We start from the raw sequence: 59179 nt of genomic DNA on the forward strand, positions 1-59179 counted from the left end.
AGGATCACACCCATAAACGAATCGTGCTTAAGACTAATGTAAGAACCGCCCACCTTATTAACATTCGACACAGAAATACAGAAATAAATAAATGTGGAAATGTAGAAATACAGAAATAAATGTATGAATAAATAAATAAATGTAGAAATAAATAAATAAATGTAGAAATAAAACAAGGAATAAATAAATGAATAAATGTAGAAATAAATAAAAGTATAAATAAATACATGTAAAAATAAATATATAAATACACAAATGAATAAATAAATGTAGAAATAAATAAATAAATAAATAAATGTAAAAATAAATAAATAAATGCATGCATAAATGTATAAATACACAAATAAATGCATGAATAAAAACAGAAATAAATAAATAAATAAATAAATGTAGAAATGTTTATTAATTTAATTATTTATGCATTTATATATTTATATGCGTATTTATTTATTTATTCATTTATTTATTGTTTTGTCATTTTTCGTCCCTCATACATTTTCGGCAACTTTTCTAATGAATAATATCATTGTAATGTGTACTTCATGGACTTGAATTTACTGAAATAAATAACTAAGAAGAACGACTTTTTATCTTCATCGAAAATAAAATCGAATATACAAACATCTCAGACATTTGCTCAGCATAATGGTGTATACAGAAACGTGTATAAATTAAAAAGTAAAATTTATGATAAAAAAAAAAAAAAAACATTACTGGGAGAAAATAGACTCATGAATATAAAGCCATTAGAGAATAAGAGTAGCACACATCAGTTCACACTGCGGATGGACAGTTTTATTACCTTATTAGTGTTTATAAGTTTGACAGTGTTTAGATTCACACTGAAAAAGCAAATGAACTCGGGTAAGCCTCGTTATTCTGCCTTTAAATGTATGGAACTGTGTAAATGATGGATATGAGAGGAATGAAGGACTAAAAAAGGAAAGCTGGTTTGGCGGCTCCGGCTACGTCATTACTCGGCGCCCGCAGCTCTCAGCGGGACAGAGACGGTCGCGGTGCTCGAAGCGGCGACATCCTCCTGTGCAGAGACGGTGCCAGCAGAACCGGATTCCCCCTCTTGAAACCCAGGCGACATGATTGATATGATCGAGAAGGAAGAGCCGATCATCAGCGAGGAGGAGGCGGCGCAGTACGACCGGCAGATCCGCCTGTGGGGGCTGGACGCTCAGAAGAGGTTAGCCGGCTAGCCAGCTAAGCTAAGCTAAGCTACCTGCGGCTCCCATTGTCTGCTAACGGAGGCAGCTGCAGTTCATGCTCTCTCTCTCTCTCTCTCTCTCTCTCTCTCTCCCCCTCTGTCTCTCTCTCGCTCCCTGTCTCTCTCTCTCGCTCGCTCCCCGTGTCTGTTGTCTCTGTCCCTGTCTCTGTCTGTCTGTTTGTCTCTCTGTCTCTCTCTCCCTCTCCCTGTCCCTGTCTGCCTCTCTTTCTCTGTCTCTGTCTGTCTGTCTCTCTCTCTGTTCCCTATTCATTCTCTCTTTCACACTGTTCATTGAAAGCACGGGATGATGTGATAGACGGGTCAGGATGATGTGATAGACAGGTATGAGTGACAGATGAAAGTGTCTTTAGTCAGGTGTTGCACAGCCTCGCTGCTGCTCAGCAGAGGAGTCTGCTTCCCCCCAAAAAGTAAAATGCAGCTCATACAGAGATTTTTTTTAAATCAGGCATTTTGCTGAACAAACCCATGCTACACACTGTGCAGCACTTAATGTAAACTCTCCCTGCGTTCCAAATCGCATACTTATACTTTTTACTTTTAGTATGTACTGCAGCTGCCCTTACAAAGTATGTAGTTTAGTATGTATTGGGACATACTAATTCTTTTTTTCCCTACTAAATAGTATGGTAGTATGGGTATTGGAACGCAGGGTCTGTTTTTGTGGACTCTTTGGAATTAATTGTAAACTCTCTCCATAACCCTAACCCTTTACTAACAGGGTTACATACACACATGCAGAACATGTATTTATTTTTTATAAGCCTCCAAATTTAACTGTTGAGTTCCCAAATCAGCATAGATGCTGTCCTTCGTGATTTGACCTGTTGACTCATAATTAAAATAGTATATAGTAATAATAGAATTTCTGTTTATGTTGTCTTGGAATAGTGACAATCCAACGTAAAATACATGAATATGTGAATGTGAGACATTTGATATTATCCATATGATTTAAGATATTGATCTTGCATGCGCTTATGTAGATAACAATATGGTAACGATATATCGTTCAGCCCTACAACTCACCTACTTACACTCAGTGTCCACTTTATCAGCTCCACCTGCACTGTCTAATACAGTCCAGTCCAGCTGTTGTGCCATAAAGTTTTCTCTCCTGTTGCCTATAACGCTCAGCTTTTCTTGTTGTCACGGTAACAGAGGTGTTCATTCACGTCTGTGTTTGGCATTGAGCTCATAGTTAGTGCTGCTGTTGGACTGGACTGCACTTTACTGACAGCTGTTTCCACTATTCTGTCCCCCCTCATTTAAATAAATAGGGAGGACAAAAAATTGGAAACTCCTCAATCTAATGTAGTCCAGTACAAGACCTCTTCAAACTACAACCTCAATAATAAACATAGAATTAAAGTGACATATTCTCCACAATGTCAACACAAACTGAACATTATAAACTTTGTTAAAAGGTAGAATTTATGGTAGAGCTGCTGAACTGAACTGCATCAGCCTGGACAGCTGGAGCTTAGGCAGTGACAGAGTGTATGTTGCACTGCTCAACCCCTGGACATAAACTAGCACTTGTTACACCCCTAGACACGGCTGTAAGTGCTAGTAGACATTTCAAAACACAGTATGTGCAGTAATCTGTACATATTGTCCTAGGGATGATTTTCCAGCAGTCATTCACACGGTTTGTTTGTCTGCCTGTTTCCTCCAGGCTGCGAGGCTCCCGGGTGCTGCTGGTGGGTTTAGGTGGTCTCGGTGCTGAAGTGGCCAAGAACCTAATCCTGGCTGGAGTGAAGGGACTCACTTTACTGGATCATGAACAGGTATATATGCACATCCAAAACATACACATGCAAAAAGAGATACACGCTGCACACTAACATGCTCAACAATAAAGTTTTCATAGACACCATTTACACTTGGTTTTAACATGCTGCATTTGGGGTGATCAGAAAAAGTGGACCAAGCTAAATACAAGTGTAAATGGCTGCCAAGATGCATTATGGTCTGATCACTCAAACCGCTTGCCAAGGCGGTCCTCATTTTCCCTCCACCTGCTCCGTGGGCAACATCAGCCTCCATTTGGTACTATGTTGGTTTTATAGACACACACACACATACACATACACACACACCCTCCTTAACATCCAACTTTCTTACCAATGAGGTTTCTCCCCTCACCTCTGGTTTCTCTTGTTGGACTTCTCACTTTTACCCAATGAGTGCGCTTCTCCTGCCTTAGACATCAATCATATCTAAAGATTTCCCAGAACCAGACCCAGAACAGCAACTGTGTGCATTGATCATCGCTGAAGTTTGCAAAGTTGGAAAATGGCAAGTAAAGCGGTACCGTGGTCAAATGAAGAGGTGGAGACTTTTCTGTAGCTAAAATAGTACCTGGTCCCGGGTACTACCATCTGATGGAATACCTTACAAACCGTGTAGAGTCGAGCCGAGTAGGTGCTTGTGGAAAAGCGCCAATTGTTTGCTGGTAGTACTGCAATGTAGAATATAACATTTCAGAATATTCAGTAGGTGATATTTAAACCATTCAGTGGTATACAGTTAATCTTTATTTACAAAGCATATTTTACATAATGAAGACTCAGTTTTTTTTAAAACTGTAATACTACTAATGAAGACTTTCTTGATCACTGCAGAATTTCTGTGTTTGCTTGACTTGCACAGGATTACCCATCAGTCTTTGCAGTACCAGGTTTTGCCACTAGATGGCACCTGCAGCGAAGAAATAGCTCACCACTCCAGTGTTTTTCTCCAGCCGGAGAAGGGAAGATACAGCTGTTTTGCATTGATTTTACTGTGGTTAGGCTGAAGTAACGGCATCACTTTGGCTTCAGATTGTTTTGAAGCCGAAATTAATCGGGACAGTGTTGAGGCTCTGTGTTCATGTCTGTGGTCCCGTTTAGCTCAGTGTGACATTTATCCCAGCACAGTTTTATATCTTGAACTGAACATTGTAGGTATGTTTAATGTTGTGTTTTGGTGTTTATATAAAAAAAAAAAAAATAGACTGCAAACCGATCACATCTTATAAGAACAAGTGACATGCACTGACTGTTGTTTTTTAAATGTAAATGTCATCCGGCTAAATTACATCCAGGCACAGTCCCAATACAAGAGCGATGTCATGTGTAAAAACCTTTAAATATATTGCGTAAATTTCACTATGGCATCTGGTTTCTGCCCTTGTCATGTGTCTCTCTTAGGTGACGGAGGAGTCGTGTCGAGCCCAGTTCCTGGTTCCAGTGACGGCTCGAGGTCAGAACCGAGCCCAGGCCTCTCTGGAGCGAGCGCAGTACCTCAACCCCATGGTGGAAGTCCGAGCTTACCCCGACCGGCCGGAGGACAAACCGGATGATTTCTTCCTGCAGTTTGACGCGGTGAGTTTGGAGTTTATTTGGGAGATTGCACCGAGCTGACAGTTACTCTTTACGGCATCCAGATAAACAGTGGATCAGAACCTGAAACCAAAATCAAAAGGTGAGGTCCGCAGTCATCTTCGGCACAGTCCGTGCGTGAACACTCATGATGTCTTGCACATTTCTACAGCCAAAATAAACAATTCTGCAGCTGCTTTGCTCACCTACTAAGGTGCACATGCAAAGGATAAACTAGCAAAAAGAAAAAATAATGATCAGCAGCTCAACTTTCAAGAGCACAGAAAACCAGCTTTCACAACAGTTCATATTTCTACTGCCTGATGCTGTTGACGGGGCAACTAAAGGACAGCTTGAGTCACACTGAAATACCACCATATAGGAGTGGTGTGATTTGAAACGATTTTACCTTAAAGTACAGTCTGTATCTTCTTGAAATTAGACATTGAAACATTTGTGTTAATGTCCACATTGAGACACTGTGAAAAAATGGTATTGGTGATGTACTGTGCATTTTTTGTTTTGTAGCGTGTTTTTATTCACATCAAGTTATTTACACCGCAGTTACAATAGAGTTTAATGGCAGATGAACTTTCAGCGATCTAAAACATCAGCGGCAAACGTCAAAGAGTGAGGCCTTCCTTTTAGGGCCGACATTTTGCGTTGATGTTCAGCACATGTTCACATGGGCAGAAATTTGTGGTAGAAGAAGACAGAGACCAATTTCTCCGCCACAGGAGCAGCAGGTAGACCAGAATGCAATGCGGCCACAAACCATGATTTGTTTGGAGTAAGACAAAAAACTTGCACTTGAATTCTTACATTCTCTGGGAAGTGTGCGAAATCACCAGCTGAAGCAGAACCGGTTGAGGCAGATTGAGAGGAAAAAAAGATAAATGGCGGGAGTCTTGTTAGGATATTGAATCCACGTTACAAGTGAGTCCTGGGAAGTTTCTTTGAACATCAGCCGAAGTGTCGAGTCCTGAATCCTTCACTGTAAGAACCCTTTTATGTCGGGAATTACTTTGTAAAGGAAATATAACCCTCTTATTATCAGTGGTTTAAGAAATGATTAACATTGTTTTTTTGTTTGTTTGTTTGTCTTGTTTTGTTTTGTTTCATATTTCATGATGTTTCCCAATTTAATGGGGACAAGTGGGTAATTATAAAATTAACATGATAATATGTTATCAGTGTCCTGGACACATTTTGTACCGATAACTGTTTCCCCTTATTTAAGCTGTATAAAACATAAAAAATATCAACATTTAACGCACATTTGTTTTGCTTGTTTTGAACACTTAGGAACAATAACATGCCATTCATAATCTTCAAAAAACTTTCCCCAGCTTTAGGGCCCTAACCAAACATTACCACAGCTCTAGTAGAGCCAGAACCACTGATAGTTAATATGACACTGGGCAGGGAAAAACATGATATCCACAAGAACTTTGATGTATAAGGGAGGGTTATGTTTTAGTTTAAGGGCTTTTTATTCAACAAGACACATAGAATACCCGTCTCATAAACTTGGGTAACAATTATAATTCTAATCATTTTCTGACAGTTGAAATTTCTGATCTGAACTGATACAAGTGTACAAGATTTCCCCTCAAAGGCTGCAAACCAGTCTGACCACTAGATGGAGCCTGTTGTTTATGAAACACACTGCCTCCTTGTTTTGCTCCATCAGCCTCTGTGACCAAATCACCCTGTTTGACTTGATTTTCATCTGGTGGTTTTGGCTGCAGTGACGATGTCAGTATGGCTTCAGTTTCAGCCAAGAGGGATGGTTTATATTTTGTCACGAGCATCTTCCACATGCCGACTTTGTGCAGTGATGTGCCTCTTCAGTCAGGACAGCGACAGATGTAAAGTTTCACCTTCCTGTGTTTTTCACTGCCATGCTCAGTGGGTAGAAAATCATAGTGATTGTACCTTCTCATGCCTGTGGGCGGGCCTGAACAATTCATTGAAATATTATTGAAATCACAACACCGCCGAGTGCATAATCAAACAGCAGGAGCTGCAGCGTTTTGATAAAGGTAAAGTGTCAGTGTCAGAACAGCTTTATAAAAGTATTGATGGTGCTGCAGAGATGCCTGGCCTACAAATTGAATCGTCTAGACGCATGAAAACATGTTTGTTTGTTTGTTGCAGAGCCCAGCGGAAATCACATCATCATTTTCAGTTTTATGAAAATAATGATGCAAAAACTGTCATTCCCCTAAAATCTTGAACCATAACACATTCGCATAATCTGTCAAAATAACTGCAATTTGAATTTTGTTTTGTTTTGACATCAAATCGTTCAGTGAGGCTTTTGTTTTTTTGTTGTTGTTTTCTTTTTTTTTTTTTTTTTTTTGGGGCATTTCTACTTTATTCGATAGTGACAGTAGAGAGAGACAGGACAGGCAGGGGAGAGAGAAGGGACAACATGCAGCAAAGGGCCAGGCCACTTTGGTGAGCGCTCAGCCTTGATAAGTGGTACGTGCTCTACCATGTGAGCCACCGAGGCCCCACTCATTCTTATTTTGTCAGAAAATCAAACCCACAAGACTAATGGACAAACATGGCTGTGCTGCAGCGTAACAAGATGGTTTAAAAAAAGAATATTGTGGGGCGGCTGGGTGGCTTACCACCACGCGTACCACCACAAATCAAGGCTGCATCCTCCCTCGCTGGGACCTGGGTTTGATTTCAAGCTCAGGGCCTTTGCTGCATGTCACCCCCTCTCTCCCCTGCATCTCCTTTCTCTTTCCATCATTATCAAATATAGCAGGAATGCCAAAAAATAACCTTAAAAATGAATAATTAAATAAAAAACAATGTTGTCCAAACGTGAAGTGTAGCCTAACTGTTAGTCATGCGCATACACGTTTTGACTGGCAACTCTGTCATCATTGCATTATGAGTCAGAACCTCAGGCTGCAAAATTTTCTTAAGCTGTGCGTATGTAATATTATTTATTTAACAATGAGCATTCATGAGCCTGAAGAACACCAGGGTTCAGGGTTTGATTCCCTGTGTAGCTCAGTGGGCGGCGTTGGTACTGTTGTCTGGGTTTGGGGCTCAATTTATGCAGTCACAGAAAGCATATACAGTTATGTTATTGTTACTGTTAAGTCAAGAAATTAATTTAGTTGGAAAATGAAGTTAACTCTATTATTCCATTGTAACTACCAAGATGAATTCTGTGGTGTTTGATTGCTGTATATAACCAGACACACAGGCTGGATCCCGGTGTAATTTTATTAATCCTGAAGGCGAGGATGAATATGAAAATCATTAGAAGTCTAATAGACTTCTTTTTTTTTTTCCTATTCTGTCTGGACTACGGCGGCGCTCCTCGTCCCTGTGGGGCTGCGAAAGGAGGGTCAGGAGGAGGGGGAGGAGGAGGGGGTCGGTGGGAAGATGGAGGACGGGATGTGATGGAGATGTTAGTGGGACAGGGGGAGGGAGGGAAGGAGGGATGGATAGCAGTGTCGGAGTGGAGACGGATGGGACTGTTTAAAAAAAAAAAAAAAAAAAAAAGCTTGAGATAAACAAAAAAAAAGGAGAACAGAGGGGGGCCGCTCTGCTGTGGACCGCTCCTCACTTTTATCTGTTTCCATGGATGTATCTGTGCGCCGCCCAGCAGGACGTGGAAGATGATTAAAGACGGCTGGTTGAAATATGGCTGCATTTTTCACATGAGGAGCCTAATTACTGTGGGATGGTTACAGCACACACACACACACACACACACACACACAGTCCATCTGGGCTCCTGTGCCATATAGCTGACTGGCTACTGATGCTCCCAGTCACTCACAAAGCAATGTTATTGATTTTTTTTTTTTTTTTTCCCAGTCAGTCACTCATGATACAGTCACCTGGGACAGACAAATACTGCATTAAAACAAACAGAGCTGTGATGATTCATTCATGCCATTGATGCATAAAATATCTATGCCAGTTCAGCTGCAGTAATCTGTTAAAAGGAAGAAATAGAATAAATCTGTGTGACTTCAACCTGAACCCATATGAAATGCTCAGAACTGAATCTGTCCCAGCTCTTGTATTCAGGACTCATCAGTGTTTCAGATCCACATGATCCACTGTGTAAATCACAGCTTCAGAGCTGCTGCAGCGTTTGTTTTTTCACTTTGACAGAGCCAGGCTAATGACTCCCATCGACTTTAAGTCTCTATGCTAAGCTAACACGAAATGCTCGGAACCGAACCACTGGATTTAAAGAGGTGAGAATAAATAAATAAATAAATTTAATGTATTCTGTCGGCTAATTTTTTTTTCACACTTGGAAAGAAAGAAATGGAAGTTCGAGTCTGTTTAGAGCCCTTAAATGCTGCTTATAGTCTGAAAGGGCTTTACAGGCCCATCTATCTATCTCTCTTATTAAGATGGACACCCCTAATGTTATAATCAACATGACAAGTGCAGGTTTTTGGTTTCCCAAGCACATATCTGATATTCTTTTCAAAATGTACATTTCCTTTTTCCAGTTTTCCTCTCATTACTTCCTTATTTCCCTGATTCCCCATCAGGGTCAAGTAATACTTCCAGAAAATTCCTAGGAGGGAAACCTACTTCGGCTACTCTTGAGGCATGATAGAAGTTTAAAAAGTTTAAAAAAAATAAAAATAAACAAATAAATAAAACAAATAAATAAAACTTATTGATACCTTGAACATCCAGCAGCCTTCAAGTGCTTCTGAATCTGCCTGTCTTTTCTGCCTTTTTCTACTTCATACATCTTTGGTTTAGGTAGTGACAGTTTTATTTTTACTCTTAAAAACCCCATGAAATGGACTCTACTTTCTTGATTCAATGCATTTCTTGTTGAAACAGGAAGTTTGGCTGGGACATGGTGGAGGGAGGGATTGTTCACAGGTACAAACCAACAGGATCTCAGTTTTGGAGAGAAACACTTTTATTTGAAGGGATAGGTGGATGTTTAAACATTTGTGAAGGTTTTATTGGTTAAACTTTAATTTTCAGCCACTGTGCAGGTCACTGTTTAGGATGCTCTGTTTTACAGGAAGTAGAGGTCATGTGAGGTCATTTTATGGGGACTTGAAATCATCTGCTCGCTTTGGGTCAGACCTTCACGGAGAACCAGATAGGTGGGACTGAATGTGAGATCTGTCAAAATCCTGTATGTCAAACCCTGAGGGTGCTAACAGAAAACCATCTGAAGTCTTTACAGATAGTTTTCCTTGACCCAGGTCTGTTTGTTGCAGTGTGGCACTTTGTGAGAACTGGTCTGATGCCAGCGTGCCAGCCATGCCAGAGATGCAGCATCAGTCTTATCAGGCTGCTGGGGGAGTTGTGGGTGTGCTGGACTGGGTCAGCAGGATAAGGTGGACCCTGCCTTCCAGTCAGTTGTTTACCATCAGCCGTCCAGTCTGTCCACCCCGCCCTGTTTCCAATAAACAGGGCGGTTTGTGTCAGTGAGGGAGTACACAGTGTTCATTCACATGGCTTTGGGTTGGGTTTGCTGTTGGCAGCTGTGGGCTGCGGGTTGTCTTCAGGGTGGAAGAAGGTCACCTGCCAAATGTCAGATTCTGTTGAAATTTTACCAGCAACTGTGGCGAGTAACTAGCCATCATTCAGGATTTTATTTTTACTTCAAAAATTGAAAAAAAAAAAAAAAAAAAAAAAGTGCAGCAAGTTAGTACTCGTAACAGTTAGTGTCTGTTGTTTTTTTTTTTTTTTTTTCAGTTAATCCATTAAATCATTTCACCTAATAAATGTTGAAAATAATTACAAAGTTTCATGGTGAATTAGCAGAGTCCAAAGTGATGCCTTCAGATTGCTTCCTCAGCCTGACCAGCAGCCCAAAAAAACCCAGAGTATTCATTTTATAAAGATATTAACAGAAAAGTGAGACAGTCTTAGCCTCTTGATGGTCTTAGTGAATCAGTTTTACTGATAAATGTCTAAAATATTAAATCAGCCTTTGAAATGCTAATGTTTTCTGTCAACTGACAAATCAATTAAGCGCCTAATTATTAAGCAACACAGTTTTTTTCTCTCATGTCTTTAGCAACCAGGTAAGGTTAACCATCACATAGCCCAAAGATCACAGGTTTGAATCCCTGCATCATTGTAATTCACAGTAGTTGAGTATTAACATCTAAATTCCTAAACTGTAAACAAGGAAATAAGTTCATCCTATGGCTTTAGAATGATATCACAATTGTTTTTTTCAGCTAGGCTATGTCACCAAATCTCAATATTTTTGTTTCAAAGCTATGCACAATATGTGTTACGTCAGTCTTTAACAAGTATTTTCAGATGTGCACAGCAATTGTTTTTAACAGCTTGCCTGTGTAATATGAGCCAGCAGTCCCTAACTGAAAATTGGACCAAAATTTAATAATGCAAATGTATGTGCAAATAAGGTTAAAATACAGCGCAGAAACAAGATCTATATCTTGGTATCCACATTTCCATGTCTACCATTTAAATATATCTGTCATGCTCGAAAACCCAATATGCTGCCAAGATGTAGTTAATGCTGTTGTTGGGTTTGAAACTTCTAAATATATAATACCTTCTAGGGCTGTGCCATATCATATCCTTCATGATAATACCGGTATAAATTTGTACACAAATATCATGATATGTCATGACATATCATGATATCAACAATGTAGCAGCATGATGACATGTTGACACTTTTTTATTTTTTCATACTGTCTTGAATATCATAACCGCAAACTGCCATGAAATATTATATTATTTTAAGTCTATATTGCCCAGCCCCAATCCCCCAATTTTATTAACATTTTACAGCTCTCCACTTTAGCCACTCTCATCACTGGGACTTGAACCTGCAACTCTCCCTACCTGAATTTGTGTCCCTCCTCCTCCCTCAGGTGTGTCTGACAGGCTGCTCCAGAGACCTGATGGTGCGTGTTGACCAGCTCTGCTCTCAGCGTAACATCAAGGTCTTCTGCGGCGACGTCTATGGTTACTACGGTTACATGTTCTCCGACCTCGGCAAGGAGCACCACTATGTTGAGTAAGTGCTGTTAGGAATGTGTCTGTTTAAATCTGTTTACCTGAGGAATTCATGCTGAGCTTCCATTAACCCGACCACCGTATGACTGCCAAACAAAACAACAGTCACTGAGGCACTGCGGATGTTCATGTGGGGAGAGACTAAATGCTCTCGCTGGGCCTCCATGCCCAGAATGCCTTGCAATCTGAAGAAGACCGAGCAGTCCGATGCCGCACATGACGTAATTCCCCCCTCCGGAAAATCTGACGCGACAAATCCAATTTTTGTCAAGCAAACTTTTAGATTTTCTACGTCTTTTGCATGGAATCTTGAGGTACGTAGTAATCATTTGTTTCCTACATGGTTTCTTCTTCATTTGTCAGATCTTTCACTGTAGTAGTACTTCGAGCATACTTATTTTCTATAATTTCCTCCATGGCGGGAAAGATTCTCAGGTTAGCTTAGCTTCCACTTCAGGGTTGAGGGGAAAGTTAAGGGAAACACAAATAATGATATTTAGCAGCTGATTCTCCGCTTTTTCACCACTTACACCTATGAAAGAGTGTTAGACATCGTAGCAAAAGCCAGAACACAGTGGCTTTGAGGTTAGTATGAATTTAGTAAAGTGCGAATTTCATACATGTAAGGCTCAACTGGTCTGAGAAAGGAGGGGTTGCGCTTCTTGGCAGGTAGGAAAATACACCTCTGCCAAAAAATGCATCCACATTTTTACTTTTTTTCTGGAGATTTATGATTAAGATGGATTTACCAGCACATGTTTTGGGCTTTTTGGCTTGACAGTATGAATTTCTTACATTTAGTAATGTCCTAAGCTGAAATGATAGAAGATGCGTTACTCGGCAGTAACAATTTGTTCTGCTGAATAATGCATGCACCCAGTAATGAGACTTCAAAATTAAATAGGAATCAAATGGTTTTATCAGCACATACTGTATCGACTTTGACAAAATGAATATGAAGCTCCATATCCTTTTTTTCCACTTTTAAAAACCCCATTTTAGTATAACTATCTGAAATTATATACTTAATAACTCATCCACAAAGAAAACCAAAGAGTTCAGCCTAAGAAATATTTAATCAAGAAAGATTAATCAAGGAAGCCTTTTAAATTTCAGACCAATCGTATGGTTGTACCACTTGTTGTATGTCGTACAAATCATATGTTATTGGTTCTGAGTGGCTTGGACGTTCAGTTCCAGAGATATGGACCAAAAGTCAATGTGAGATATGTGAAAAATTTCAAAACGTAATGTATCCTAAATAGAAGGTCAGACCAGTGTGTTCAGTGACCCTGACAGTCCCCAGGCGTACCTTGGTTCCTTTTCGCTAGGAGGTTTGGTTCCAGAAATATGGCCCCCCATTCAAAGTGACCTAGTGGGAAGAGCATTGGTGGTTAAATGCCAAACCATGAGGATACTTTGCTTTTTAACTGTAGTAAGAAAATATCCTAAATTCCTTTAACAGCATTTGTGTAGGATTCATTCTGTCCCAAGCTTTTTGATACATATAAACGGTTGATCACTGTAACAGGTATAAGCGGTTTCCACTATACAAGTACAAAATACAGAAAACGGCTGTGAATTTCACCTCTTAGATTTGATGAATAATCATAAATACCTTTATGTCATAATTATGCTATATATAGCACAGCATTAATAACAGCTTTGTTTTTTTACAGCATTGGGATATCAATCAATCAGGAAAGTATCATTGGTATTCAATGGAACAAACTCCTAAAGGATCACCACACTGATGGAAATTATATTTATGGATATGTCACAAGTGAGGCTAGTGTTTACACTGTGCTAGAGCTGCACAAACGACTCACAACAACAACTTTTAGTATTCGTGATTCATCCTCTCTCCAGTTCAACCCAACAAAGATTGACAAAGATAAGGTTAAGTTCAGTCCTCGGTACATCTTTTACTCCAAGTCCAGCAGTCCATGCATCCCTGATGATGGAGTTCCGTTTCTCTTTGGTGGCCGGAAGATTCTGGAGTGTCAATTTGGACCAAGGAAAGTCCGCCCAAGACAGGGTGAGGAGAAAGAAGCAAGTGACACGTTACCTGGCAACAACGATGACATTGTGTTAGACCATGACTATGGGCCATCATCTGGGCAAACAACAGTGACAAATGACAGGCAGAGGTTTCACATACAGGACACAAGAAAGAAAGGATGCGAAGCAAAAATCACCATCAAACAAATATGCAGGTTTCCTCAGTATGCGATATCCTGTAAGAAGAACCTGAACAGAGAGCAAAAAAAGACAAAGGAAAGACTGTTGAAAGACCTGAGAGAAGGGAAGGAAGTGGACATTGAAAACAGATACTACGTAGAGCTCCCGCTGAACAAAGCACACACAAAGCACACACTTGGGGGCGTCTCTGGCGTAGCACAGACAGTCCATCCAACAATCACTCAGTGGATTGACCAGCTGGTAGGTGAGGGCATGACAGACAGTCAGGAAATCCAAGCCACTCTGAGACACTACGTGAAGACAAGAATGACTGACACTGCTGCCCCAAGTGAACTGGACAGAGCCTTCTACCCTAAATTGAAGGACATCAAAAATCACATCTACCTTGCAAAGATCAAACTGAGAATCACAAAGCTTGACCAAGACAACTTTCGCCAAAAGCTGGAGGATTGGAAGACAGATGGCGCATGTTCTTTTTTCCGACCATACCGGAATAACAACCCTACCACAATATCAGCAGCAGACCAGTCTGTCCAAGAAGGTCTAATAGCATGTGTTGAGATGGAGACAGCTGAGCCTGACCCCACCCAACATGAGTCTGATGTAACAGAGCAGCCTCCTTCCTTCCCTGCCCCTGAAGAATCTGATGAAGTTGTGGACAGTGACGTTTATGAGGAGACCCTCCTTTTTGTCCACCAGGAGAAGTGGCAGCAAGATGTTCTGAAGCAACATGGAAACACCATTTGTCTCATTGATGCCACCCACAAAACTACTAAATATGATCTGGCCCTTTTCTTTATCTCTGTGCAAACAAACTGTGGTTACATTGTGGTCGCTGTGTTCATTGTACAGTCTGAAAAAGCCTGCCACATCAAAGAAGCACTGAAAGTACTCAAGGAGTGGAACCCAGGTTGGGACCCCAAGTTCTGGATGTGTGATTTCAGCGATGCAGAATGCAATGCACTACAGAGTGCATTCCCCAATACCCAGGTGTATCTCTGTGATTTCCACAGAGAGCAAGCGTGGACAAGGTGGGTAAGAAACAGCAAACATGGACTGTCAAGAGAAGAAGGCGAGCAGCTGCTGCATTTGCTTCGTGGCATCACGGCTGCACCACCTGGAGATACAGAAGTGGATGAACACTACCAACGACATGTAGGAATCCTGAAGGCGTCATCATTGTGGAAGAAGCCTCAGGTGCGCGTGTGGTTGGAGTCGAAGTGGCTCAGCATTCCTGAAAGATGGGCCAGAGCCTTCAGGAACAGTACTTACCATGCAGCAGTGGGCACTACCAATCTGGTTGAGTCCCAAAAGAAAGTGCTAAAGTACAGTTACCTCAAGAAGGCAAAAGGAGATAAGACAATCAGCAGCATCTTGGATGTCATTATCAACCATTATCTCCCAGCTCATCACCAAGAATATGTCTTTGCGCAATACAACACAAGTGAAGAACACAGATTATACAATGAAAAAGGTCCTAAAGTTTCTAATGAGAACAGCCCAGCTGAAGAAGCACAGGAGCCAGATGACAGGGGGGAAATCTATGCAGAGGCTATACCAAGAAGGAGGGTATGTACATGTCTTAAAAACTATGACTGTTATATAGTTTGTGTGCAATTACTTTTGAACTACAGATATATGTAGGAAATTGATGAAACAGGACAAAATATAGATACTGTAAGTCATATGCTGCATGTGCATGCTACATTTATTGTGCTGTCAAGTGTTATGTCTGATAGAACTTGAAAATGTATTTTATCATGAAGCTATGCAGTTTGTATAGCATGAATACTTGGTAGACTTGATCAGTATTGAGTATTACAACACTGACAATACATTCACATCTGTTACAGACCAACACTCACCCTGAACCAGCAGCCAATGAAAGTAGGAAGAGGGCACGTGAAGCACTGGAAACCCTGCAAGCAATGATCTGCAGCTGTGCAAATGGCCCAGCACTGGATACTCTGACAGCAGGGATAGAGGCATTAACCCAATCCTTTAAAGAATTCCTTGATGAATGTCCTGAAGGGCTGCCACTGCTGCCACACACCTGTCCACACTCACACAGTGGCAAGCAAAAAGGCATGGAAACAGACCCAACACCTTTACCACTTGCAAAGTCAGCAACAAGAGACAGGAGTGATTACACTTACAGAGGCGGGTGTGGGGTGAAGGCCGATGCAGCAAGGTTGGTGGTCCAGCATAAAAAGATGCAACTAGTCGTCATATAGTGCCATAATATTGCAGTTCTGTTTTTAAAAAGTTACCTATTTTTGGCTGGACATGCTGGCATCATTCAATCCTTGCCTTTATATAGCTGATGTAAGTCAAACATGTCTCCTGCTTGCAGTTGAGCTGTTGTGCCCGTCCCTCTGCGCCGTCGCTGCAGGACATCAACAGATGGCAGGAGAGGCAGGCAGTGCTAATTGTTATGATTTGTTTATTTCTGATTACACACATTAGGTTGCATCCAGATGGCAATGTTCTCCTTCAAATAAATAAATAAATAAATAAATAAAAAGATAAAACAAGATGGTCATGTGTGAGGATGTGGTGGCAGCGTGGGCTAGTGGTTAGAGAGACAATTCAAGGAAAAATCGATCTTTGAAACACTTTCACCAAGTAGCTGTTTGATTATGTGTCTTGCAATTGTGTGTCCATTTTTTTCATTTAGTGCTATGTTTTACTATGATTGGACCCAAATATTATTTGGGACTACTGAGATATGCTAGAAGGGGGGGTATTCAATTTGGAGGTATTCTTTGTTGTTGTTGTTTTTGTTGTTTGTTTGTTTGTTTTTTAGTCCACTGACTTAAGAAACAACCATGGTTATTTTACTCTTTTTTTTTTTTTTTTTTTTTTTTTTTTTTACAGTGGTGAAGTGTCAAGCTATGTAACTGATTGACCCTCTACTCCTACATTTTGTGTTGTGCATCGTGTGTCAGATCTGTAGGCTGTTGACTTCTAGTGGGTAAACACAACACACATCAGGATTTCTTCACCCGCAATTAGAGCAAACTTGGCTATAATAGGATAAAAACAAAATGAGCTAGCTACATAATGAGGCATGACAGTTCTCCTTTTGCAAATGATGGGAGCAGTGTGCGGGAGTTTTTTGTTCTGTATGACTGTGCACAAAAAATGTAAGCCTGATATGGCCAGTGGTTTCCAAGAACAGCTGCGGACAGCCCCCTCAACTCGGAAAACCTTGGAGCAAATTTCTGATTCGCCATCAGTTTTCGTAAACCTACCAATATCCAACATCTACACTGTTGATTTCTTGCCTCTAAAATTCTCAGAAGTGAATTTAATGATGAAACAGCATACGGAAATTGTAACATACAGGCTGTTTCTCTGCTGCTTTGGTGCTTGGTCCTCGAGTATCTTCAGCCACAAGACCTGCAGGGTCTGGAGACCCTGCAGGGGCGTGTAGCTCCTCCCTGTTGGGGGTCCATATGTCTTTGGCTCTGTAAGCTAAATAGCTCCATGTGTAGTTTCTGGTACCAGTTTTATCAACAGGTTTACATGGACTGGGATTCAGTTCAGGATGTGGATTTCCCTGTCTCCATTTTTTTTTTTTTTTACTGAGACTGTTACTCCAGCACTAATTCTTCTTTTAAAGCATAAGCATGTTTGGAGTGTATGTTTATGCTTCCTGGGGGCAATATAATCTCTGACTGAAGAACAAATTTGGTGAAAATGTCAAGCGTTTATAAGATTAAAGGGCCATACAAGTGATTTTGAATGTTTTGCCTGTCTTCAATAATTAACCCACTTCTACATTTAAAAACCATTTTTCAAATCATGCAGGGGTACTAAAGATGTCACAGCACTTAATCAAAATAACAGTGATATTCATATTTGGATTTTTGATTGGAACACCCACCTTACAAGGTTCTGCTTCTGTAGCTAGCTACGTCAGCGACATTCATAAACCACAGACCAGATAACTGGCTGTTTTACCTGGGGACTACTTTCCTGCAGAGGGACTGTATCACCCCCCTCCCATTTTCAAGTCATCAAACACTACAGTGCTGCTGCTTTTAGGAAAACTAGTTTGAAGTCTCAGGAAGTTTGTTTTCATGTCCTAGTGAAAAAGTTCCAAAATACGACTGTGTGCTTTGGGAAAAGATTTGAAGAAGGTTTATACATTTTGTAGATATTACGCTAAACATGCAGCATCACTGCTATGGCCCTTAAGTATCTTAATTCTTTTTATTTATTTATTTTTTTTTATTGAGTTTGAATGGTATCAAACAGGATTTGGTAATTGAACTGACATTTCTGCCTCCGTTGTAGTTGTACCAGTTATTTTTGGGCTTGCTGCGCAATAAGACCAATTGATGAATTTTCTGTTACATGTACAAGTCAAGTTGTAAGCAGCTGTAAAAGTTTGATATGTAACTTTGACCTAATCCTTACCCCTGCGTTTGCTGATCTTTCTTTCTTTCCTTTTATCTCTTTCTTTCTTCTGTCTTTCTTTCTTTCTTTCTTTCTTTCATTTCTTCCATCTTTCCTTCCTTCAGGGAGAAACCGAAGACAGTGAAACCGGCGCAGGGTTCCAGTGACGGGCCTGAGGCAAAGAAAGCCAAAATCGACCCCAATGAGACCACCATGGTCAAAAAGGTAGGCAGAGGACATAAACAGCATCCACCAGCCAAACACTGCGATATTTCTGCTGTAGATAGCAGAAACTATGTCCCAGTAGCCACTGTGCAGTCATCAGCTTGTCATATTTTATCATGATTCCCTGTTTGGCCGATACAGCAGCAAGACCTTTGGTTGAACAGAGGCATTCAACCAAAAAAAACACTTACACATAGTAGTGGAAAATATGCAGACTGTTGCACAAAGTGGGGGAAAAAAACACTCTAGAAAACAGTTTTGAATGCTGAATAAATACACAAGATTAAACGCCAAGAATTATTTGCAAATACACGTTGACTGAGGTCTGGCTAGCTTCTCACTGTGACGAGGTCAGAGGTCGAGACAGCGTTTTGTCTGCTTTCTGCAGTTTCCAGGCCATGCTTTATAAAAATGTACTTCAGCTTAATTGGCCAGCCTAGTCAAATAAATTAATGTTGTAAAATACTACTGATGTCATTTTTCAGTGTTGATGTTGAAGATTTCAGTTATCTCATCACATCTGGGAGATCAGATCAATGTGTTCCTGTTTTTTTTCTATTTTTCTATTCCTGATTTCAACAGTAAAACAAATTGCTCTCTGTAAGTAGTGATCACCTAAAATTGCTCCAACACATAACAAAAGAAGCAAAAACAGTCTAAGTCACTGCAGTATGCCATTGATTCATTTTCCACTGACATTATGTGTTGTCTCCTGTGTCTTCAACCAATCAGACGGCCAGTTTCTGCTCGCTGAAGGAGGCTCTGGAGGTCGACTGGACGAGCGAGAAGGCCAAGGCGTCTCTGAAGCGCACACCGGTGGACTACTTCCTGCTGCACGGTACTACAAATAACCAGCTGTTATCAGTCAGGCGTCAGGACTATCTCACCAGTCTGGAAAGTCTTGGAAAGGGTAGAAAATGAAGTTGATCATTGCAAGGCCTTGAAAAGTTTGGAAACTGCATGAAAAGTATTGAGCAGTTTTTGAAAATATTCTAAAAATAAATATTTAAATTTGAAACTTTAAATATACATCAGAGCTGATACTTTACTTTAAATCTGGCTATTTTCATGCCAAAGAGAAATGCATCGCCCAGAATTGTATTCTTTTCAGGGCAGCAAAGAAACTGAAAGAGCATCTCCACCCCTGCTGAGACTTTTTTAGGATTGCATAATGTGATATTTGGTGTTATGAAGATTAATTTTCAGTTAGAGTGTAATGTGGCCTTGTTAACACCTCTATCAGCATAATGGAGGCTGCCCTTTAGCTACACAGGGCTAAAAAAAAAAAAAAAAAAAAAAAACTGGCTCATTATTGTCATTGAACGGTGACCAGAATATTCAAATGAAGGTGTGGAAAAAAGTATGGAGCCTTGAAACTGAAACTGACAGCGCGTAGGAACCCCTGCAGAGCGACTGAAACAGATACCACCTACTGTATGTGTTCAAATTCAGCTCGTGACCTTTTGATGCGTATCAGTCTGTCTCGTGTCTCTCTCCACTCCCTGTTTTATGGAACCACAGTCATGGAAAAGAGCAAATAACCATGCAAATCAAACGTTGCACTGACCAGGGAAACTGAGGGACAGTCATGGAAAATTATACGTCTGTATGAAATTGTGATCATGGAAATTGACTCTTAAACATTTGACCTGTTGCGGGGGGCTTAGTGTCAGGTTTGACCACTGAGAGGTGTTGGTGGGTTTTTGAGGGAAAAATACCCACCCCACACACACCCACACACACACACACACACACACACACACACCCACACCCCACCACTACCACCAAAATAAGAAGGCATATTCACAATAGGCCTTACATATTTAAATCAGCTACTCAGATAAGAAAAATAAATCAGCATAAACACTGACAAATACTAAGAATGGAAACTGCACCGGGCGCCGTGGAAGCATCACGGAGGAGACATGGAATTAATTTAGCAGCAGGAGCTGTAACGCTGTAAAGCAGAAAATAATGTTGAAAAGCACCACTACTGGTCTACAGCCACTACCATGCCGCCTTCATCACCTTATTCCTAATGACATGAAAAAACAGAGGTCAAGTTTTTATATTATTAGTAGTATATCTGTTTATTTTGTTTGTTTGTTCTCAAGGCGATGCAGACAGAAAGGATATTAAAAGTACATCACAGATATTAGAAATTGCCATAGATGCCAACTAGAAACTATATTCTGTAGTTAATCCAGTTAATTGTGCATGTACCCGTTGTAAAGTTTTCTAAAAACGTAATATTTTCCACTGCCTATTGCAGTGAATTCCCAGGGCATTTTTAAGAGATTGTGTCTTGTTTTATTTTCATATTGCAATGCCCAGTAACTATCTTAAAAAAAAGAAAAAACTTTGCACCTTCTTAGTATTTAACTCGACGACTTTCAGGGGACAGGACTATTATAAGATATCAAATGTAATCAAATCAAAATAAATAACAAAAAATACTAATCATAAATGAGATTAAATAATTTAAAAAACCAAGAAAAATCATATGAATAAACAACACCACTACTACTATTACTGCTACCACTGCTACTACTATAAACAATAATAATGATGATGATGATGATGATGATGATGATGATAATAATAATAATAATAATAATAATAATACCACTACAAATAATAATAATAAAAACTTTAACCTTTGAGCTCTGGTAAACATTTGTAATAAATTAGAAAAGCCTAAGTAATTTGAGCGCTCTTGTCAATTTATTGTTCATCTCTTGGTTTTAATATTTGCTCTAGTTGATATGTTTTAAAGTCAGTATCTTTGAATTTATAAAAGAGGGGCGACCGTACAGACCACAGAACTAAGTGAACATAATATCTGGTGCTGATAGATTCTGAAGGCCCTTGAGGAACCAGTTGACACCAAGCAAATCAGAGCAGAGCCTTCCTGTTTTGCAGGTTATTTACAGCATCTGATGACCTTTTCTGCAGCAGTTGTTGTTGTCCCCGCTGTCACCTGGCCCTACACCCAGTCCCTCACACAGAACAAGCCCTGTGTGTTAGTTTCCATCACAGGTTGTCCATGGTCAGTCATGTGCACCGACTGTAGAAGAGAGAACAGCCCGACACCTACACCGCACGTCAACAATAGAAACACACACAGGCAGATAACAACAGGAAGCAACCAGGAAGCGGCAGTCTAGCAGGGTACACACTTGTAAATTCCAAACTATATATATATAGTCTGAAATTTGGTGAACCAAATCAGAGCATCTGTTTTGTGCATTTGAGCTGGCATGCCATGTCAGTTACGGCAGCTTTAACAACTGTTGACTGTTTCTGCCAGAAAATGACTCTAAAATGGATAGAACCGATAAACTGCCGTGCAAATAAACATTGTTACAGGCTTTTAGCATCGTCAGCCTGTAAGCAGCAACACTCGAGTCCCTGGATCTCTGCACCCTGCAGGGTTGCTAACATTACCACTGTTACCACCAATGTTTTTTGTAGCGGCTTGTATATTAATGGACAATATGTGATACAAAATATGAGCTTTAAAGCATCTAATTCGACTGTATATGGTTCTCATCATTGGACTGACTGACAAATAGATTACACGCTTATTCTCTACTCACTTCTGTTAGATGCATCTAAAGGATTGTCGCTTCAATTCACTGCCTGCAGTTTTGCACAGCACACACATTAAACATCTAATCACAGGTCATTTGTGGCTTTTTTTAAGGCCTGTACTGAAAGGCAGTATTTTTTTGTCAGTATTCAATATTGTTAAATTTGAACATTTTCAAAAAATGGAGAAAGAAAATCAAATGTCACAAAGAGCCTGTGTTTTTTCCATTTTTTTTTTCATGCCAGGTAGTTCAGACCACAGTGTGACACTAAAACTCTTCATCTTTGAAAGAGGTGAATGAAAAGTCTTTAGTGTTGCAACTTGTTAAAGTTTTATTCCATTAGGCCACATTGATATAACACAACTTTGAGCCACTCTAACTCCAGGGAAAGTCTTTCACAGTTGCCTTTTTAAACACTCGATGTCTCGTAGCGATAGCTTTTGCTTTTCCACAATGACAAGAATATTTTGGTATGCCACTTTAATTACTTTTTACCTCCATCATACTGGATGGCATGATGGACTGACTGACTTAATGAAAGGCTGAATTTGGCCTGATTTATCAGCAAACTAATCTGTTCAGCAGAGGCACACAAGACAAATGGAGATAAATTGTAGCTGTGTCTGGTAGAGCCCAAGCAATTTATTGGCTGGTCAGTGATATTGGCCGATATTGGCTCATAACAAATACACTGTTTGGACAAAAGTACTGGGCCACACCTCTTAATCAGTGAATTCAGGTGTTTCATTCAGTCCCATTGCCACAGGTGTACAAAATCCAGCAGCTAGCCATGCAGTCTGCCTTTACAAACATTACTGAAAGGACGTCTGGTTCTAAAGAGCTCCCTGAGTTCTGGGAGCTTCATGGCATGGGTTTCCATGGCCGAGCGGCCGCACGCAAACCTCACATCACCGAGCACAACGCCAAGTGTCAGACAGAGCGGTGTAAAGCACGCCACCACTGGACTCTGGAGAGGCGGAAACGTGTTCTGTGGAGCGACCAATCAGGCTTCTCTATGTGGCGGTCTGATGGACGAGTCTGGGTTTGGTGAACGCCCGGAGAACGTTCCCTGCCTGACTGCATTGTGCTGACTGTGCAGTTTGCTGGAGGAGGGCTCACGCTGTGGGCTGGTGTTTCTGGGCTCGGCCTCGGCCCCTCAGTTCCACCGAAGGGAAATCTGAACGCTTCAGCTCACCGAGACATTTTGGACAATTCTCTGCCTCCAGCTTTGTGGGACCAGTTTGGGGAAGACCCTTTTCTGTCCCAGCATGACTGAGCCCCAGTGCACAGAGCAGCTCCATAAAGGCGTGGCCGGCTGAGTTTGGTGTGGAAGAACTTGAGCGGCCCGCACAGAGCCCCGACCTCAACCCCATCCAACACCTTTGGGATCAACTAGAACAGAGACTGTGAGCCGGGCCCTCTGGTCTAACATCAGTGTCTGAGCTCACAAATGCTCTTCTGGATGAACGGGCAGAAACTCCCACAGACACTCCAACATCTGGTAGAAAGCCTCCCAGAAGAGTGGAAGCTGTTCTGCTGCAAAGGACCAACTCCATATTGGAGCTCAGAGAAGCTCCTGCAGGTGTGATGTGGAGGTGGACCAAGACTTTTGTCCGTGTAGTGCAGGGGTGTCAAACTGGTGCCATGGAGGGCCGAGAGGCTGCAGGTTTTCATTCCTGATGTAGTGGATATCAGTATCAGCATGTATCTTATCTGTTATTCCAGACTGAAGGAAAAAGCAAAGTTAGAAACAGTTTGAGTAAAAACACTAAAATAAGGGCGAATTCACTTCTTGAAATGGTGAAATAAAAAATACTACTATAAGAGGCTAAGGTATTCTTTCAAATAATTTCAGTTGATGATAATATTTGCCATCCCTTCTCTCTGCTCTGTCTTTCCTGTCTCTCTGCACTGTGGCTGTCTAACAGAGCAGAAATGCTCCAAAAAGAATCTTAAAAACGTAGCAACATTAGAAGTCGGACTTTTTTTTTTAACTCCCAAAATAGCACCAAAGTCACTCATGCCCTGTTTTGTGTGATTTTCCTGCTCACAGCCACAAATGCGGCGGCAGGAAAAGTGAAAGTACCTGGTTAGGTTTGTTTGTTTACTTGTTTGGCTTGTTTGTTTGTTTCACCGGCCGCTGTAGTTAAATGATTCCCTGTTCTGTTGCCCACCGAGCGGCTCGCCCCGGCCTCGCCGTTAGCTTCTCTGTTTTCCACGTGCGAGTGGAAAAACACGGGCGAGTGGAGCCTGTTGTTTTGATTCGTGAAGGTGAGGCGGTCTCGTCATCCCAGCCGTGTGGTTCTGTGAGAGGAGCTCGCGGTCGCTGTTTTGGGCGACCGATGAGGAAGTGGTTCTTCCTCTGTTACGACTGCTTCCTGTCTCACTAGGAACAGTCAAATAGTCTGAGCTCCGTGTGTGTGTGTGTGTGTGTGTGTGTGTGTGTGTGTGTGTGTGAAGGGTGGGGGGTAATCAAGTGTTTTCATGTGTATAATTTTTTTCCTTTTTTTATTTTTTTTATTTTTTTTTTTTCCTTTTTTAAACCAGCAAGTCGGCCAAATTTTTCCACAATGTTCTGGACAAGAGCGAAGAGTTCACACACACACACACACACACACACACACACACACTTTTACCTCCCTTTTGATTCCATTGTGTACAGATATCATCTTACTATGTGGAAGAAAACTGTCAGAAATACGTTCCCTGACTGTTGCATTTGGCCTTGATGCGTATGTGCAGGAGAGGCTCAAATCTCAAACTATTTCCCCCCTGACTTTAAAGTGCCTATTAACTGTATAACATTACAGCTAACTCTTTATGCATATACTTCTGCAGATATTATCGTTGTTCCATACGAGCACGGTTGTGTTCAGTTATGAAATCCTGTCACAGACCCCAGCTTGATGCCCGTCTTTAATTTACTGAGATTAAGATTCACTGATAATGGGTCGAGGGGAGGAAATTATGTGTGAAAATGATATATGATTCATCCCCACCGCTCGTCTGTGTGTGTGTATGTGTGTGTGTGTTTATGTCAACCAGGCTGGTGGAAATGGCCGTGGGAGGACTTCCTGATGTGGTTTTAGGTTAATGGACGAACTCACACAGGAAATATGGGGGCGACGTTTATGTGCACAGTCAAGAGAAGTTGGTTAATCTTGCACCTCTGCACATCCAAATCGAGTGTGTGCTTCTGATTTTTATTTTTTTTCTCTCTCTCTCCCTTTGTGTCACCACCATCTATCCATCTATCAGAAACCGGAACGAGTTGCACGCAGAGAGGAAGCTCTAGTATTTTTTCCCTGTGACTAACGTGTGCAGATGTGTGTGTGTGTGTGTGTGTGTTTTGTGCATGACAGCAGGTACTCTTTGTATTTGGTGTGGGGGAACATAGACCTAATCAGATGAAGGGGGATGATGGTGCAACCGCACAGTGATCTTATCCTGTCTGAGTGTCAAACAGGATAAGAGATCAGATGTCATCTTTCCATAGGATGATAAGTCGCAAAGATGAAATTATAAATAACAATAGTGCAGTATATTATACAAACAATGCCTTGGAAAAATGGTTCACGATGAGACCGTTTCCAGCCCCTCAACCGCCGTTTCTTTCCCTCTGTCTCCATTTGTTCTCTGATCTCTCTCTCTTCCTCTCTCTCTCTCTCTCTCTCTCTCTGTGCAGTTCTGTTGAAGTTCCGCACAGACAAAGGCCGCGACCCCGACCCACAATCCTTTGCAGAGGACAGTCAGCTCCTGAGGCAGATCCGCGACGACGTGCTGGAGTCGCTGGCGGTGAGCGGCGACCTGCTGAGCGACGACTTCGTCAGGTACAGGCTGTCTTCTCCTGCCATCTGCCGCGCCGCTCCCAGTGTGGAGCCAGAAGCACCTTCAGATTCGTTTCAACTCAGATGAGCTGTGAGCACACTGCCGCAGCCGCCCTTAAGCAAGGCACTGAAGGCAGGATGAGGAGGATTTTCCTAAAAAACAGTGTATCGACTCATGCAAAAATAATCTGTCCCAATCATGACTTGTGAGCCGCTAGCAGTGTGTGTGTGTGTTTGTTTTGCTGAGCTCGGGACTCGGGTGGAGCTGGCAGGACAAATATTTTTTCAGAGGACGTCGATGTTTCATCTCATTCCGTCGCTGTCTTAGGAAATGAAAGGTCGCTCATGGCAGTTAGCTTAGCCAGGGAGGAGCAGCCATCTTTGAATCCCACTCATTCTGCCTGTGCACTGACAGCCGCGGGCTTCGTGGTCACTGTGACCGTCCCGGCACCTGAAAGTCACAGGTTCGATCACCGCACTGCCTGATTGTCCCATCAGAAATGCCTTTGAACAAAACTCTGAACCCCTGACGTACCAGTGGCCAAATTTAAGATGCACTTAATGTCATTTTTTTGGCCTTTCAGAACAGTTTGACAACACTCTTTGGTATGGGGAGCTCTTTTCCAGAAGTTGCACCAAAAGAATTAAAGCACATTAGGCGCATGCTGCCGGCTCTCATCTACGGCTGCAGCAAATGATTTTTAGTTGTCAGTTAATCTATCACTTATGTTTTTCAATGACTCAGTGAGTCAGTTAGTCTATAAAAGTGTGAAAAATTGTAACCTAGTCTGACGGGAAGTGATCTGAGCCCAGAGCGATGTCTTCACATTGCTTCATCAGTCCAAACAACAGCTAAAAACTTAATCATATGAAGAGAGAAGAAGTGACGCACTCTCGGCATCTTATTGAACCTGGAAGCAGCAAGTAATTATCATCTATGCTTGATAAATGACTTAAAGTGTAAGTTGATTATTGAAATTGTAATTGATTAATTTTCGGTTGATAGCCTAACTGATTAATTGACTGTACATTCTGATGTCACCGTGTGAATTGGTAACATCTCTGCAAAGACACAAACACAAGTTCACTGGATGGACATGGGTCATGGACGTTTATTGTAGAGAGTAAATTGTGGATTTTTGTGAAAACGGGTGTGGCCTGAAGGGAGCGCTCATGTGTTTCCTCGCTCCGTTTTGTCCCCAGTTACTGCTTCTCTGAGATGTCGCCGGTGTGCGCTGTGGTGGGCGGAGTCCTGGGACAGGAAGTTGTCAAGGTAAGAGGCAGATACACTGGTACAGACACACATTAAAAAAAAAAAACCTCCATAAACTAGCAGAAGCAAACAGCATTGGTACGAGGTGTTTGGGGCTCGGAGCTGGAGGAGGCTCTTCAGTCCACTTGTTGCCTCTGGCTGCTCCACTGACATGTGAAGTGGCCCAGCTGGGTGCTGCGCTCCACACCAAGCGCTCCCTCTCTTTCTGCTTTACCTGTAAGGACGCCTTGAGCTCACATTTGGTATTAATTATGATTCATTTGAAGGGATTATAACAGTGACTATAACAGAGTAAAAGTAGGGATGCACCAATACATTTTTTCAGTTCATTATTACTATTAGTGTTATTATTATTATTATTAGTAGTAGTAGTAGTAGTGACTTTAACAGTGACTATAACAGAGTAAAAGTAAGGATGCACCAATACATTTTTTCAGTTCATTATTACTATTACTGTTGTTCTTCTTCTTCTTATTATTATTATTAGTAGTAGTAGTAGTGACTATAACAGTGACTATAACAGTAAAAGTAGGGATGCACCAATACATTTTTTCAGTTCATTATTACTATTAGTGTTATTATTATTATTAGTAGTAGTAGTAGTAGTAGTGACTATAACAGTGACTATAACAGAGTAAAAGTAGGGATGCACCAATACATTTTTTCAGTTCATTATTACTATTAGTGTTATTCTTCTTATTATTAGTAGTAGTAGTAGTAGTATCATTGCTGTTGTTGTCATTATGTGCTAGGTTACATGATGGTGTCATAAGCCACACAAAACTTCTTATTAAAAGAGCAAAAATAGACAAAAATGCATTCAATTTAAATGTATTCAAAAGCAGTTTATTTGGACTGCAGGTTAAGTGACTTCACATGCAAGCAAAGTGTAGGAGTGCAAACTGCTATGGCAGTACTATGATAAAGCACATGTTATCTTCAGTTGTCCCCTCCGGGTTTCCTGAAGGTGTCAGATGTGTGTGTTTGTGGTTTGAATCTGCTGCGGCGGTCGTCGAGCGAGGACGTTTGTTCACTAAGACCAGGAAGACAAGACAAAAGTCAAGAAAGAAAGAAGTGAGAGCGAAGCAAAAACAGAAACAACAGATTCTCCTCAGTGTCAGGTTGTTGTTTCACACACCGATGGAGCTCGGCTGCACCTCTGCATGTAGGCTTTTTTTTTTCCTACCTGTTTTTTTCCACTGGTCAGGTGGCTCTTTCAAAGGGGCGACATCACGGAACAGGTTGGAGAATCACTGCGATATCCAGCCAGTGAATTACATCTGGAATGGACCTAACACCCATACTGGTATCGATACCAGCTTTGATGCATTCATTTTTAGCAAAAGCGCCGGCCAGGTATTCACAGGATGGAAATGCCTGTGTGTAGCATCTTTCAGGGTTCACACAGTGTTTTTCACATTTTTTGCAGCATGAATAGAGTTAGTTGGTGGCGAACAAAAACAATCATGACTGTTCACAAGTCAAAATAGGAGCTGTGTAACGTTACAGTGGTCCACTTTGCCGATGCATCTCCTGATACTGCCTGTGCTCGGGTAAATGTGATTAAGATGCCAGTTGGTGCGGTGTGTCAGAGTGTCAGAGGGAGGCGGTCAGCTGACAGCTGGTCACTCCACTGGCTTCTGGGTAAGATCCAGGAGCACAGAGGAGTCTCTGGTCTGTATAGAAATGAGTTTCAGTGTGGGGCCGTGGCGCGGCGCGGCGTGACGCTCTGGCAGCAGCCGCACAACGGCACCGACGGCTGAACAGGATCATATGTTTATTAATGCTGCGATGTAAAGGAACACAGGGTCATGAATGGGAAAGGTGATAGGGAACATGTGACTGCAGGTGTAGTCCAACGCAAGTCGTGTCCGGAGAGGAAACAGGACGTCTGAAATGAAAATATTAGGCCCAGTCAAAATGTCTCCAGCTCTTCTACATCAAGAGTCAATATGTCTGATGTCAACTTTAAATCTATTGTACCTGCCAGCTTGGCTTTATACTGACCTGCTGGGAACATGACCAAACTCACTTCATACTGTCAAACTTGGAGAAATCCAAGGGAAAACATAATGATGATAAATCATAGAGTCATCCAGTTAATAACCGATCATATTGCTGCCTAACATTGACCTTTGACCTCTGACATTGACCAAATATCTCCTGCTATACCTTTATGTTGACCTGCGGTGGTTGTTTGAGTAAGAAAAAGATGATTTAATCAAAAATCAGGCAATTTTTTTATTAAACTTTGTCTTAAAAATAGGGCTGGGTCATATGGCCAAAAACAAGAATCACAGTATTTTTGAATGAGTACCTTGATATCGATAATGTGGCGTAGGGCTGGGTGATACATATCATTATCCTATTGCTAATGTGATATCAATGCATTACAGTAAAGAAATGCAATTTTCTCAACCTGCTAGACGGTTGTAGCTGTTTTATTATGTCTCCGCCTGCTTGGTCATCATATTTACATTACTGATGACTGTTGAGCAAAAATCTCTTGTGTGTAAATATCTTTTAAAAGCACCAATAATCATCTCTACAATATCATCACCATATCAGTATTGACGTATTTGGTCAAAAATATCATGATATTTGATTTTGTCCATATCGCTAAGTCCTACTGAGGGGATATTAAAGGGATGACTGTTGGTGCTTTGGCAAAATATCTGCACTATGACCAAGAAGATAGAGGCTAATAATAGAACACCTAGATGAGTCTATTAAGGTCAGAAAATGGCATCACCTCACTGTAATGCAGCCTTTAAAGTCCAGTTCATCACTGCAACATCCAAAATCCAACACAATATCCAGTCTTATATCACGATGACAATATAATGTGGACATATTGCCCGGTCCTTCTCACAAAGTGTTAAACTGAACTCTCTGACACCCTGAGGTGCAGCTGACTGGATCCTCCAATGTCTGTCATAGTATTCATCTTCTCAATTCTGCAGCCTCATGCTCCTCTTTTGTAGATTTTGCACCACAATAGATATGTTGAAAAATAATCAGAATCACAAACACTTTATTGAACCCCGAGGGGAAATGGGGTCAGTTGCAGCTGCTCAGATTCTCAGGAGAAGAATATATATAAGCATAAGTGAAATTATAAGTAATATAAAAAGAAATATAAAAATAAGGTCATTAGGAATGTGTAAAAAAAAGTGTGTGCATTATGAAGAAATATGTGCATTAAACCTAAAATATTATTACAACAGTTAATAGAGTAATAAGAAATTGAGTATGTAGTAATGTATTTATGTACTGAATAATTGTCTGAACTACTAGCATCCAGCCAAATGTTATGAATAAAATAATGAAATGAGTGTTTTGGTAATATACTCTAATATACTCCATATACTAGCTGTTTTCAGGTTTTCATTTCTATTCAAAATTGTTGTTGCCTGGAAAAATAGTTAAAATTAAATCCATCAGTCGTTGTTGCCAGTTGAGGAAAACGTCTGGTCTCCCACGGGCCTCCAACATCCTTGAAAGTTTATGGATTTGAGAGAAATAAAGCAAAACCCTGAAAGTATTTGACTTTTTTCTAACAGGCAGCTTCATCAATACGCCTCAGCTCTCAGCGTCCGCCGATCAATATTCACATCCTGAGGAAAACACCGTGAAGCGGATTCAGATCGACACAAGCTGTCGAGAGAACTGAAGCATTTCACAAGGATTTTTTGACGTGACGAGTTCAATTAAAAAAAAAAAAAAGAGAGAGAGAGAGAGCCCTTTGACAGGCGTCACGTGTTCATCCTGAAACACGCCTCTGAATTTCAGCAGGTCGTCATGGAGAAGGGAAGCGCTTGAACGTGACGTCAGAGGATTACAGTCAGATAAGCCAACTAGCTCGTTAGAAACAATTATATTCACCACACAGCCACAAGCACTGTTACTGTTTGAACAACATGAAACACACACACACACACACACACACGGCCTATAGAACATTTCAGTGCTAACAGAGTAGACGAGCGGGCGTTTATTTATTTGAGCTGTGTGACCTCAGCCGAGGTGAACACAGGAGGTGAAGTCGGGATAAGTGGGGGGCGGAGCGGGGGGTCAGACTTGGTCTTTCCCTGGCACACAGCCAACCTGCTGTCTCCATGGTGATGATGAAACCCACTGCAACTGGCCGGCTAGGTCTCGCTGGGCGAAACCGACTGATTTCACTCTCTCTCTAACACACACACTCACACACACACACACACACAAACTTGAACTTGGCTTAATGTGCTGTGTCGTCAAGATGTGTGAGTGACAGGCAGTGTGTGTGTGTGGTGTATATAAATGGAAAGCTATGACGAAACCAGGTGTTATCAGTCACACTGGCCGACACATCCCACACTGCAAAAACGCAAAATCTTACCAAAAATTATTTATCTTATTTCAAGTCAAAAATGTCTTATTTCTAGTCAAAATATCTCATTACACTTAAAATAAGACATGATCACCTCAGAAGTAACTTGTTTTTAGACAATTTTCACTTGAAACAAGTTAAAATTAGCTTGAAACGAAACAAATTCTGCCAATGGAACAAGCAAATTTTTACTTGTTCACTTGTGTCACAAGTAAAAATTTGCTTGTTCACTTGTGTCACAAGTAAAAATTTGCTTGTTCCATTTGCAGAATATGTTTCTTGTTTCTAGCAAATTTTCACTTGTTTCAAGTAAATTTTCACTTGAAACAGGTGAAAATTGTCTAAAAACAAGTACTTTCTGAGCTGATCATGTCTTATTTTAAGTGTAATGAGATATTTTGACTAGAAATAAGACATTTTTATTTGAAATAAGACAAATATTCTTGGTAAGATTTTGACTTTTTGCAGTCCAGTGACTGTTTTACCTGTCAGAGCATTTTAATCATTCTCATTGTTATGATGTGGTGTTAAATAAACGTCCAGGTAACGGCTGGTTGGCCGTCAGGGTGGCAACCACATCAACTTCAAGGCAAATTCCAGCCTAAACCTCTTAAACGCATTTCTGGTGCTTTTTATTTATTTATTTTTATCATTATTTATTTATGTACTGACTTTGTTCGTTAGTTACTTTTGCTATTTTGTGGCCAAAACTGAATCCCAGTTGCTTTACGCAGTGTCAGGTTTTTATTTCTATTTTTATTTTTATGAATATTACTATTATAATTACTGCTACTATTATTATTATATTTATGCAGCTCTTATTCCAAGTTTGTTTTGCCTCCCCCTGCCGTCAGTAAACTGAAACATGAATGCTGCTGCTGTGGGAAATCCAAGGACTTGTTTACGCTGTACAACAGTGAAAAATTCCCCTTCTAAAATGAATCTATCCTCCAGAGCAGAAAGCATCTCTGGCTCTTCTAGGTGCCATTTTTCCCATAATAACCCGAGTTGTTTACAGCCAGCTCCCGCCGGTGTAGGTTAATGGCAGGTCTTTATATTCCTGGTCACCTTAGCTGCTCCAAAAAACCGTCGGGGGTCATCTGAGGTGAGGACCATTTAGACTCAGCCGACTAATAATGTGGAATCAGCATGTAATCTGTCAGCGCGTCAGTCCAAAAATTGACCAGCACGTCGACTCAACCATCAAATGATGAGTTTCTTTCACGTCTGTCAGTCTGAAGTCCAGAGTCTAGGAAGTTTACACATCAGCTGTTAGGTTTCAGCGTCAAACCCTGGAAATAAAAGGAGTGAGGGCTCCTCTGGACCAGCATCATCGAGCACCAACCAGTTACAGGCCGGTGCTTTAAAACTGCCCAGGAACTGGTTTGAACTGGTTAGGTTTGGGCCTGTTTGCTCACTTGAAGGGATTTGTGTGTCCACTTCAGGGACGTTTTCAGATCGGAGTAAAACTGCAGGTCCCTGAGAGAAATCCAGCACAGAGGAGGGAGAGCTCACTGCTGTCTCCCATTAAGCTCCATTGTAGCTGCAGCTGCTCTGTGTGTGTGTGTGTGTGTGTGTGTGTGTGTGTGTGTGTGCGCGCAGCGAGTTTGAAACACAGATTTACACTTCAACAACAGAACCGACACCAGAAACACAATGCCAATCACCAGTCCCTACATTATCAGTCAGGTTCCTTTCTAAAAATAATAATAATAAAAAAAAAAGTCAGTAAACATTTTGATCAACTTTTTTTGGGTTGAATTTCTTGGCTTTGATGGATTTCCAACAAACATACAAGAGGAGCTGTGTAAGCTGTTTTTAAAATGATGCAGGGCTGATAGCATTCCGGCGCCGTGCCAGATCTCCGGCATACCGGCGTGACTGCGAGACAAAAAAAGGGGGTTCGCCCAGATTTATCTAACAGACATTTCTCTGGATCCAATAGAAGCGCAGCTTTCGTTCTCAACCACACTAACAATAGGCCTACTAGCCAATCAGAAGTAGGGCGGGGGCGGGACTTGGGTGTTGACGATCAGGCGCTCCACATGCCGTCGAAAGTGAGCCAGTGAGCCAGTGACGCACTGCAACCCGCAGGATTGATCGCAAGCTCCTGAAGCCCGGGGAAGACAGCAAAGATGTCGATAAGAATAAATTCAAATAATGTATATATGTTATGATGTCATTTGCCGCATACATATCAACACCACCGACCCCCCAACGGAAAAAAGTTTAGGCTCAGCCCTGATGATGTCATACAAACACAAATGTCTCTCTCTCTCTCTCTCTCCCCCTCTCTCTCTCTCTCTCCCCCTCTCTCTCTCTCTCTCTCTCTCTCTCTCTCTCTCGTCAGGCTCTCTCCCAGAGGGACGCCCCGCACAGGAACTTCTTCTTCTTCGATGGTCGTAAAGGCAACGGCGTGGTTGACTACTTTGGACCCAACTAAATGACACAGAGCCTTCACTGGCCGTCGAGTGGAGAGGCACCAGACAATACGCTCACCCACCCACCCACACACACACACACACACACACACACACAGAAGAGACCAGCAAGCTTTCATCAGATTATTTCTCTAATCACCTGGTCCAGCAGTTCAAGCCCATGTCTCATTAGAAGTTTTTGTCATTTGGTCTGTTCCCTTTACGTCTGAACATTGAATTTTACAGTGTCGGTCTTCACACAGTGGGTTTTTTTGCTTTTTCTAATAAAAACTGTTTGATAAAAAGATTCTGGCCGAGATATCTTTATTTATCACCAGTTCCAAGAAAGGAGAGAGGAAAAGGCTCGTGTTTTTATCTGTCAGCTCTCACTTTCACTGGAAAGTGAAACAGCTGATCCAAGATCGCTCACTCGTTTACAAGCAGCTGCATCGCTAGCTTGGTTTTCCATCCACATGCAGCAGACTGCGTCTTACATCAGCTAAACACAGCAGCAGGTTGTGTTGAACACAACTTTGTAGAACTCAGTTACATGAGCAATTATGAGATGCACAAATTTCAGTTTTTTGGCTTTAAGGTTCAGGATTGTGCTCTTTCAAGTGAAGTTAGAAGAATTCATCTCCTATGAAACAGAGTTTAGCAAAACTGTTCTCCGCTGCTGATGTTTTTACTGCAGTAGAAGTAGAAGGATCCACAGTCTGTCACTGATCTGATCTGATTTTAAAATGCAGTGAAGGACAAAACTCACGCAGACTGAAGTAAAAGTTAAATTACTGAAAAATACTCAAATACTGTAAAAAGTACAAGTGCACAAAAAGCTGCTCGATTACAGTAACGTGAGTAAATGTGAGTGGTTCCTCCCACCTCTGACAGTTTGTGTTTTCTTCTTTCTAATAAAGTTCAGCAGAGTGAGCGGTACAGGAGCGGGGCAGTGCAGACTTCACCTCCCTGTGAGACCGTTATATTTTTGAGCAATAACTATTATGCTGCATTTATGTCCTGGTGGGGGGGAATCTGATTTCTGGGACTCCCAAGTCTGTGCATTCATTCACTCGTTTTCTCAGAAAATCAACAATGGAAAATGAACATCAATCAGACTTTGTGGCTTTCAAAGTTGGAGATTTTTTTTAATTTATTTTAAGTTGATGGAGGCTCCCGCTTTACTGAACAGCCACTGCCTCAGTGTGTAGATTATAAATGTATTTTTTTTATCCTGAGGAAAGTCATGACAGAATCCTTGCACGATGGAGAATATCAGTTGTGACACAGGAAACCAGTGCGGTTGACTGGTGCGGGCCATTTGAATTTCAATGGGGAAGAGAGATGCTGGTCATGTAAGGTCAAGAGGAGTTGAGGACTGGATTTAGTAATCGTGCATTTCTCACCCACACACGGCCTCACATGACACACACACACACACACACACACACACACACACACACACACAGTGTGAGCTAGGTGTGTGAGTCACTGATCACAACCAGCAGCAGAGCAGCAAGGCGGGCGGAGCAGGGATGCAAATGAGCCTGCAGGCAAATGGAAAGCACTTTTATCTCATTCTTTCCAAATAAGGCAGCAACAAAGGAGCCTTAAGGGGCAAAAAAAAAAAAAAAACAACCCTCGTAAACAGTCCAACAGCCCCCGCCTCAGCCCCTGGTTCAGCCTCAGGTGGCTGAACCTGCAGAACCTGTCAGGCCGGGGAGAGTTCAGCTCAGGAGAATTACCTCGGACGCTGGAGGAAGAAAAAAATACCTCGTCTTTCGAGCCGGAGACTCTTACAGTTGAGCCTGTTACGTATTCAGCAGAGAGACACGGAGCTGAGGTTGTGTCAGTTCACTCTGTTATTGATCAAAAAAAGTTCATTTACTTTTAAGAAATGCATTCCATCACAGGTAATAGTTACCTTCGGGCGAAATTATGATCTGTAACAAGAGATCAGCCAAACTCAGAACCGTAGTCTGACATATGTGAGGTTTTAAAAAGTGAGAGTGATGAAATTAGGAAAATGTATTTATTTTTCAAATTTAAGTTTCTTTTCTGCCACCTTTTATAAAGACACAACATCTGCCATGGTCTGAGTTTTTTTTGCCTTCAGTTTTAATGCACTTTCAGAAGAAATTATTTAATTTTTCACCACTATCTGGCACAGGATAGGTGGCAGATTTCTTTAGTCCACCCGGCCGGCTAAGGACTGCAAATCTTCCAGCTGAGGAAAAAAGACCCGCTGTAAATGTAAACCTAATTACCCCCCTCCAAAAAAAGTGGCTGGTAAAAATCTGAGTGGCTGTTAAAATGTGGCTCTCCGCCGGAGACTGTGGCTAGTTTGACCGGAAAGACAGTTTGCCAGCCTGATCTGGAATCAGCCTGGCAACAGCCTGTTGCTGCACCAGCTGACCATGCCTTCCATGTGATTACAAAAAATAGTAAAAAAACAAAACAAAACAAAAAAAAACATTTGGAATAGTTGTAATCATATTTTTATCACATGAAAGTATCATAACCCCCCCCCCCACACACACACACACATACACATAGACACACACTCACAAACTTTCCCTTTCAAAATAAAAGTCTGACTCCTGGGACTCAAAAGATTCTTTTTTTTTTTTTTTTTACATGCATTCAGGCAGGTTGACTTCAGATACAGAATGCAGTCATAAAGGTAAACATAATGTTACAAAGATATTCAAGTTTTTCATTGTGGAACAAAGACTAAAAACATTTTCCAACAGCCTGGTATCACCAAGTGGCATGTAAATAGCCCGCTGATGTCTGAAGTCGGTTTTGCTTATCGCCTGTCGTTCAGCGGTGTCATGTGGGGGCACGGAGGAGGAAGTCAGGTGATGTCGTCTGAACCTATTTGAACTAAAACCACGACCTTTTCCTAACCTTAACCGAGTAGCTCTGGTAGCCTAAACACAACCAAACTGTCATCTGTGCACATGTGGCGTCCAGTGACACATGACAAGCAAAAAATGCAAAGTGAAAACACGCAAAGTGACCTTAAAAGAGGCGAGCTATTTGTAACAGCCTCCCACACGGTCATGTTGTCCTGAACCCTCACTTCAACCCGCTTTCTGTCCTCAAAATGGTTTTATATCACAGTGAGAGAGGCTCGGTGGCAGAAGCAAATACAGTAAAATATTGACTATATTTATGCGGCTGTGTTCTTGAGGAAGGCGGCGGCGGCGTGTTGTTTGCCCAGAGCCGTGTGGAGGATCGCAGATCACAAAAACAAGCAGAGCCTGGAAATGAAAGCAGCGGGGTGACGAGGCGGCGCGGGGTGCCACTGCTCTTTTCCTGGGATTAGGAAAGGAGATTAATTATGGCACGTCCCTTTAAGCCCATTCTGCCCCTTTAATTAAACCTAAACCCTTATCTGCCCACACACACACACACACACACACAGGCTCTCTTCCTCCACGCTCTCACTTCATGCCGACTCTACATTCTTTATCTCCTCTTTCCTTTTCTTCTTCTTTTTCTTGTTCTCTCTTTCTCTCTCTGTTATACAACAATCTTTTGCACACACACACATACACACATGAATCCCAGCCCAGTCACCCTGCAGCGCGGTCACTCTCTCTCTATTATGGCCTCCACTTAGCAGCAAAGACCAGGCGCCTGCTCCTTCAGCCAATCAGATCACAGATTTCTCAGAGGCGCTCATGTGATTGGCTCGTTCTGCAGAGGAGTGTAAGTGAGGATATCTAGTCCAGATGCTGCCTGTTGACTCAGTAACAGCCGTGTGTGTGTGTGTGTGTGTGTGTGTCTCAACAGGAGGTCCTTCCTCCTCCTTACACACTGCTGGCAAATTCTTCACCTTGTTTATGAGTTAGAGAAGTCAGTCTAGGCCGATGTTTACCTCCCGAGAGCGCTACCACATATCATACGCATATGATAATTCATAAAGGACTGAGCGACTAAATAACAGCTTTTATTTTGTAATTCGCCTCACGCGGGCCTTCTCGAGGTGCTCGCTCCTGCTGAATCTGCCCTGAGATCACCTGTCAATCAAACCACATGCGGTCGGGGTTTATGTTTTCTGTTGATGGGAGTATGTCCACGACCGAGCTCTTCTTCTTCTGTTTATATTAAACAAAATGTAAAACGCATCACTTCCTGTGCAGCTGGAAAGCGCTACCAGACACAAGAGTTATTATAGTTTTGTATTTTTCATTAGTTTGTTATTCTTATTTTTAATTTTAAATCTTGTTTTCAATTCAGCTGAGTTTCCAGAGTGGGTTTGCTCGTTTCAGTTTAGTTTTTCTTAGTTTCAGTATCAGTTCTAGTTTGGTTCTTGGTATTGTAATATGGGGGGTGTTCGTCAGAATAGGTCAAGTCCAAACACATTTGACCAAATGTGACATTTTCTGTATATTTTTATTTTACATTAATTAGTTGATGTTATTTCAGTTGACTGAAATGTTTTTTTGAAACTAGTTTTAGTTTTTAGTTTAGTGTTAGTTAACAATAATAACGTATTTGGAACAGCAAATGGAAAAGCCTCACAAACTGGCTGCTAGTTTAACAACGTTTGCGATGCGTCCCTGGGACAGAGCAGCAGCCGGCTGCTAACAGATGAGCAGGGCGGGCGTGTGCGGCTGCAGCTTCTGCTGCCTGCATCGTCTTCTGGTGCACGGCGGAGGCTCGCGCACCGCGCCGTGGGAAGAACACGCTTCCCACATGGTTGACCTTCAGGCGCCCTGACGGTTGGAAATATCAGGTAACCATAGAAACTGAAAACTATCGAACATGTTCAGTGTTGCAATCCTGTTTTTTTTTTTTTTTTCCAACATGAAAAGCCACAGCCCGGAGAGCCAGGTAAGTTTCTGCCTTCAAGTGGGAAACTCTGATTTTCAACGTCAGAATGTAGCAACAGAATTTTCACAAACCTGATTACTACAAAAAATAAATGCTGCAGAGTTGCTTATCACATCATTGATATTTCCCAAATGCCCTCTGGTAATTATTGAATGAAGCATACACAAACGTTTCTGCAGTAAATACGGTACAGAAATACTTCTCCGACATGCATTTGAATCCAACATAAACTACACGTATTGTTATCTAATTTGCCAGTATTTGCCATTTTATGAGCCTGTTTTAAAGAGTCTTCTGACTCACAACACTATAATCCACTGTAGCTGTGCCAAACTGTGGCACTGACACACACACACACACACACACATACACACTCTCACGCGGGGTCTGAGGCCTGGAGTATACCCTCCATTCTGAGGGTTATTCAAGGGCGGCTCGCACACGCAGACAAGTGTTGGAGGCGAATCTCTAATGAGATCGTCATCCTGGGTCATTTGCAAACGCTTGAGAGGTTTCTGTGTGTGGGTGTGTGTGTGTGTGTGTGTGTGTGTGTGTGTGTAACTAAGTTAAGCTTGGGTCTTGACCTCATATCTGCTAATCCGCACTAGTCTCCAGCTGCGATGGACATCATCGTACTGTCCAGCTATCTGCTGTCACGCATGACCAGACTGACCGATGTCTGTAAACACCAACTGACACACACTGACAGACTGCTGCCCCTGCTGATGACAGTGATGATGACGACAATGATGATGATGATGATGGTGTTACCCTCTGTCACAACAGTTTAAAAAAACAAATTGGAACATGTAGAATTCTGTGGCTGTGGGAACAAAACATTTGGAGATACACCGTGTGTTTTACCAGACTCGTAAAACACACAGTGTTTAAGTTGGCTTAAAGGAATATTCCAACATTTTGGTCCACATCCCCTTTTCCTAACCTCCCCAGACTGAGACCAGATGTTGGACACCATTTCCACCTCTGTACGTTCAGTGGTTCAGTTCCTGTGGGTAGCATTTCCTGTTAGCTTAGCATAAAGACTTAAAGTCTATGGGAGTCGTTAGCCTGGTTGCATCAAAGTGAAAGCTCGGAAGTTGTGTTATCTAAACAGTGTATTGTCTTTATTTTTACATTTTACTACAAAAGGTTTGTATTTAACATGTTTTATATATTCAATAATTATAAGAATTATCATAAAACACTGGACTACAACTCCATAAATGTAATTTAAGGAGTTTACAATTTTTTTTTTTTTTTTTTGGTCTCACATTTCTCCTCACATCAGGCAGGATTATCGAGGAGCAATTCTGACAGAACTTATCTCCAGCTACAGTAGATTGTCTGCTTACTATAGAAACTGAATGGGATTCATTCAATTCATCCATCCATTCAGTTTCTGTGGTTCTTTCCTGTTGGAGTCTTGCCTGTAAAACCACCGGCTGACCGGAAATGGTGCTCCTGTTTCCCAAAGCGAGAGCGTGAGCAGACCTCCAAGAAGCTTCCAGGCTGCAGAGCGGGCTTTGTGACAAACGCTGTCATTCAGTTTAGAAGACAAACAGCCATTTGTTTGCTTCTTAGTTTATGAGGGCGCATCAAACGCTTCCAGTCACACATGGGATGTGTGACAGTGAGATGACCCACAAAATGAAATGTGAAACTGTCTCAAGCTGGTCTCAGTCACCGACCCTCAGGCTTGGATCTGTAACAGTGTGAGGAAGAGGAGGAGGAGGAGGAAGCACGGTGCACAACCTTCTGAGTGAGAGGCCATCATTGTGCTTTAAATGAAATATTGAAGGAATCATTCATCCCAAACTAAAAATGAAAAGCTTATTAAAAAAAAAAAAGCCAAATGTGCAGTAATTTTCCCCAAACAGCTCCTGCGGCTTCATCGCAGTGGAAGGCTTGATTCTGTGGCTCCATGATTTTCTGTTTTTGGTGAACCACATTGGAAACCCTCCTTTTGCAAAATGTGCGATATGAACATCAGAGAAGGAACTGGCCACTCTTAGAAAATGATTGATAGCACAAAATTAAAAGGCAATATTCCCAGGAATGAAATGCTGGTTTTCAGGTAATGCCTCTCTCTCCCACAAACATGGATACCACGTGTGGCCGGGCTGCCCGGTAACCTCTAACCTCACGTGAGACACACGACGCGCAGCTCTCATCCTGCTCAGGCGTCTGTGTTACAGCCCAGCTCGCCGGCCGCTGAGCGGTTGTTTGGTAATGAGTGCAGATTAAAGCTTTAAACCTGTTTATTGGGGTTGTTTGTGCAGTAGTGTTTCTTCACAGACAATATGGGATTTGGAGGAAAAGCCTGACAAAATGTTGTGTATTTTAAAACCTTTCACTTGATTAATTTTGTGTGTTTCTCACATACGACAGCATATTAGTGCCATTGTAGGGGGAAAGGTTATGGAACCGGGAGAGAAAAAAACCTTTTCTTGAATTTACAAGATTAAAATCAAGAAAAAAAACTCAAAAATCCTGAGATTAGAAAGTCACAAATTTGCAAGAAAAAAAATTGGAAAAATAGTTTTCCTTTCCCTTTCTGTCCAAGTTTCCTCATATGTTGACTCTGCTGCTCAAATTCTGCTCTGCAGTGGGATACAGGAACGTCTTTTCAGAGTCCAGATGCTGAGGAGGAGATTGTGATTCTGGACTCAAACCAGCAGAATTTCCTTCTGACTGGGTCCCACAGGAGGAGAACAAATTAGATTTCACAGGTTTTTTTCTTGTGCATTTGCAACTTTATCATCTCATAAATTTGTGAGTGTGTTCTCATAAATTTACGACTTTAATCTCAGGAATTCCAAGTTTTTTTTCTCAGATTATTGATCATTTCATGGTTGTTTTGTGGAGTCGGAGGTCGGATGCCAGGGGCTCGACTAACAGGGGCCTCGCCCGGTGGGGAGCTGCCATTGTGTTGAATTCCTTTAGTTTGTTTCCGATCTTTAATGTGAGATTCTCCAGTCATTTTTAACATTTTTTTTTTTCAGTTTTGCTTTTCTTTTGTTTGGCTGGGCTGAAGCACTCTGTAAACACGCTGCACTGAAGCGCTGCTGTGACGAACAAAGAGAACGAGGGAAAATAAAGAACTTTTGGCGGCTGAGAAGTTTAAAGAGACGTCCTCTGGCCCTCACCGCTCCACTGTCCTCACACCTCGCAGGGCAGCAAGGCATTCATAACCAATATCTAACTTTATTTTAAGAGTATTAAAACATAAACAATTTACAGTTCCCTTCATGTGATACTCCTCTAGACCTGAATGACTGAGTTATGCTGGGACGATATGAGTCTCCCAGGTCGATACCATCACGACACGTGGGTGCCGATTCAATATGTATTGTGATTCTGTAAGTATTGTGATAAAATATCATGATTTATTGTGACTTTTGTTTTTTAAAGCTTCATGAGGCTGTGATTCTCCTAGAGGTCACTATAGGTCATTTTATACAGTGATGTCAGTGAACTGGCTGCTATGGAGGCCAACATCATCACACATGAATCAAATGTGGCTCATTGAATCCACAAGAGTCTCAGCTTTCCAGTCAAAGCCAACTGATGCAGCTCCAAGACTGTTTAGGCCCCAGTTTGCATGAAATCTTTATCCTTTATGTTCATCCATCCATTCATCCACCCAGGGCTCAATCAGTAATCCCATAAATACACATGGATGCTTCACCAAGGATGACAAAAGACCAGACGAGTGAATTCACTTCTTATCTTTATTGTATAAAAAAGAAGAAAAATGTACAAAAATTCATGTAAGAAAGTTCACAATAGAAAAAAGTTGAAAAACAGCAAATGTACACTGCATGAGACTGAGATTGAGCATCATTGGTAGGAGGGAGGCGGGCCCGCAGCGTCCCAGGGTCCCAACCCCCCGAAACCAGGAAGTGCACTGTCACAAGAGAAAACAACCACAGGATGTCACGAGAGTCAGCACAGGAAGTGGTCTACCACAGGAAGCCGCGCGGCTCGGACAGGACCTGAGCCGCAGACGCCGAGTCGTCCGGCGGGTTCTGCCCGAGAACCTGCCGCGCCTGCGAGCGTCGCGATCGCACGGCGGCCAAACACGTGACGGGGTCGACGTGGCTGAGAGCACCACTACGAAAACTACAGAAACAACTGTCAGCGCTGGGTTTCACCACTGATCTACAAATACGAATGTACAAGCGGCGGACAAGCGTCTACCATGCTAGCATGTTTTTTTTTTTTTCTGTCCTCGTCCAGCTCAGCCCTGCATGTTAGCTCTACATTTGTATCTATAGGCTGTCAGTCCAGTGGTGTCATCATGACTTCTACACAACAAAGCTGTCGCAGACGTTAAGACGAGGTCCTGCACCGGGAAACATACAAAGCGGCTGAGCTAAGGCCAGGCGAGAGCGGTGTCATGGCAACACGACGTTTACGAGAACGCGTGAGCCACTTCCCTTTTGGCTTTGCAGGCATCGGGGTGTGAGGGGTTAACAAAGACGGGTGATTCCCAATCCAACGCTTCCTGAAGTAAAACTCCAAATATTCCAGTTGACGGACGCTTTGGTCCACAGCACCATGTAGTTCCCTGACTGCATACATGGATATTTCCTAGCATGGGTGGCGGCCGCAGGGAGTATTAACATTTCCATAATCCTGGCAGCCGCTCAGCAACAAAGACCCGCACAAGTCACAGTTTTGGGATTACATTTAGAAGGGATAATCCCAATCACTGCATTTTCAGTGAAATCGATCAGGGTTCCCGCTTTTTTAAGTAAATCATTTTCAAAGGTTTTTCAAGTACATTTTCACAAAAAGTCGTCTTACAGTGACTAAAAAAGGCCAAAAAGCTCAAACTGCGTGAAATTGGTGCCTCAAACTGCACGTTGGCGATGCAGCATGTTTACGAGTTTGAAAAAAAGGCGCATTTCACACAAACACCACAAAGTGCCGCTTCATGTGTTTTTGAGGCCGTTTCGCCTTCAAAGTGTAAATCTCAGCAGGACTTTACAGTTTTACAGGATCTCATTACTTTATCCAGGACATTTTTTTAACCTTTTGAATTTTCAAGGTGTTTTTCCATGACGTTCTGGAAAACTGGTCCATCGATTCCCAGGTTTTCCTGGGACGCGTGGGGAACCCTGATGGATGTTGGGTTCAGTCACGTTTGGCTTTTCTAAATGTTTTGGATCCATTTCACTTGTGGTTGAACACGGCTTGTTTGGGGCCTTTGTGCTTTACAGAGTATCGACAAGATTTTTTTGTTTGTTTGTTTGTTTCCGTTTGTTCTCAGCTGTTATACACAATGAAAGTGAGTGCATCGTCTTAATCTCTGTGACCACGCCCTGGAGACTCCGGCATCACTGGAGGTTACGAGTGGCGCTTTGTGATGCTAATCAAACCACTGTTCACATCCTTTTCTCCCCATGTGTCCTCGTGGGTTTGAAAGACAAAGTGCAGTTGGAAACCCATCGGGAGGCAAATCAACAGATTATTACCAACAACTGAGGATTATTTAGGTGGCAACATTGTACTGAGGTTGTGAAAATGTCACAAAATGACAACTGGAATAAAAAACTGAACAATCTGTGGAATATCAGCAAATTTATTAGCTAATTAAAGACACTGCTTCAAAAAATATCACCATTTTAGATGATCAGATGATTGTTTTTTGAAATGTTGAGCAATGTACAAGATGGGATTAAGATCACAACTGATAAACACCATTTTGGTTGAACTGTTTTGGTTCCGTTTCACAAAGTGATGCATGCACTTTCATTGTGTATGGTGACATTTTTGCCTCCCAGCTTAATTCCACCCTCATCTTTTGTCACTGTTTAAGCTCAACAGGTTCAGACTTTTAAGTACAGCTTAATTCATAGTTTTAATCAGGAATGTAAAGGAAAAATAAATTAAGCTTCATACAAAAATGAAAAAAAAAAAAAAAAAAAAAAAAAACAAGATTTTTTTTTCAAAGAAAACAAGCTACAGGTTGGCTACTCCCCAAAATAAATTACGCTCTAAATACGAGCAATTAATGTTCTTTCACAAACTACAATATCGCTAAACTGAAGGGGTCGTTTTACCGCTGTCATCGAATACTTTTCAATAATCAAAAGGATCCAAATCATATATTTATGTTTTTTTTTTTTTTTTTTTATCATCATCTCATGGAATACCATCTCAAATCCACTGGATTCAAATTCAAACTTGCGCTGCTATTGCCAACGGCCGGTCCAAAATACAAAAACATCCGCCTTTCACAACAGATCTCCCAAAACGCAAAACAGGGAACTCTTACGCCGATAAGTACTTTGAAAAATTAATCAAGTTTCCATTTTTATTATTTAGATTCATCTTCCAAAAAGAGTATGTACAGGTGATCAAGTAACTATAAACACTGACGACCAAAGGAGCGAGGCCCAGCCAGCTCTGAACACTGGCAGCATCAAACATGGAGGAATGTACAGTGGCTTTGTCCCTAAAGAGAGTGTGTGTGTGTCTGTGTGTGTGTGTCTGTGTGTGTGTGTGTTTGCTTGGTAGAGATGATACTATTTGTGTTCTTAAATGCCCTTAAGCCATGCTGCACCTTGGGAATATTTGAATCGTATGCAAATTACAGCAGACTTAAGACAAATGAAGCATTTAAAGCGCGCACGTGTACATGTGTCTGTGTGTGTGTGTGTGTGTGTGTGTGTAACCGATTGTCCTGGTGTTGGTGATTAGGCCTCAACAGAGGGCTCAACTGAAAGGCACGTCGTACGATGAAAATGAATTTGTTTCAGATTTCAGATTGTTTCACTCTGTGCTTTGCTCTGTAGTGGAAAAACACCCGCCTGTCCCTGCAACGCCACTTCAGCATTTCGCTTCACAGTTTTAACACACATACACACACACACACACACACACACACACCAGAACCGGGCTCGATGATACTTGTAGCATTTGTTGTAACTGGCTTGGAGTGCTAAGTGGGTGGAGTTTGCCACAAAATTTAGACAATAATAGGGAAGAATTTGAAATGTATTTTTTTGTGTGTGTATTTTACTCCTAACCTCCACCCGCACATTTGATCCAGGTCTGGTATGCACATACACACAGACACACACACACAGACACACACACACACACACACACATGCTACATAAGGAGCTGAATCGCCCCAAGAGGTTGAGACAAACATGGAAAGCAGAGAGAGACTTTACAAAATATACAGGAGGAGAACACGAGCGTCCGCCAGCCGCGGTCCGAACCAGCAGACCGGCCGACTGCCGGACGGGCAGACGCACACAGACAGGCAGGCAGGGTCCAACTGCACACACACATCCCACCCCCTCCAACAGAGGGCGCCGCTGCCACCCCCGTCCATCACCACCGGCTGCACATCTCCCAAAAGCCAGCGTTCAGCGTTCACTTTTGTGCAGAAAAAGTCCTCTGGTGTGGACCGAGCAGGGGTTTTGAATTTGGCGGCCACAGCGTGACAGCCAATCAAAGTCCAGAATGTGGCCGGTCACCATAGTAACTGGTGGTGGTGGTGGTGGGTGGTGGCGGCGGTGGGAGCGGGGAGAGGAGGCGTCTATGTGAGCCTGTAGAGAGTGCTGAGAGTCTGGGTGATGAAGTTGAGGAGTCCTCGGCAAACGTCTTGCCAGTCCTGCCACTGGGGGGCGGCCTGCTGAGAGAGAGAGAGAGAGAGAGAGAGAGAGAGAGAGAGAGAGAGAGAGACAGGTCAGTCATGATCAAACACAGAAGACAACATATCTGATTATTCCAGATTTGACCTTTTGATATGAACCAGATGGTTAGAAAATGTGCATTTCTTGGCAAAGTGACCTACAAAGCGCCCAACATAATTGTCTTAATAAGCTGCTTGTGACTCCATGCAAGACAGAAGCTGCATTGTCAATATGTGTGTGTGTGTGTGTGTGTGTGTGTGTGTGTGTTTGAACTCTCTACTGAGGAGATAAATGAAACCACGCAGCTCTGGGCTGAACTGAAGTGCTCTCTAATACAATATCTCCTGAAATGTTGAACCTGCACCTGCTTTAAAGCAGATTGGCTTCATTATAAAGCTGCAATTTATCATTATTTTCACTGTCAGTCTATCCATTGTTTTTGCATAGTAGCACAGAAACTCAGGGGTTTTTTTTTATTTATTTTTTTTATTTTCTTTGGCTTCCTGACTTAATTATCCGACTCTAAATGACATTCACGTGCGATCACCACGTAGGAAATTATTTTTCTCCAACATACTCAATGTAGGGCTGCACTGAACGATTGTTTTCATCGTCAGTTAATCTGATTATTGTTTCGTTTAATTAATGAGATGTCTATAAAATGTTGAAAAAAATGACATAGGACATGGGAAGCTATCGGAGTTCAGAGTGATGTCTTCAAATTGCTTCCTTTAGTCTGAGCAGCAGCCAAAAAAAAAAAAAAAAAAAGAATATTATGAAGACATGAGCAGAGAAAAGGAAGACACATCTTAGTGAGGCTGCAATCATGTTTAGCATTTTACTTGATAAGTGACTGAAACGATTGTTGAAAGCACAATTAATTTTCTGTCAACCTAATAATCTTTTTATTGACTAAGTGTTCCAGCGGTAGTTTCTGTCCACATGGAAACACAGTGGTTTCAGCTTTGAGCCGCTGTAATCACTGCAGCATCTCTAGAGACAAAGAAAAATCACAACTTGATATTCAGAATTCAATATCACTGAGATATAGTCCAGCCGAAAAGAACAGAGAGAGAGAGAGAGAGAGAGAGAGAGAGAGAGACCATGTATGTCTGGTTTAGGGGCAGTCACAGGTCAACAGGCAGGAGAGAGAGGAGAAACTCAACAAAATGATAAATGCATGTGTGTGTGTGTTTTTCTGTGTGTGTCTGTTAAGGACACTACCCTAAACTGCTAGAGCCTCATGGGCCTTTGGTTAACCCCCTTCCCCTCAACACCCCACCTCCCCTCGCTGCCTTCTTTCCTTCCTTCCTTCCTTCCTCTGCTACCTCCCTTCTCTGCTTCTGTCGCTCCCTCCTTCCCTCCCTGGTTTCTTTTGTTTCTGATTCCTCATTTATAAAAAGTCCCTGACTGGGCTGTAAACAATCCACACACACACACACACAAACCACACACAATTTCCCCTAATTTTTCCAATTTCCCCCCTGAGAATTAATCACACACAGCAGACAGACAGTCAGACACAGACAGACAGGGCAGGAGACAGGTCAGTGAGGGGGCGAAAACCCCAACAACATGCTACACAATGTCTGCAAAGAGTCAAGTGTGTGTGTGTGTGTGTGTGTTGTGATTGTGTGTGTGTGTGTGTGTGTGTGTTGTGTTTGTGTGTGTGTGTGTGTTCATGCAATCTATGTCGGAATGAGAGCCAAGCCAATGGTAGATGACGTCATCTTTGTTTATGTGCAAAAGGCTGGACGGAGAGAGAGAGAGAGAGAGAGAGAGAGAGAGAGAGAGAGGGAGAGAGAGACAGAGGGAGAGAGAGGGAGAGACAGAGGGAGTGGGAGGGAGACAGAGGGGGGCAGGACTGTGTGTGTGTGTGTGTGTGTGCCGGAGAGTAGGGCGCTTGCAACTCCTCACGCGATCCCCAACACACAGGGAGGGAGGGGAGGGGAGGGGAGGGTGAGAGAGACAGAAGAGTCGAATGAAAGAGAGAAACTATGAAATGAAAGAAAGAAATTCTGCCGTTTAATTCTTATGTTGAAAATGAATGATTCATAATCTCAGTCTAACTTGAATGTATAATATGTTTTTTTAAATGTCAATTTTGGATTACTGACATTTTTTTTACACAGCTCCTAAAATCATGGCAATGTAGTTAAAGTGAGAGAGAAAGAAAAACAAGAGGTTAAGCGGGGAAAACAATCGAGGCAGACAGAGAGGAAAAGAGAAAGGAAAAGTGAGGTAAAGAGAAGGAAAGAGAAAGAGTGCAAGTGAGAGGAAGGGAACCAAAAAAAAAAACCCAAAAACAAATCAAGTTCGCACCACCGTACACTTTCCTCCAGTCCAAACACATAAACATGACATCAATTTGCTCTCTCTCTCTCACACACACACACACACACAAATTATTGATCTGTCTTCACCACTGGCTCACACATTCACGCACACGTACTCATGCATGAATACACACACACACACACACACACACACACACACACACACACACAGCGAACTGATAAGACATTTGTGTGAGAGACAGAGAATCGATGCAATGGTGCGGCGTTCAAGGACACAGAAAACAGTACACAAACACACACACACACAATCACACACACTCACACACACACAAAGTTCAGCTCAGGCAGAGCAGGAAAACTTGAGTCGACACAGAGCAACATGCTTACTGGGAGCGAGACAGCACGTCCAGTTGTGTGTTTTTTTTTTTTTTAACTTCTGAAGCTCAGAGAACTTCAGTTTTCTTGTAACTCGTCTTGCTTCACCAGCAGAGGCGTTTCAGCGTGGCACATGACACGTTGACGCCTCAGTCACGGATTTCTAAACACACACAGGAAGCAGTGCGGGTCGCCGCTGGAGCAATGTGTGATCTATTATGCTAGCCTCGCACAGCTAGGGCTGAACAACTGGGACAAAATTTCATACCTTGATATTTATGCCAAATATCTCAATAGCGGTACGATATACAATGTGACTACTGGTTCACGCTTTTTTGAAATTTTAAATGTAACGTCAGTAAAAATTAATTCAGAAAAACAGCATAAAAACAGTCACTTCACAAGTATTTGAATGCTCAGAACAGACCAATCAGTGTCTAAGGCGAGCCATAAATTTGATATCATCTGTATTGTTGCCTTTAGAGATAATATCTCTCATGTTCATATCTATATGACAGTATGGTGACAATATACTGTTCAGCTGTGGCCAGTGATAAAGAAATGTCTGGCTTAGCCCACTGTCATTCCACTACTGAGGAAAAAATTATCTGGCCTGTTTCAGAGTTGTTACTATTTTGTATTTTTTTTATTTTTGTTTTCCATTCAGTTTACTTTCAGTTAGTTTCCAATGTGGGTTTACTCGTTTTAGTTAAGTTGTTGTTGGTTTCAGCTTTAGTTTTAGCACCAACGCCTCCTCATTGTTGTCATGCTGATAAATTTGACCAAATGCACAAATACAAAAACTTGAGACATTTTATGTAAACAGCGGCCTGACGGCAGCCTTATACCCACATCCTATAATGTGATGAGGCAGAGCACATCACGTGTGTCTGTCACTGCCCATCCCGCCTGCTCATACTGCTCATGTGCAACAGAAATGGGAAGGAAGGGAGATGTCTCACTCGTTAGCTACTTTCATCATCCGCCTTCCGGAAAAAAAGATGTTTTGAGCTCAGAATGTCATTCATTAAATCTGTTTTAACTAAAGAGTGAATTAAAGTCATGTTCTGCCTTCAGTCTTCAATGTATCAGTATTTGCCTTATTATGGTTCAACAACGTGCAGAACTTTTTAACACCACCTGTTACGGGGACTGCAGCTGTCTGTGGTGCTGGTGTACGGTTTGACCTGGTGTACAGTTTTTGTGACGCGTTTTACCCCAACCACGCCACACAATTTCTACTGGATTGTATATGCTTAAATGATAGATGGCTCGTCATCTTGTCTAATGATTCCTTGACTCTCTGTTTTTTTAGTCACTAGCTGGACAGCTGTGTGAGAGCAGCGGTGGTGTGTGAGAAGGGCCTCTTACCGCTCTGTGCACCATGGTGGCGTTCATTTCATCTGCGATGGCCCTCAGCCTGCCTCGCCACCCTCCTGACCTCCCTGCCTGACTCGGCCTCTCCTCCTGGGGCTCTGTGGCGGGGTGAGGCCCAGGACGGGCGCTCGTTCTGGGGCAGCAGGTCAGGCAGAGGGCCCCGCCGGTTGGAGGTCTCCTGTTGCTCCGCTCTGTCTGCATCTGCAGGGGAAAGCAGCAAGAATTTAGAAATGATAAATGCATCCCTGCTACTCTTCCTTACCTTTTTCACTGCTGCTCTTTCTCATGTTCTGACTCTTTGTTTGTCTAAAATGTTCATAGTAAAAGAACATTATGTGTTATGTGATGCACACAGCCTCTGGTTATGCTTAATTGATTCTCAACATGCGGTGCACAATAACAGCCTCTTTAGGTTTTCAGCATACATATAGGCAGCTGGTCAAGTCAAGAGGGCATGCGCACACACACACACACACACACACACACACACACACACACAAACACACACGCACGCACACAAACACAGGCTGGCCTGCCTAGCAACAGACACTTATTATTTACTGGATAAACGTCAAACCCAAACCCACCCAAACATGTCTAAACACACACAAACATACACACATGCAATCTCCAGAAACCCCCAGAGTCGGGCTTACAGTCTGTGTCTGTGCAGGAAACATACTGTGGAATATGGCGACGTCTTTCAAGTGAATTTAAAAAATAAGAGAAAAATCTCTTGCTTTCACACAGGTGGAGAAAAATGAAAAGTTGAAAGTTCACATTTATCATGGACAAATCTGATGAGACTGTTTCATTGATTTGGCAAAATCTGAATTCTCCTGATGACCTTTAACCTTCAGAATACAGAAAAAGTGTGTAACCCCCCAACTATTTGGGGGGTTACATACTTTTTTACACACACACACACACATAAACTGTGTAACTCAAAACTGTTTGGCTTCAGCTCTTTGGGGTGACTGTGACTTATTTTCCTCTTCATGAAACCTGGGAGAGTCTCTTAATCTCCTAATCTGCTTTATGAGTCTGGTATGGGGAAGTATGTGTGGTGGGTTTCTGTGTGTGTGTGTGTGTGTGTGTGTGTGTGTGTGTGTGTGTGTGTGTGTGTGTGTGTGTGTGTGTGTGCGTTGTGTAGCCATGTTTACAGACTGTTTTTGTAAATGGACAGATACCTATGCCTTCTGTCTGGTCAGTTAGTGTGACAAACAAGACAGCCTATCTTTGGCTGAGATGCTGCATTAGAAAGGTTTGCCTGGAAATCAATATTATCTTTATGTTTTTATTTACTGTTGTTTTAATAGTATTATCCTCAGTAACAGTAGTAACAGTAGTAATTGTAGTAGCATCATTTCTATCCCTTATGGGCAAATCACATAATACAAGTCACAGCATATATGGGCTTCACCATCAGTTTGACCCAAACTTCAAAAGAGCTTTGTTTTCTACTGTTCTTTATTTTTTTCCTCTTTTTTCTGTAATTTATCAGTTTAATATATGGCGAATAAATAAGCTACTTTTCAAGCTTTTATCTTTTTTTGCAAAGTCCACGCTATCAAAATTATTTCTGCACTGTGGTCATGCAGGCTGAGCTAGTCATTCAACAAGCTACAACAGTCTTTTCTTCACCCAAACTTATACTGTAGTAACTTTGGGTGGAAATTGGTGAAATGGGCCTTTAGCTTTGGGCATTAATTCCTCTGACTGGAAGCTCTTTGGGATGAGTTTAATCTCCGTAGGACCCGTCCTGGGCTCCCCAGTTTGTCTTTAAGAAAATGCTTTACTCGGAGATCTGCAGCAGAGAGCGGTATCGTATTGCCATGCCAGTGCCATGGCATGGAGACAGGCGACCTGGTTGCCACAGAGATGGGCACCCCTGGCAACCAGAGCATCTGCTTCTCCTGGAGGATCACAAATGATCCTTCAGGATGCAGGTGACCAGACAGACAGACAGAAGACGGAGGGAGAGAGAGAGAGAGAGACAGCAAGATAGAGAGGGAGAGAGAGACCAAAAAGAGAGAGCAGCAGAAAAATGGGAAAAACCCTGGCTTGTTGCCAAGGTAACTCTAAGCCAGCGCTCCTTGAGAAGGCTCCACGCTATTGGTGGACAGAGCAAGGGGGCGAGCTGTGATAGGGTGGAAAGGATAAGAGGGGGGCAGGGCTGAACTTGAACATGTATATCTGATAGGCTGAAGGAGCGACAAGGAGACAGGGAGACCCCCGGCCGTTTAAATTTGGAGAGTGATTGAGGGAGAAAGAGAGGGAGAGAGGGAGATAGGGAGAGAGGAGGGAGGTGAGCAAGGGAGGGTTGGAGGGTATTAAAAGTGCAGAGACCACATCACTTGTCAAAACAGAAAAGAGACTGCCCATTGAGAAAGAGTAAAAGAGGCCGGACTAATCATTCACCATACCAGGACAGGTAGACATATGAATAAAAAGGTGAGATGGTAAACTCGGCTCACTAAACAAGAGACTGACAAAGTGACTGATGAACCAGCTAAACAACTGGGGGGCTCACAAGCCGGCAGGCTGACAGATCAGCAGCGTGATTGGCTGTCACCAAGACAAGCCAGCTCATTCATCTTTTGAAACCTAGGAGCCTGTGGGCGGCTGTTCATTCTACAACGCAATCCTTCACACGATTTCTTGTTAATTTTTTTTGAGGGAGGAGGGGGTTGGGGTTACTATTAACCAGTCATTTTCTTGTATTTTTTTCTTTTCTTTTCTTTTATGTGGACTCATTGCCTTTTCCCCATGTTTGTTGAAAAATCCAGCTAAGTTGCTCAGGTTTCAGAGGTTTGAATGCTTGTGTGTCTCAGGCTGAGACCTTTCACAAACACTTGAACACAACAAATCATGCATTGGTGATCTGATTATTAAATATATAATGTTAATCATTATAAATTTTAGTTTTTATATGTGCTGATTTTCTGTAGTTTTTTTTTTCCTTGATCTTCTCTTATTTTTTTGCTTACATGCTCATCACCTACTTCTTTGTGTTTTAGGAAGAAATCAAGTGAATTTTCTCAGGTTTCAAAGAGCCTGCCGGGCTTCCTGGCTGCTTTCAGCGTGTGCAGCCTGGTCGGTGCTGCAGACAGTTTCTCTCTGCAGCAGCGAGACAGCAGAGAGGACAAGTCTGAACATGCCCGAGTCGCACAGCTGACCTGCAGCTGAGCGAGGAGGAGTAGGAGGAGGAGGAGGGAGGGCATCTGTTTACATTGTTACAACTCTGTCACAACACGGTGGCTCGCTGCCAAGTGCAAACCTGCCTTTCCTGTAACCCTCCCCGAACCCCAGCCCATAATAATGTGAGCTGCCAGCGCTGCATCCCTCAGCCTGGCAGCTCTTCATCCTGACTCTCCTCTGAGCTAACAACACAGATACAACAAAATGAGGAGGAAATTCACTGGGAATCACTCGCTGCCGCTGCTTTCTGCAGAGGTGCTTCACTCTAGAGTAAAAGTGCACAGTTCATTTCTTTGTGCGATCGCGGCAGAGGCAAATCAACAACTGAGACATTTACATTTCAGGCATTTGGCTGATTCGAATGAAACCAAACAGTGCAGCAGCAGAATACACTTCTGCTCCCAGATCACCAACATTACAAACAACCAATACTAAGGAGCACATTCAAATTAAATACTATTCACCCCTCTGGCTTGATACTGATAATGCAATCTTCACTGAAAAGGAGCATGCACCTCAGAAAAAAGTCACAAAAGATTGGTCTATAACTTAAAGAGAAAGTAAACAGAACCACAGTCTCCTCCCTGTGACACCCTGATGAGGGCAAATGGCCCTAAAACATGCTGGTGAGAGTTAATGTTTCCCTCTGCACGGAGAGAGACAAACGCACATTGTTTTTATCTTTTGTGTTTTGGCTCCATTCCTGAACGTGAGTCAAGTCAGACAGACGTCACTGTGTCTCGTGCAGAAAACTGGTAAGAGCTGTTTCATTGTCTCGCTCCGAACTGGCACTTCAGGCTACACCAGCCGGCCGGCCTGAGGGTTGGAAAAGGCCATAAGGCTGTAACACAAACATCACAGGTTTGATCTCTTGTAGACCGCGAACAAATGAATCATTTAATCATTTTAGTCATTTATCAAGTAATAAACCAAACATCTATATATCACTGCAAAATAAGTTTTATTGTGCCTGTTGTTCAGACTACGGAGCCAACTGCCTCACTTTGGGTGTGACAGGCAGGGGTGCAAAACTAAACCATTAAAAAAAAAAATTTACTCCACACTACACCCGACACAGAGCAGTGTTACACACACATCCACTGTGTGAGAGCCGTTTGACCACACACTGAGCTGATGAGTTAATGTAATGTACTGAAAGTATTTTATGGTGGTTTTAAATAGTCTTAGAAGACTTTGCCACTGAAAGAATATTTGTTGATTTCCTATTGTTATCCCAAATCTCTGAATGAAAACAGTTATTTCTGCAAATCAGACGAAATACAAAGAACACTGGAAATGGTCGTTTTTTTTTTTCTACCTAACGTATGAAACAAACAGAACTGAGACTGTGACCCAAAAACTGTAACAGAAACCGAACTGTGGGTTTACTGAACTGTTACAACCACATTTGTTATTAGTTTTAGCATATGCTAGATAAAAGTATTATTCAGTTAATCTAAAAAACAGAAACCATCTTGGATTCACACTATCAAAACAACTCCTGTCTTGCAAACACAGCCCCAAGACAAGCTGGCAGCCGCCGCTCTCCTGCTAACTGATAACTGTAATGTTTACTTTAGGGTGGAGGTATGCAACACAAACTGCTCTGCCCGGCTCGGCGACACGTCACATTTTACTGCCGTATGTGCACTGCTCTGTTCCAGTAGGACATGGTGATGATGATGATGATGACTATGATGATTGTGGTGGTGGAAAAAGCATCATGTGAGGAAGCTGCCCTCTCTGCTGCATGCACCAGCAGCGCTGAGCCTCGCAGCGTCGGATGTAAATCAGCTCTCGCTCGTTTGTGGCATTAAATGATTACTGATGTGCATCCATTCAGATCAGAGTGTGAAGTGGGTTTTCTGGCTTGCTTGTTTGTATGTTTGTTTGTTTTACCAGAACCAGAAGTTTGTCTCCCTTTGATGACCTCGCACATTCCATCACACGTGTGCTCTGCCAGTCAAAAGGGGAAACTTTCCCCCGGTTGTGTAAATACACACTCACTTGTTACAGCTGTTCATGTTATGACTCGCCAGTAACCCAATAGTAATTTGCAGCAAATAGTGCAAGAAACCTGTGATTTTAATAAATGTCCCAGTAATACATTTTCTTGTTTACCCCATACTTTCATCATTGAGAAGCCTGAAATTTTCCCTTTTAAAAAGTAAAATAACTCATCAGATGATGTGATATTCAAAACTCAACTCAGCAACGTTCACAAATTTCTTTACTACTGGTGCTGCTACATCTGAAAAGAAAATAATAAATATACATGGAAAAGGTTTTTGGCTTTCAACCTTCCTCTGAATGACCCAAAAATGTACTAATGATTGTGTAGACAATAAAGCAGTTCTTACGTTAACAATAGGCAACATTTATTATGTTAGTGGAAAGTAGCAGAATGTTTAAACTATTGGCTGCTGCAAATTATGTTGTTAGTAGTTAAATAAGTTACCAGTGAGTTATTACACATGTCTAACATCAAGCCCTCACTGAGAAACATTTAAACTCAAGTGTGCCACTCCCCCGGGTGGGTTTGTCATCAATGCAGAGCTGCAATTTGTTCAAACCCACTGAACTTTATTTTAAGTAACAGCTGAGATTCCAAGGTCTCCGACACGTCCTGCTTAATTACAGGGAGTGTGAATATGTATAAAACACATTTATACACATTTCCAGTATCGAGGGATATCTAAATGCAAGACGCTTCCTATTTGATGTCATACTGCAGCAATAACAATGGCATCTTGAATTTGAATATTTCACCCGGTTCAAGTGCCATGTTGCCTCAGTGAAGCACTGCACCCAGCGGATACAGAATGAGTGTATGTGCCATTATTGGACAATAAGGAGAAAATGTTTTTGCCTAACTTTGAAGATACTTAATGGGAAATTTAGGGGAAAACTGAAGATCTGGGAGTTAAACAGGCTCACTCTAAAATGAGATATCAGCTATTTGCTAAATTTGACGCCTAACAGGGTTAGGTTTGCCTAAACTAATCACTGTCTGAAGGTTAGTTTTCATTCTGACTGGCAGGTACGACGATGGAGGTGGCTGCTGTGTTTTATCTCATGGAGGAAAAATTAAAATTCTTCCAACCACTCCAAAGTGTGTTTCTTCAAAGTTCACCATTCCCAAATGGGACCTGTAAGCTACTATAACCCTAGTAAAAAAAAGCCATGGTCCTACCTGTCCTTTGTCCTGAGTAGGCACTGGGTGCAGCTCCGCCCCCACCTCTCTCCTCCCTGCGGCTGCATGGCGGTGAAGGCGGAGGCGTCGACGATGGCGATAACGCAGGGGATGATTGTTGTGTTTGCAGCTCCTCCAACCCGTCCAGGTGGAGGTAAGGCAGCGGGCAGGGCAGGTAGAGCGCCTGCAGGCGGTGGAGCTGGTGGTAGTGGTTGTGGAGGTGATGAGAGGCGCCTGCGGCAGCGGAGGAGATGGTGGTGGTGGTGGTGAGCAGGCCGGGCCAGGCGTGGGGGTTGCGGGGCAGCTCCATACGGCAGGTGCTGTGGCGAGGAAGTGGGACACTGCCTCCTCCTCCTCCTCCTCTGGCCTCTCCTACGTTCTCCATGGTCTCTGCACGAGCCATCCCACTGGAACCCTGAAACACACACACACACGGCAATACACACCATTAGAAAGTGCTCTAGGTCTCATTAACATGCCATATTGAAGAATACATTATTTTTTTTCCCTTTTTAATAATTTCTACATGAGAAAATATTGGACATGGCATTTGTAATACATAATTGATTATGACTAGAGAAAAAAATAATATCACAAAAAGGACATCAAAAATTCCATGCAAAGGTTTTGGTTTTTTTGTTGTTTGTTTTACTTATGTGTTTAATTTGTGTGTATATGCATACGCTTAGCTCTTGCAACTGTTCTTTAATGTTCTACTGTCACTGGTTTGAAATTTCTCACCTTGTTAAGCACTTTGTGCTTATTACTTGAAAAGTACTCTATAAATAAAATATATAATTAGTACTATTATTATTTATCCACTAATTCAGTCTCTTCTATCATACAAATACAGTACATGCTAAACCAATCCAATTGGTCACTTTACTTATGTCTCCTAATAAATAACTTCCTGTCTGCTGCTGCCACCACCACCAATATTCTTAAAAAGACATTTAGGTCTGAAGCTTCACAAACTCGCATAAGAACAAGCAATTAGAATTGAAAAGGCATTCATTTGTGCATGGAAAAACCAGCTGCCAGCATGGCGTACGTTGTTTTAAATTCAATTAAAACAGAAAACGCAGTAATTCCTCACCAAAACAACCACACAAACTGTAATTTACCTCTGCCACAGACAGACTTTAGGTTGCAGTGACAGGGTGAAACGGTGTGTATTTTGTGTGTTCTGTTACACACACACAGCGGAGCGGGCAGCAGCCTTGTTTTTGTCTCCTGGTTTGACCTACCAACCCATTTCCTCCTCTGGCCGCTAGGGGGCCGCAGGGAGCGCCTTCACCTTCGTCGAGCACGAGACCTCACTGTTTGTAAACAAATCCGTGCCGACGGAGCTCGAGCACACACACACACGCACACACACACACACACACACACAGAGGGAGCGCGCGCGTCGCGCCAAAGCGCAGGTCTCTTGACAGTGCAGCGGTACAAATAATACAGCAACACAAAAGAAAGGGAAAATGTTGGTAAATTAACAAAATTATCTGACAAAATCCTACAGTCAGACAAAACTCCTCACGACCGCCTCAAGGCCGGTTATATGTTTGGTTTCAAGGGGTAAGAGTGGAAAAAATGACCGATAACGGACAAGTCCGACTGAAGTCTGCACAAAATGTAAAATAAATGAAGAAATAAACATCCGTGCTGACACTGGCATTGTCATAACACACTGAAAATACACGGGATAGCGTTAACGTTACATGCAAATCGTCAAATTTGCGTTTTAACGGGAGATTTTTTTAAACACTCCTCCTCCGGACCCCGGTCCCACACCGCGGGGTAGCGCGCGCGCACACACACACACACACACACACACACACACACACACACACACACACACACACACACACACACACAAACACACCGTCGGTATTAAAGTGTTTTCAGGCTCCTTCCAGCTGCAAACAAAAGTGAAAATGTCGAACTCTGTGCTCGTCTTTGCTGCAGCTTCACTTGGCAGTTAGCAAACCTTAACACTAGCTTACCGGTCGACACATGCAAATGAAAACCTGAGCACCTCGATCAAACCAACCCAAAACAGCAGTTGCATAAATGTGTAAAAGATATTGAAATGTTATTTAAAGAATACTTAAGATAAAGTGTAAAAAAAAAAAAAAGAAAAGAAAGAAAGAAAGAAAGAAAGAAAAAACAGGCAAGAAATGATGCCGTGCCATGTCTGGAGTTGGAAGTGCAGCAGATTTTCTGACAGCTGGACAGATGATGCAACGGAGCTAACCTCAGCGCCACAAGTCAAGTCAGGTGAGAAAACAGCAACAA

The 59179-nt window shown here is 42.1% G+C and overlaps 1 protein-coding gene across 2 annotated transcripts; it reads left to right on the forward strand.

Annotated features, from left to right (window-relative positions):
* The first annotated feature begins 971 nt into the window (after nucleotides 1-971).
* On the forward strand, nucleotides 972-34251 carry sae1 (SUMO1 activating enzyme subunit 1). 2 transcript variants are annotated; one of them, XM_030067449.1, is made up of 9 exons: nucleotides 972-1195; nucleotides 2913-3024; nucleotides 4429-4602; nucleotides 11484-11629; nucleotides 18360-18459; nucleotides 19192-19297; nucleotides 25738-25882; nucleotides 27083-27152; nucleotides 33875-34251. In XM_030067449.1, exons 1-9 carry the CDS (start codon nucleotides 1095-1097, stop codon nucleotides 33965-33967), a joined length of 1047 nt encoding a protein of 348 aa, XP_029923309.1. In that variant the 5' UTR covers nucleotides 972-1094; the 3' UTR covers nucleotides 33968-34251. The 2 variants fall into 2 exon arrangements, with proteins under 2 accessions (XP_029923309.1, XP_029923308.1); XM_030067448.1 differs by lacking the exons at nucleotides 972-1195; nucleotides 2913-3024; nucleotides 4429-4602; nucleotides 11484-11629 and adding exons at nucleotides 13315-15399; nucleotides 15684-16021.
* The last annotated feature ends 24928 nt before the right edge of the window (nucleotides 34252-59179 follow it).

This window comes from Myripristis murdjan, chromosome 13, assembly GCF_902150065.1.
Source record: "Myripristis murdjan chromosome 13, fMyrMur1.1, whole genome shotgun sequence".
NCBI lineage: Eukaryota > Metazoa > Chordata > Actinopteri > Holocentriformes > Holocentridae > Myripristis > Myripristis murdjan.

Coding starts and splice junctions, on each gene's coding strand:
- sae1 (XM_030067448.1), top strand. CDS start 14,083: ATGACAGACAGTCAGGAAATCCAAGCCACTCTGAGACACTACGTGAAG. Junction 19,298..25,737: donor GGACTACTTCCTGCTGCACG/GTACTACAAATA, acceptor CTCTCTGTGCAG/TTCTGTTGAAGTTCCGCACA. Junction 27,153..33,874: donor TGGGACAGGAAGTTGTCAAG/GTAAGAGGCAGA, acceptor CTCTCTCGTCAG/GCTCTCTCCCAGAGGGACGC.